At 45.4% G+C, this 64,464-nt stretch overlaps 1 protein-coding gene across 2 annotated transcripts; it reads left to right on the plus strand.

Annotated features, from left to right (window-relative positions):
- Positions 1-21,672: 21,672 nt before the first annotated feature.
- Positions 21,673-59,727, plus strand: SLC18A2 (solute carrier family 18 member A2). Of its 2 annotated transcripts, XM_004374880.2 has the most exons (15): positions 22,057-22,183; positions 23,656-24,007; positions 32,766-32,824; positions 33,099-33,182; positions 33,469-33,561; positions 34,723-34,812; positions 34,917-34,960; positions 35,030-35,090; positions 37,783-37,878; positions 46,179-46,257; positions 46,640-46,691; positions 47,331-47,394; positions 49,090-49,209; positions 49,343-49,476; positions 57,279-59,727. In XM_004374880.2, exons 1-15 carry the CDS (start codon positions 22,063-22,065, stop codon positions 57,381-57,383), a joined length of 1,554 nt encoding a protein of 517 aa, XP_004374937.1. In that variant the 5' UTR covers positions 22,057-22,062; the 3' UTR covers positions 57,384-59,727. The 2 variants fall into 2 exon arrangements, with proteins under 2 accessions (XP_023585755.1, XP_004374937.1); XM_023729987.1 differs by lacking the exons at positions 49,090-49,209; positions 49,343-49,476; positions 57,279-59,727 and adding an exon at positions 48,427-49,021 and having other exon boundaries at positions 21,673-22,183.
- The last annotated feature ends 4,737 nt before the right edge of the window (positions 59,728-64,464 follow it).

The raw sequence follows: 64,464 nt of genomic DNA on the forward strand, positions 1-64,464 counted from the left end.
GACAACCCCGCCCCCCCGACACACACACTGCTGCCCACAGAGACCCCAAAGGGTAGAGAAGTCTGTGAAGCCAGAGAAATCGAGCCTGAGACCTGGCTTTGCCGCGTGACTCTGGACAAGTGGCTAGACCCTCCCGAGCTCTCGCTTCAGTAAATGAGAGATGTGCTAAGTCATCTGTAGGGCCTCCTTACTGCCCCTCCAACCCCGCCCCCGGGACAGGTGACATTTACCAGTGTCTGTCTCTACCCCCCGGGTCTCTGGGGTTGGGCTGGGAAGACGTGACCGGGCAAGAAAGGGAAGAGATCCTGGATTGAGGCAGGGGCACTTCTGGGAAGGAGAACGGGGTGGGGCCCTGGGAAGGAGGACACACTTGCTCTGGAACCTGCCCACAGCACGCCCCGCCCCCAGGACCCCTGGCCCAAAGCTTAGCAGGCGTGCCCTGAGGATGTGCAGCACCCCTGGAGGGGAGAGCCCAGGTGTCAGACTGCTGGCTTTTATGTACTGGCTGTGGCCTTGGGCAGGTTCCTTAACTTCTCTGTGCCTCAGGCTGTAACCAGCAGAGCTGTCGCAAGCTCCAGCCTCAGGGAGTAAATTGAGGCCCGCATGCCTGCGGACCAGCTGCTGTGGGGTGTGCAAACAAGCCAAAGCCTGGGTCCACACTGTCCCAGGGCCAATGGGTGAGCACAAAGCTGAGACACAGCCCTCACCTCCCAGGACACCAGACTGGTTCCCTTGGGCTGCCCCATGGGCTGGGCCTGTACACGGGCCTGTGGAGAAGGGCAGTGGGGGCTAGAGCACACTTGTCATCCCTCTACCTCCAGAGCCTAACACAGAGCGAGTGAATGAGTGAAGGAAAGAGTGAAGAAACAGGTGCCCGAAGAACCAGTTCTCGATGCCCTGCCCGGTGCTAGGTGTTGCAGTGGTGCTGCTGGGAGGCCTTCGTAGCCCCAGAGGGGAGTGGGCCCCTCTAGTCACAAGTCCCGCTCAGCTCCTGTCAGTGCCTGAAATTGCACCACCTGTGGCACTGCCACTTGACAGGTGGCATCCTGTCAATAAGTTCCCTTCACACGGGCCCGCCAGCCACCCTGCGGAGAGCAAGGCCTTGGGCAGATGGACTGAAGCCTGCCTGGACAACAGAGTTGCCTGCCAGCTTCCAGGATGTACAAATGCCCAGCCCACCTTAAACCCCCGCATCGAAGCTCTTGGAGTGATGCACAAGAACGACTGGGTTGTGGGTGCTGTGGGTTTGCTTTTTGTTTCTCAAGCTGCCGGGTGATTCTCCCCGAGGTGGGTTGAGAACCTCTCCCTTAGGAGAGGGCTGGCGACAGGCAAGCTCAACAGGAAGGGGGTGGGAAAGGGGCCCTGCCGCATGACCTCAGACAAGTGGAGGCCTGCTTCTGGGTCTCTGTCCAGAGGGGATAGGGTTAGCATGTAGTCCTGCTGACCCTCACAGTTTGGGGGTGGCACCTTGTGACCAAAAGAGTAGCTGCTTGCTTTGATGGGTGGGAGGTGGCAGGTGAGCTAGTCCCCAGGATGCTGAAGGTGGCATGTGGGCTCTGCTTTGTGCCTTGTCCTCCTCATCTCAGTGGTGGCGGCTCCAGCCTTCCTGTGGTTCAAGCCAAATGATTCCCATTCTTCTCTCTCCCATTCTTATTTGAGAGGTGTGTGGGCTGCGTTTAAGAAACCCCAGTCCCGAGCGTACCTCCTGGAGATTCCGATGGGGCCAGGATTTGTATGTTTTAGAAGCTCTCAGGTGACTGGTTACTGGTTCATTCATTTACTCATTCACAGCGTTTGCTGAATGACTTCTGTGTGCCAGGCACTAGAGGAGTAGCCCTTAAGGGGTGCCCTGTGATGTAAAGCACATAGTGGGTATTCGTGCATGTTGGCTGGGTGAAGGTACATCAGATGAAGGTACTGACCCAGACCCCCTCAACCCCCACCTCATGGATGACAGGTGCTCAGGCTGAGCCAGGTTCTCCAACTCCCCACCCACTGTGGCCCCTATGCCCTCCACCCCACCCAGCTCTCCGGGAGGCTCACGCAACTGGCAGCAGACTGTCCAGGTTGGGAGCAGCCTGGGCAGCTCACTGTTGCCATGGGGATTGCGGATGGATGTGCCTCTATGTTCTGCAATGAACTTTGAAGTTGACTCAGATACAGGACAACAAAGGATGCCTCAGCCTTGGACGCAAATTGTGGCTCCTTTTAATTCTTCTGGGCCCTTTACTGCTCTGCTTTTGTTCTTGCCATTTAGATCAAAGAAGAAAACCCTTTTAAATGCTATAAATTCAAAACATAGGCAATTAAGGGACCTCTTCAAGGTTCAAACCCCTCACTAGTCTCTTCAAAAGGCAGTTGCATTTGTAGGAAGACAGAGATGGCTGTGGAAAGGCCGGCAGCGTCTTGGTTTGAAGTTCCCTGTATGCCATTTATGCAAGAAATATTGCTTGAGCGCTGAAGTAGGTGCTGGGGATTCAGTGTGGTACAAGACCAATGAGGTCTCCGTTCTCTCTAGACCACTGCCTCAGTTTCCCCAGGGAACAACAAGGGGGTTGCAATAGCCCAGGGGTTTTCTTTTCTTTTTTCCTGCTTTCCTTCCTTCCTTCTTTCCTCCTTCCCTCCCTCCCTCTCTCTTTCTTTGGTGAAAGGTGTAAGGTCTTTGTCTGGAGTCACTTTTTTGCATCTCTATATATATAGTTAACAGGCGCCAGGTGCACAGTGGTTAAGACTTGGCTGCTACCGAAAGATCGATGGTTTGAACTCACCAGTCGATCCACGGGAGAAAGATGTGGCAGTCTGCTTCCGTAAAAATTACAGCCTTTGAAACCTTATGGGGCAGTGCTACTCTGTCCTGTAGGGTCAGTATGAGTCAGAATCGACTTCACAGCAGTGCGTTATTGTTGTAAAAGGGGTTTTCATCTAGTGTTGTCTGAAATCCAGGTGAAGCTCTGTGTCTCCCACCCCTGTTTTGGCCTGAGTAGCTTTGCTTTTCTCTGTTGTATATTTTCCACTTCCCTTTAACATATTGTTTGATAAAAGCAGCCCATAAGTTAAAAAAAAGGGGCGAGGTGGCGGTGAAAACCATTAGCCAAGGGTTTGGTAAGGCTTTTTCCAGATGGAATGTTCTGTGGTGTTGACAGCTAAGGGGCCTGCGGGCTCTCCTGGCTGTTAGGCCACGTAGGGGCTGATACAGGGAACATGATACAGGAACATTTAGGATGGAAATCTTAAGCCTGGGACTCATGCCTGACATCCTGCCTTCATTTTAAATGAAGTCAGGGGCCTCTGAGAGTGCTGGGAAGACAGCGAATCTGCTTGTTACCCTTCTTGCCAGGTGGACCAAGGGTGGATTGGACCGTTGTGATCCATACAGTTTTCATGGACTGATTTACATAAGTGGATTGCCAGGCCTTTCTTCTTAGTCCATCTTAGGCTGTTCAGCATCACAGCAACACGGAAGCCTCCACTGACAGATGAGGGTGGCTGTGCATGAGATGCATCGGCCGGGAATTGAACCCACGTCTCCCGCATGGAAAGTGAGAATTCTACCGGTAAACCACCACTGCCCCGGAAAATTGGTTTAGTTGATTCAGACTCATGGCAACCCCATGTGGTCCAATCTGCAGCCGATCACGGGGATGGCACAGAGCCAGGCAGTGTTCCATCCCACTGTACACGGGGTCACCATGAGTCCGGTGCTGACTCAAAGCAGCTAATGACGATAGACCAATGGCTTCACTCCTAGTGCTGGCCCATCTCAGCGTCCTCAGTCCCGCCTGGACTTAAGGCCCCGCTCCTGACCCCTTCCTTCTGGAGCTTCACCTGGAGCCAGCAGCCTTTAGGGAGAACCCCTCCTCTGAGCTCACTCACACCACCTCCTGCTGCCCTGTCTACACACTCCCTGGTGATGACTTGGGGTCTGTCCTCTCCCCAGCTGCACTGCGGGTTCTCAGAGCACAGACGTCTGCTGAGGGAGTATTATTAGATGAGGTGCTGGGGGCCCTGTTGGCGCTACTCATTCTGAGTCTTCTCTTGAAATGCAGGCAAGAGAGCACAGTGGGCAGTGCACAAAGTGGCCAATCAGCCCCCTCCTTCCTCTCTCCCTACTGACCTCTGTCTCCTTCCTTGTCAACAGGTGATTGTGGATATCAGGTCCCGATTACAAAGATGGCTTTAGTCTTTCCCAAAAGCCATCTCTGTTGTCTGGGCAGAGAAGCGGGAAGCCGGTCGGGAAGGGGCATTTTATTGACTGTCTCTTGTCTTGAGGAGCTGCAGGAAAGCCTTATTAACACAGCAAATTCAGACAATCTCATTTAGGGCCAAATCTCGGGGCCTAGGTCCCCTCCAGGTTTAAGCCCCTTGTTTTTACCCTCAGGTCAAGTCTTCTCATAGTTATTTCTTTAGGATGCACATTCTCCCTCTCCCTGAAGGCCACGTGAGTGCAGAGAGGGATTCTGGACTGGAGAGCAGCTGCTGTTAGGGCTTCAGATTGATTTTTTTTTTTTCAGGTTTGACCCCCTGATGAGAATTGTTTTTTCCACCCCAGATATACTGAATCAGAATCCGCATCGGTTGAACTGAAATGAACTGGTTCAAAGCCCTGGCTTATATCAAAACACCCTGAACTTGGAGAAGTCACCCCACCATGTACCCAGGGCTGGTGAAACTTCGCTCTCTTAGGTCGTCATCACTGGGTCCATCTGGAGATTAGAGGTTAGATTAGATTTGCTCAGCATGTTCCGGGCACCCCGGAGGCCTGCGGTGAAGATGGGCCAAGAAGGCTTGGTGGCGTCTTGCCCTCTCAGACTTGGGGAACCTCCTCCTTCCTGAGATTTATAGAGTTTAGAGTCACCAGCGCCTCCCTCGTCCTCTGGGGAGGGAGGGACGGAGGGCAAGGGCTTGTTGGCGGGCACACACTTCACAGCCCACTTTACCTTCTAATCCAGCCGCCGCAGCCTGAAGACAGGCCCCAACGTGGGAGCTGCTGACACGTTTGGAAGAGATGGCATCTTTGCTGGTAGATTGCCACATCAGTGGCTGTCATCCAGTGCCACTCTGGATCAAGTGTTCTGTGAAGCTGACAGCAAAGGGGAAGTCCTCAAACAGCAAGAGAAACGTTCGTTTCTGAGGGCGACACCCCACACTGCCTTTTCAGGTATCATCTTTAGAGATTCTGTAACCCCCAATTTAAGGGGTAGATGACTCTCTAGAATAGTTATTCTGAGGAAGCCCGTGACAGCCATACACAGATTGGCTTCTGAGGGGCTAGACACCCCATTTGGGCTCTCTGCAAGGCAGAGGGTTCCTGCCCTTCTGGGGTGGGTTGGTATTGATGCCCCTGGCCTTCGAGGTGGCCCCCACCTAAGGTGGCAATCCCATTTTGCTCAGGCCCTGAGGTCCAAGAGTCCCCCTTTCCATCTCTGTGCTGAGTCCACCCCAATCCTCTTGGAGCCTGGACTTTGGGTTGAGCCCTATTTGTCCCTCTTCAACTCCCAACCACCCACCCCTACCAGAAGAATTGGGAGAAATGGGTTTTTGGAAAATGGAAAATTTCCTGCTCTTTGACCTAGCCATGCCAATCCTCGGGATTTTCCTGAAGATGATAATTGATAAGCATCAAAAGGTGTGATCGTAAGGATTGTTCACTATAGCAAGTATCTTGCTGAGTCCCTGGTTCCAAGTCTTTTGGGTAGATACCTAGGAGTAGAATTGCTGGGTCATATGGTAACTCTGTGTTTTAACTTTTTGAGGAACCACCAAACTATCTTCCACAGTGGCTGCACCATTTTATCGGCAATTATTCTTTACACTCTATGCATAAGTTTTGTGCCCTTCTGAATGCGTGTGTCATGAAAAAAATGTAAGAAAAAAGGCGTTCACACTTTGGGGTGTATAAAGCTTCACAAAAAGTATGGAAGGGCATAAAATTCTAAGTGGAAAGTAAAAATCTTCACCCTGGCCTTCCCCTACCACCGCTACTTTCACTGCCTGGAAATAATTACTGTCGACACCTGGGTGGGTACCCACCCAGAGGAGGCTTGCATTTCCCAGTAGCACGTGTATGTACAGCCTTTTTAATTAATGTGTTTGTTTGACTATATTGGATCATACCAGACATACTGTCCTGTGAGTGTCGGTTTCACTGAAGAATAATGTCTTAAAGATTTCTCCATGGTAGACACCGATCCATCTTAAATGGCTGCTTGGTATCCACTGGAAGGGCGACCATTACTTACTTTTGACAGCCCATTTGTTCAGACATTCTGGAAGTTTCCAGGTTTTTCCTACTGCAGTCCATACAAATAACTTGACATACAAATGTCTTAACTAATTTTCAAAGAATTTCTCGCCCTTTAGTATTTCCCCCCATGTGGGGGTTTGGCAAACGCCTAGGGTTTTGGAAGGCACTAAGTCCCTCCATGGTGCCATCTTAAAGAAGGAATCTGTCTTTTGCTCTCCTCAGAGGAATTAAGGTTGTAAAATCTGGAACTTGACCAGTGAGGCCCCGGAAGTCACCCCTGTCAACAGCAGCTTGGGCCACTGTGTGAAAAGAGGGGGCCAGAACCTTCTGAAAAGACTTCTAGACAAGGGAAAGCTCTGTGTGTTTGCTCTTTTCCTCTGGTGTGCAAACAATGGTTTTGTAGAGAGACAACATCTTCTACAAGACAACAGTCAATATAAATCCAATTTGAACATAATGACTGGATTCTCTCCCTCCGCCGAGATGGTGGTGGTGATTTCTCAGATGCCTTTTAGTTACAGACAAGTTTCTGAACAAAATAATTAGGTTTGGGTCTTTGCAGCCTGCCCTATTGGGCTATTGATTATGCACTGAAGGCTGCCTGGCGGATGTCTGGGTGAACAGTCGGCATAGCAAGTGGGTGAAGACAGCTCTGGGCAGGAGGTGTGGGAGGCTCCGCAGAGCTGCGTCCTGAGTTGATGGCCCCTCCCAGAGTCCTCTGCTGCTGAGGACCACCTGCTGGCACTGATCTGCCCTTGAACCACGAAGTTCTAGGAGGCAGGAGTCCAGATCTCACTGCCCTCATCTCTCACATGTGTGGCCTGGGACTAGGCACTATCCCTCTCTAGGCCTGGTTCTTCTGTGTAAAAGGCAGACCTTAGACCGAGTAACCTCAAGGCCTCTTCCAGCACTGACGTTTTATGCTAGTGCTGTCCAATAGAAATATAATGCAACCCACAAACGCAAGCCACGTAGGTAATTTAAAACTTTCCAACAGCCACGTTCAAAAAGTAAAAAGACACAGATGAAATTATTTTTAATACTATATCTAAGGAGCCCTGGTAGCACAGTGGTTAAGCTAACCAAAAGGTCAGTGGTTGGAACTTACCAGTGGCTCTATGGGAGAAAGATGTGGCAGTCTGCTTCCGTAAAGATTATAGACTTGGAAACCATATGGGGCAGTTCTGATTTGTCCTGTAGGGGTTCTGTGAGTCAGAATTGGCTTGATGGCAATGGGTTATATTTTACTTAACCCAATTTATCTAAAATATTATCATTTTAATATGCTATGCAAACAATATAAAATTATTAATGAAATATTTTACATTTTTCTCATACTAAGTCTTTGAAATTCAGTGTGTATTTTACACTTAACAGCACAACTTGATTTGGCTCAGCTGCATTTCAAGTGCTCTGTGACCACACTGGGGGAGTGGCTACCATATTGGATAGCGCATGTCTACACAGTACCACTGTCTGCACAGACGAGGAAACTGAGGCCCAGCTGGCTGGGGCAGAGTCACCTCTGACCCCAGGGCTCCTCACTCCCATCTGATGCTAGGTCCATGGACTTGCTCTGAGAGTGGCACTGTGCAAGCTGCCCTTGGGAGACAGGAGAAGGAAACAGCCTATTTGCTTTCAAGGAGTTGATAGTCCAGCTGGGGATGCTGGTGGCGGGAAGGGAGAAGAATGGGCCCAGGTGAACTGATTAGGGAAAAATGCCATAACGGGAATACCACAAGTGGATGGCTTTAACAAAGAGAAGTGTATTCTCTCACAGTCCAGTAGGCTAGAGGTCCAGATTCAGGGCGTCAGCTCCAGGGGAAGGCTTTCTCTGTTAGCTCTGGAGGAAGGTCTTTGTGATTCATCCGTCTTCCCTTGGTCTGGGAGAATCTCAGCGCAGGAACCTTAGGTCCAAAAGACGCTCTCTGCTCCTGGCACTGCTTCCTTGGTGGAATGAGGTCCCCATGTCTCTCTGCTTGCTTCTCTCTTTTACATCTCAAAAGAGATTAGCTGAAGACACTATCTAATCTTGTCGATCTTATCAATATAACTGCCACTAATCCATCTTATTACATCATAGTGATAGGATCTACAACATATAGGGAAATCAATCATACAGTACTGGGAATCATGACCCAGCAAAGTTGACAGATATTTTTTGGGGAGACAATTCAATCCATGACAGTGGGGAGCAGACTATGAGGGCATGATATGTTCTGAGAGGCAGAACCCCAAGGGAGGCTGCAGTAGTCATCCAAGGCTTGAGCTGGGCTCTGGGGCAAGCAGAAGGCTGAGGAAAACAGCATGAATGATGACTGTTTCTGGGGCAGTGAGGGGTCTGTCAAATCAGAGCAGAGGGTGGGATTTGGGGAACGATTACAGACAACTTTGACGGCCAGGCAGAAGGGTTTAGACAGGAGGTATCAAGGAGCCACCTTAGGCTCTTGAGCTGGGGAGGGGCCGCTGAGTCACTGTTGGGTTGGAGGTGGGACCTGGTCCCAGAGAGGCGAGCTTGGAGGCTGCTGGAGCAGTAGGAGGTGGAGACAGGGCCAGGAGGGAGGGAGGCGGAGAATGAGGGGTTAAAGAGAGAAGAGAAGCCCTTTGATAGAGTCGGAAAAGGCCGATGCTGTGGTTGTGGGTCTCCAGCTTTGATGGTGTAGAAGTGTCCATGTGATGACATCTGGACATTTTGCTCTGGCTAGGCTCGTCTGGCCAAGGGCAGGCAGGACATTTGAGGTGGGGGATCTGCCTAAGCAGACTTGAGTCAGGAAGGAACATAGGAACACGGATGGGGGGTGGGGGCGGAGTGCTACTGCAGACAGCTTCTAGGAAAGGAGGGGGCATAAATGATCCGTTTATTTGGGGCAGAGACAGCAATCTCTTGTTGCATCATAAATTGGATGAGATTTTGGTCAGTTGGCGGGATGATGGAAAACAGGTTTTCTAAGCCAAACCAGGTAGGAGGAGGCAAGAACTTGGATAGAGGAAGAGGGTGGGCACGCCAGGCAGATGAAATCACTTATGCAAACGCTGGAGGCCAGACTGAGAGCACCCCTGGGCCCTTGAGGAGACAGGCAGTTAGGGCAAGGTCTCATGGGAGAACTGACAACTGAGTTCCCTTCTGATGGCCTCACTGCTCAAGTGACCAGGGAACTTGAATAAACTACAGGCGTTTATTGCACACTTAAGAGCTCAGGCTGCTAACCAAAGGGTCAGCAGTTTGAATCCTCCAGCTGCTCCTTGGAAACCCCATGAGGCAGTCCTACTCTGTCCTATAGGGTTGCTATGAGTCAGAGTCGACTTGATGACAATGGGTTTGGGGAGCCCTGGTGGCACAGTGGTTAAGAGCTACAGGCTGCTAACCAAAAAGGTCAGCAGTTCGAATCCACCAGCCACTCCTTAGGAAACTCTATGGGGGTAGTTCTACTCTGTCCTATAGGGTTGCTATGAGTTGGAATTGACTCGATGGCAACGGGTTTTGTTTTTATTACTCTGTGCCAGCACAGTGTGGAGCTCTGGAGATACAGGGGTGAGCAAAGCACCCCGAAGGCCCTGCCTGCCCTGAGCTCACAGCGGGGAGGGATGGAGAAGCCAGGTATGAATCACAGTCACATTGGTACAACGTGATTATAATGAGAAGTGCCAGGAAGGAGAGGGTTAGGGGCCTGTCAGTATAGACTGGGGAGAAGAGCATAGGGACTGGGGAAGACCTCCATGAGAAAAAATCTTGAGCTGAGATATAAAGGCTAAGGGGAATTAACTAGATAAAAAGGGGGAGGGGAAAGGACATTCTAGGCAGGAAGACCTGCCGAGCGAAGGCCCTGGGGTTGGAAGGAGAACAGTGTGTATGGAGAACAGGTGGAAGACTAGGAATGAGCAAGAGATAACCAAAGAGTGAGAGGAAGAGATTCCCAGGCAGAAGGAACAGAGTGTGCAAAGCAGTGGGGCAAAGAACCCTTTCTGTAAGGAGCCCATTGTGGCTGGAAGAGGAAGGCAGGGGCGAGTGGAGGCTGCAGGGCCCAACCCAGACAGGGCCTCCCAGGCCAGGGCTCCTCAGGCTAGAATGCTAGGACCCAGGGGGTACACAACAACATCTGAACCATGCAACAGCCCAAATAATTACAAGGGAATCCGATTTGAGATCAGAGGGGAAGAGGCAACGTGGCCCATAAAGCTGGAGAGAGTGGCTGGGCCATGTGGAAGCCATTTGACATTGTCCAAGAGCAGGGCCACTGAGGGGTTTCAGGCAGGGAGTGGTGTGACCACATCTGTGTTCTGGGGCTCTCGGGCTGGTGAGGAGGGTGGACTGTAGGAGGCTGAGTGGACGTCAGGGCAGCCATAGGGGTGACTGTGGTAGTCCAGGTGAGAGAGGAGGATTGAGGCCACATAAAGCTAATCATAGCTGGCCGGCTCCTCTGCGGCCTCCAATTACAGCAAATGTCCTCAGAAAGGGTAGTGATTCTATTAAAGTGGCCAAACCTGGAGACCCGCATGGTTCAGATAATGGTATGAGGCCAGTTAATCCAATGATTGAATTATTCAGTTAGAGCGTCTATATCTTAATTTCATTGGCAGTCAGCAAGGCATCCTTCAAGTAAATTGACATTGGCTCTGCGGTTATCTCTTAAAACCAGAACAGTCCATTTGGTTAAATTTTACAGAGAAAAGACCCTTTTCCTGTGCAGACGCACAAGAACTCAGAAAAGCATGAGAGTAGAATACTTTTTCTTTCTTTTTTTAAAAAAATTGTTGCCTCATTATTTATATGCGTGTTAAACAATTGGAAGAAAGAAGCGGGTAGGAAAAAACCCTTTAACTGAATGAGGCAGGTCTGGCTAAGACTTCCCGTGAGCGTGTGAAAGGAGCGTGAGTTCTGCTTTTGCCCAGTGTGGCGCTCCGTAATGTCAACTGACCGTGAGAGCACTCTTCTGATCTTCGATGTCCAGTGATGTTTTGGTCTAGACAGTCTATCAATTGTTGAGAAAGGGCCCTCAATTCTCCAACGATGATTGTAGAATTGTCTACTTCTTTTAACTCTGACTGCTTTTGTTTCATACAGTTTGAAGCTCTGTTATCAAGTGGAGTCCCTGAGTGGCACCAATGGTTAAGCACTCGGCTACTAAGCCAAAAGCCTGGCAGTTCAAATCCACCCAGAGACGCCTTAGAAGAAAGGACTGCTAATCTACTTCTGAAAGGTCACAGCTGTGGAAAACCCCATGCGAAGTTCTGCTCAGAAACACGTGGGGTCGCCAGGAGCCGGAATCAACTCATGACAGCTGGTTTGGTTTATTGGTTGGTATTGTCAGATGCAGACACGTGATTGTTACGTCTTCCTGCTGAATCGACCCCCTTTATCATTATGAAAGCTCCTTCTTTACCTCTGTTTAAAATTTTGTTTTGAAATCTGTTTTATCTGATATCAATACAGCCACTTCAGCTTTCTTATGCTGACAGTTTAAATGATATCTTTTCCATCCATTTACTTCCACCATACCTGTATCATTATATTTAAAGAGTGTCTCTTATAGACGACATAGAGTTGGGAATTGTATTTTGTTACCCATTCTGACAATTTCTGTCTTTTAATTGAAGTGTCCATTAACATTTAATGTTATTATTGATACATCCAAAACCTAAAACCAAAGCCGTTGATGTTGAGTTGATGCTGACTCATAGCGACCCTACAGTAGGACAGAGTAGAACTGCCCCATATGGTTTCCAAGGAGCAGCTGGTGGATTCGAACAGCTGACCTTTTGTTAGCAGCCAAGCTTTTAACCACTGAGTCGCTGAGCTACTTGTCTCCTCTGTTTTTTGTTCATCTGTTTCTCCTTTTTTAATTATTTGAGCATTTTTTAAAATTCCATTTAATTTTAATTTTCCTTTTAGCTGTTTAGTTGTTCTTTTTTGCTTTATTCTTACAATGGTTGCCCTAGGTATTACAGTAGACATCCTTAACCTTCTACAGTTTGCTTACAGTTAATAATATACTACTTCATGTAAAATATAGAAATCTGGCCACTGTGTATAGGCCCATATCCTCCCTATCCTTTAAGTTACAGATGTTATAAATAATAAACTACATGTCATAAACTCAAGACAATGTTATAATTTTAATTTTAATTTTTATTTTTTTTTGGTTTTAACGAAGAGCAGTTTATCTCCTCACAGCCAAAGTAGGCTAAAAGTCCAAATTCAAGGTGTCAGCTCCAGGGGAAGGCTTTCTCTCTCTCGGCTTTCTCATCAGTGTTCCCCGAGACTAGGAGCTTCTTGGCGCAGGGACCCCGGTCTAAAGGACGTGCTCTGCTCCCAGCACTGCTTTCTTGATGGTATGAGGTCCTCCTATAATTTTAATTTTATAGAAAGATTTATAAAGAAATTAAGAGGGAAAAGTTTAAAAAAAAGTATTTTGCACTTAGCTGGCTTTTCGATGCTCTTCATTCTTTTCTGAGGATCCCAGTTTTCACCTGGTACCATTTTCTACCACCACTCATCTGTCAGTTTGTTGTACTCTGGTGGCTTGTGTGTTGCTGTGATGCTGGAAGCTTTGCCATTGGTATTTCAAATACCAGCAGGGTCACCCATGATGGACAGGTTTCAGTGGAGCTTCCAGACTAAAATAGACCAGGAAGAAGGACCTGGTGGTCTATTTCCAAAAAAGATCACACAGTAAAAACCTTATGAATGGCAACGGAACATTGTCTGGTATAGTGCTGGAAGATGAGCCCCTCAGGTTGGAAGGCACTCAAAATATGACTGGGGAAGAATTGCCTCCTCAAAGCAGAGTCAACCTTAATGGAGTCAAGCTTTTAGGAACTTCATTTGATGAAGTGGCGTGACTCAAAATTGCAGAAACAGCTGCAAACACCCATTAATAATCAGCTAGGAAAATTGGAAGTCCTAAGAAATGAAATGGAACATGTAAAGATTGATATCCCAGGCATTAGTGAGCTGAAATGGACTGGCACTGGCCATTTTAAATCAGACAATTGTATGGTCTACTATGCTGGGAATGACAAATTGAAGAGGAATGGTGTCACATTCGTTGCCAGAAAGAACATTTCAAGATCTACCCTGAAGTACAACACTGTAGGTGATAGGATAATATCCATATGCCCACAAGGAAGAACAGTTAATACAGCTATTATTCAAATTTATGCACCAATCACTAATGCCAAAGATGAAGAAATGGAAGATTTTTACCAGCTTCTGAAGTCTGAAATTAATAAAACATGCAGTCAAGATGCATTGATAATTACCAATGATCAGAATTTGAAAGTTGGAAACAAAGAAGGATCAGTAGTTGGAAAATATGACCTTGGTGATAGAAATGATGCCGGAGATTGAATGATAGAATTTTGCAACATCAATGACTTATTCATTGCAGATACCTTTTTTCAACAACATAAACGGTGACGATATATGTGGACTGCACCAGATGGAATACACAGGAATCAAATTGACTACATCTGTGGAAAGAGGTGATGGAGAAGCTCAATATCATCAGTCAGAACAAGGCCAGGGGCTGACTGTGAAACACACCACCAGTTGCTCATATGCAAGTTCAAGTTGAAGCTGAAGAAAATTAAAACTAGTCCTCGAGAGCCAAAATATGATCTTGAGTATATCCCACCTGAATTTAGAGACCATGTCAGGAATAGGTGTGACACATTGAACACTAATGACCGAACACCAGATAAGTTGTGGGATGACATCAAGGACATCATACATGAAGAAAGCAAAAGGTCATTAAAAAGACAGGAAAGAAATAAAAGACCAAAATGGATGTGGGAAGAGATTCTGACACTTGCTCTTGAATGTCAGGTAGCTAAAGCAAAAGGAAGAAATGATGAAGTAAAAGAGCTGAAGAGAAGATTTCAAAGGGTGGCTTGAGAAGACAAAATAAACTATTATAATGAAATGTGCCAAGACCTGGAGTTAGAAAACCAAAATGGCAAGAACATGCTTGGCATTTCCCAAGCTGAAAGAACTGAAGAAAAAGTTCGAACCTCAAGTTGCAATATTGAATGATTCTATGGGCAAAATATTCAACGACACCAGAAGCATCAAAGGAAGATGGAAGGAACACACAGAGTCATTGTACCAGAAAGAACTGGTTGAGGTTCAACCATTTCAGGAGGTAGGATATGATCAAGAACTGATGGTATTGAAGGATGAAGTCCAAGCTGTACTGAAGGCATTGGTGACTCCAGTTGAGATGTTTCAACAAATGGATGCAGAGCTGGCAGTGCTCACTCATCTCTGAAACGGGAAGAAATCTGGAAGACAGCTACCTGGCTAACTGGCAGGAAGAGATCCATATTTGTGCCCATTCCAAAGAAAGATGATCCAACAGAATGCAGAAATTATTGAACAATATCATTAATACCACACGCAAGTAAAATTTTGCTGAAGGTCATTCAAAAGTGGTTGCAGCAGTACATGGACGGGGAACTGCCAGAAATTCAAGCCAGATTCAGAAGAGGACCTGGAATGAGGGATATCATTGCTGATGTCAGATGGATCCTGGCTGAAAGCAGAGAATACCACAAAGATGTTTACCTGTGTTTTATTGACTATGCAAAGGCAATCGACTGTGTGAATCATAACAAATTATGGATAACACAGCATAGAATGGGAATTCCAGAACACTTAATTTTGCTCATGCAGAACCTATACATAGATCAAGAGGCAGTTGTTCGAACAGAACAAGGCAATACTGTGTTTAAAGTCGGGAAAGTTCTGCATCAGAGTTGTGTCCTTTCACCATATGTATTCGACCTGTATGCTGAGCAAATAATCAGAGAAGCTGGACTATATGAAGAAGAATGCAGCAACAGGATTGGAGGAAGATTCATTAACAACCTGCAATGTGCAGATGACACAACCTTGCTTGCTGAAAATGAAGAGGACTTGAAGCGCTTACTGACGAAGATCAAAGACTACAGCCTTCAGTATAGATTACACCTCAACATAAAGAAAACAGAAATCCTCACAACTGAACCAATAAGCAACATGATGATTAAAGGAGAAAATATTGAAGTTGTCAAGGATTTCGTTTTACTTGCATCCACAATGAATGCCCATGGAAGCAGCAGTCAGGAAATCAAATGACATATTGAATTGGGCAAATCTGCTGCAAAAGAACTCTTGAAAGTGTTAAAAAGCGAAGATGTCACCGCGAAGACTAAGGTGCGCCTGACCCAAGCAATGGTATTTTCAGTTGCCTCATATGCTGCAAAAACTGGACAATGAATAAGGAAGACCAAAGAAGAATTGATGCCTTTGAATTATGGTGTGGGTGAAGAATATTGAATATACCACGGACTTCCAGAAGAACGAATAAATCTGTCTTGGAAGAAGTACAGTTGGGATGCTCCTTAGAAGGGAGGATGGAGAGACTTTGTCTAACTTACTTTGGACATATTATCAGGAGGGACCAGTCCCTGGAGAAGGACATCATGCTTGGTAAAGTAGAGGGTCAGTGAAAAAGAGGAAGACTGTCAATGAGATGAATTGACACAGTGGCTGCAACAATGGGCTCAAACATAGCAATGATTGTGAGGATGGTGCAGGACCGGGCAGTGTTTCATTCTGTTGTACATAAGGTTGCTACAGGTTGGGACCAACTTGACAGCACCTAACAACAACAACCTTCAGACAGAGCCAGTTTCCCGGGGAGATAGTTGCACAGATGGTCTGTGGGTCAGTACAGTCAACTCTGTACTGAAAGCTTTTCCATTTCCTGGGCATCCATGTCCACAGCCCCTTTTAATGGATGTGCCCTTTTTTGGGACCTTGTGTACAGAGACTTGAGTTAACTCCATCTTGGTTCCGAGCGTACCATAGTTATTGGTCCTCGAAAAGCCCCTCTCCTGGTTTACACTGACTTGCTGCCTCACCCCAGATCCCCACTCTGAGCCCCTCCCGTGAAGGCATCCACTCCCATGCACTTGATACATATCTTTGAATAAGAATGAAGCCTTCATGATATGTAGTGGAGTTCCGTGTGCTTTTAATGCACAAATATTGGATTGTGCTATAGAACTTGCTCTTCTTCTCCTTCTCTTCTCAACATTTTGTAAAATTTGCCAACAGACATGTGTAACCCAGAGTGTTCCTTTCAAGGGTTACATGGTTCCCCAGTGGGCATCCTGCATGTTTTACTCATTTATTTCCTAGTGATGGAATCCTAAGTTGCCTCCACCCCCCACTGCAATGGACAACACTGCAATGACTATCCCCGTCCATGTCCCCGTAGGACCTGAGCAGGGATTTCCTGAGACACAGATGAGTAGAGAGTTTGCTAGACCAGAGGGTGTGGGGTTACTTAATCCCACCAAACACTTCTGATTGCTCTCCAGAAAAGCCACACCAGTCCCCACCCCACCCCAGAGGAAAGGTCCCCATTTCCTTGAATCTTCCCCCAAAATGTCATTACCCTACTTCCTAATTTTTTCTAGTCCAATGGGAGCAGAGCTGTGTCTCACTGTCATTTGAATTGGCATTTATCTGATGACTGGTGAGCTGAGTGCCTCTTCATGAGCTCGGCAGCCGTTTGGGCTTCCCCTTCTGCAAACAGCCTGTGTCTTCTCCTGTGCCTGGCTCTCTACTGGGTACTTCACCTTCCTTCTCTACACATGGGTTAACTAGTAGAGCAAGTTTTGCTAGCCTAGTGTGGTGTGATGGATCACTTCTGTGTGGCCTAGCCATGGTCTTGTAACTCCCACCCAAGTGATTGAGTGGGACTGTGCAGATATGGTAATGGTGGCCCACCAAAGGGATTGGTCGGTTTTGCCATCCTGCTGTGCTTGAGGTGAGCCATCCCAGAGGTGGGAAAGAGCGAATCCCATCACTACCAAGGAAGAGCAGCCAGGAGCCAGCATGTCATTTGGACCTGGCATCCCTGCGCTGAGAAGCTCCTGGAACCAGAAGACTGAGAAAGAGAGCAAGCTGTAACCCTGAAGAGAAGAAGTGGCAGGAGAGATTGGCAGGAGACCTAGCAGTGAGCTTCCTGGCCCACGGATCGAGAAAGCTGAGCGCCTGGAGCGCCTCTGAGGATTTATTGGCACTTTGTAACACTTGTCACTTATTGAGCTTCGTAACACTTGCCAAGAAGGGCAGAGGTCTAGGGCCAGAGACAGGTGTGCCTGCGAACACAGCTGAAAAGAGGCTGTCCTGATGGAAGAACTGTATCCTGAGTGTTCCTGAACCTGAATTGTAACCTGTTACTTCCCTGATAAACACCACAATCATGAGTATGGTCTGTGAGTTCTGTGTGGCCATTGCAATGAATTATCGAAGCCAGCAGAGAAGTAGAGTGCCGTGGAAGGGATGGTTGGTGTCAGAGTTGGTAAAGACGGCGGAGAGAGGAGGCATCTATGACCTCCACCTCAAAGGAATCGACCTTGGGCTGTTGATCTGGAGTCTCCTTCCCCCTTGTGAAGTTAGAGGAGGTCAGACTCCACCATGTTTTCACCTAGGTGCCATTGTGTTACTTCAGGGTCACTTTGTTCATCTCTGCTTTGAGCCATTATTTGTATTTCAGTTTAACACCCAGGGGATAAGTCTGTTCCAAGTTCTTGGGAGCTGAGGGGAAGGGGACACCAGATGATTTTTCCACCTACACTTTCCATGCATTCAGTGCATTCAATTTTCCAAACACAAAGAGCCCTTAAAGAGCTGAGCACCTACCGTCTGCTGGACGCTCTGCAAGGATTAGATTGCTGTGTTTTATTGTCCTAGGTGTAAAAGCATCCAGAGTGCGAAACAACGAGACAGTATTTGTGTCTGAGAAAGTGCCTTCAATCAAGGCTCCAAAAAGCTCCCCATCTATCTCCTTAGGAAATGCATTTCCAGTACGATTTCCTTTTTCATGTCTAAAAATTATTTATAACAATTCCTATTATATGTATGGTGCTTGAACAATTGTATATCATTGATAATTGTTATAATAACACAATCCTAAAAAAAAATTTTAAACTTAGAGCCTTATGGTGAGGAGAAATCTTAAAAATTTAATATGTATTAGTGTATTCAGAGGGAGCCCTGGTGGCGTAGTGGTTAAAGCGCTTGGCTGCTAATTGAAAGGTCAGTGGTTTGAAACCATTAGCGGCTCCGAGGGAGAAAGATGTGGCAGTCTGCTTCCTTAAAGATTTACAACCTTGGAAACCCTGTGGGACGGTTCTCCTCTGTCCTACAGGACCGCTATGAGTGGGAATTGACTCGATGGCAGTAAGTTTGGTTTTCTGGTTTGAGTGTGTTCAGATATTTGCTGCAGTTCATATAATAGGTAAGGTGATGAATAAAGAATTTAAATGATCAAAAACATATTGTGGTGCGGTGTTGGCTGTTGTGTACTGTCAATTTGATTCCAAGTCACAGAGACCCTATAGGGCAGAGGAGAACTGCCTCCATAGGGTTTCCTAGGCTGTAATCTTTATGGGAGCAGATCACCAGGTTTTTGTCCTGCAGAGCTGCTGGGTGGGTTCGAACCACCAACCTTTTGATTAGCAGCCAAGTGCTTAATAATTGGGCCATCTGGCTCCTTTTAAAAGCTTATGAAAAAAAACAAATAAACCAAACCCATGCTTATGAGCCGATTCCGACTCATAATGACCCTAGAGGGCAGAGTCAGAACTGCCCCGTAGGGTTTCCAAGGAGCAACTGGTGGATTTTAACTGCTGACCTTTTGGTGAGCAGCCGAGCTCTTAACCATTTCGCCACCAGAGCTCCAAAAGCATACTGGAGTAGGATAAAATTCTGTTGGCAGTGGAATGAAAATATACTTTGAAGGCGTAAAGGAAACAATACAAAATTTTAGACTGTTGAAAAGAATAACTTGTTCATATTTTTAAAGAGTGTAATGGTGTTGCATTTTCTTCACGTTTATGTTTTATCACATTTATATTATTCTGCTTAAAAGAGCAATATAATAATTATATATTCATATATACAATAATTTTATATATACAATATACCCCCAAACTATTTAAATTTATGGTAAAAAAAAATTTAGATGCTAACTTAAAAATATGTGAGGAGTACATACATATTTAAAAAAATTCTGTTAGGGCATGTGTGAACAAAAAGCTGGAAGACCCTGCTGTAGGCCCTGGTGCTCCAGAGGTGGTGGCAGAGATCGGGAGGTGGGATTTTCCCTGGCACCATCTTCCGCCAGCTGGCTGGGCTGGGCTCTGGTGTGGCTTCCTATGTCCACTGTTATGATGTTGTTACACCAGAACGTAAGCATCCTGAGGGCAGAGATTTCATCTGTTTGGGTCATTACTGTCTCCGCAACATCTATGACACGGCAGGCTCTCCACAAATATTCGCTGAAGAATGAACGGCCAACACTTCCCGAGCTCCGCCTCTGTGCCAGGCACTGTGCGAAATGGTGCCTGTGCACTCCCCTTTCATCCTCACAACAATCCTGCAGTTGGTCCAATTTGTATCCCCACTTCAGAGACGTGGAAACTGAGGCACAGAAAGGATAAGCAACCTGCCCAGGGTCACCGAGCAAGGAAGTGGCAGCATCCTGACAGGAGCCCTTCACCATTACGCCTCTCTTGGGCAGGGCTTGCGTCTCTGGGTTCTGAGACTCCAGCGGGAGGCCCTGTTGGACTGGGTCCTGAGGGGTCACTCTACGAATGTGAAACCCCTCACAGTCATCTTCAACAGCCCCCTGCCATCTGCTGTCCCCTCCTAAGTGGTTTTCCTTCTCTCTTTCCTGTTTAATATTTAAGTTGCACACATCCCGGAACATCCCGGAGTCCCCGGGTTACTGACCTACTGACTTACGCAACCATCTTTCTCACACATGAGGGGCAGCAATGGGAAGCGTGATGTGCTGCTGGAGGAAGTGAGAAGGCGTGAGGGTGGAGGCCACCACACATTGCGCCGCTACTCTGAGCGGTCATCTCCAGCTGAAAACAAGCCCACATTAATAAAACAAGATCGGACTCTGGTCTGCGGAGGGGCTGCGACAGGATAGCATTTATTCTAAGCAGCTTTCCAAGAAAATAGCTCCTGTTCCTCAGGCCTCTTAGAAGGGCCTCCAAAGCTCCAGCTGACAGAGGGTATCTATTTGTTTCTCTTCTGTTTATAAACTGAAAACAGTTTCCATGGAGTCGATTCCCACTCATGGAGATCCCATGTGTGTCAGAGAACAACTGTGCTCCTTAAGGTTTTCAGTGGCTGATTTTTCAGAAGTAGATCGCCAGGCCTTTCTTCCAAGGATAACAGCTCTGGATCAGCCACAAACAGATGGTTTACTGCCTCTCGTAACCACATCTCTTAAACCAGACTCCCCTCCACCACTAGGTCTAGCATGGTGGTGGGGGGTTGGGGGTGTGTGCAGCACACAGGGCCTGGAACAATTGTCCCCTGAGCCTGTCCCTAAGGTGCAAGGAGCTCACTTAACCTCCAGTGTCCCCCTATTGGTGCGAGGTGCTCCTGGTGGCCCTAGAGCCCCAGGCCCATTGCTTTCGCTTTCTGAGACCTGGACTCAAGGGCTTGGGGCCCTCACCTGCCCCTACTCCCACTGTGGGGTGATGCTGAGAGGCTTCTCCTTTCCCCATTTCCACATCATCAGCTTGAGGGTGTCTGAGGCCCCTAGGCCGAAAGTCCTGGAGTGCCACCCTGCATCAGGCACCAGAGGTGGGTGAGGCCTGTAGGGGAGGGGGGCTGCGGTGTGAAGGGCTGCCTCTCCAGGAAACAAAGCGCTGTCTTTGGCTCCCAGCATCCTCTCCCCTTGCCCTGTCGCACTCACCCCGTGACCTTCATGTCCTCAAGGCCAGAAGACTGGCCCAAAACTGCTCCAGCTGGGACTTGGAGCCAGAAGAGCGCACAGGTCCCTGACTTCTCACCTCGGCCACCGAACCTTGCACCAGGGACCCCTGCTTCCTCGTCTTGGGGCCTGTGACCACTCTCTCTGCGTCCCTGCCGCCTCACCCCAGGCCCAGGTTCCCAGGATGCACAGTCACTCGCGGGGACGGGAGAGGGTCTGCAGTCCGGACGGCGCGGGACGGAGCAGCCTCCGGGACCCAGCCGCATAGTGGGCAGGGAGGCGCTGGATCTGGGTGAGTGTGGAGGCACCGCTGCTACGCGGGCAGGGACAGGAGGCGGTGGCCTCCGGTGCAGCGACGGCAGGGGGCGGGCAGAGGCCAGGGCGCCCCAGCCCCCCGCCCGGCTCCGCGCCGGCCGTGACGTCAGGGCCGGACCCCGTAAACAGAGCGTTTGCGGCCGGGCGCTCGGGGCGGAGACTGAGACCCGGAGCCACCCGGACGGGAGGTGGTGCCGGCGTAGAGGACTCCAGCAGCCGCGGCGGCCGGCGACCTCAGGTAACGCCGACACTGCGCCCTGCAGGCCAGGCACAGCGCTGGAGGAAGGGCTTCGCCTGGGAGCGCGGGGCTGAGTGGGGCTGGGGGAGGGCGGGGAGGGCCTCCAAAGCTCCTCGCGCGGGTCTTCGGGGTAGCTCCAAAAAGCCGGGCGCAGGGAGCGCAGTCTGCGGGGTGCCGCAGCGCTTTGGAGAGCGCTGAAGAATCAGGCGGAGAAGCGGGACACTTAGTGGGTGGCGAGAGCCAGGCAGCGCCTCACGGGCCCCAGGTTCGGTCCCCGACGGCGCTCGTGAGGACGCGCGCGGCACAGGTGAGCCGAGGGTGGGGCGCCGGGGCCGTTCCGGGCGCCCGTGCGCGTGCTCCCGGACCGTCCCTTCTGCAGCTGGCGAAGGCTGGGTATTGGGAGTCGGGCAGAAGGGTGTCGCCAGGTCCACTGCAGCCCCTCACCGCGTGCCGCGCCCGCAGCCAGCCCCGGAGCCATGGCCCTGAGCGAGCTGGCGCTGCTCCGCTGGGTGCAGGAGAGCCGCCACTCACGGAAGCTCATCCTGTTCATCGTATTCATCGCGCTGCTGCTGGACAACATGCTGCTCACCGTTGTGGGTAGGTACTGGCTGGCTGCCCCGCGTCGCCGGGCACCCTTCCCCGGGCGCTCCCCTTCCCAGAGCGCGCTCCGGGAGCTCCGCGCCTGCTCGTAAAAGTTGAACACGAGCTGCAAAAATGCATACCCGAAGGCTGCCGCGCTGGGCTTGTAGGAGCCCCGTTTGTGGCTTCGTTTCCTGGTGGTCAGGTCAAAATGTGACATCCGACAAGACGCAGAATGTATGTTTCCTCTTGATAATTCTCTGCTTCCCCTTGCCCACTTTACTGTTATGAAAAAGATTTCTGTTAAGCAGGAGCAATTCCCAAAGTTCCAAATAATGTTATACTGATTATCATGCAACCCAAAAGGTGGGTTAATTCAGTGTAACAAAGGAACAAACCAACATCCCTCCCTGCAAAAAAGTGACATTTAAATATATTCTGTGGGTGAATGACTTAAGATGAAAACATTTTAGGACCTATTTCAAGGGCAATTTGAACAATGTGGGTTTCAACCTTTTTCATATAATGGATTTTTGAAAAACTAAATAGTTGAAATCCAAGTCTTAATGAGCTCCATGAACAGATAAGTATGTGTTTGATATTCTTTTGCTTAAAAATATCCCAATTTTTAATGAATAAAAAAATGATTTCTCATTTGGACTTTAAACGGGTTTGTACTTTAAGAATTATATCCATTCTCTCCATCTGTAGGGTGCTTAGGACCAGTTTTCGGAGCAGCAAATAGGTTTTCACTGAAAGGCGTGTCCAGAGCTGTACGGCTTATTTGCTCAGTGACAATGGCCTCACCTCTCCTTCGTCCTGAACATTCTGTTGTCACACACGTGCCCAGAGCTTCTATTACATTAAACAAATTTTACTGTTCCTTTTCGAAAGTCTTAGGAATTCTTAAATCTTCCAGGTTGTATGAAAAATGCAGATTCCCACTCAGGAAATACAAAGATGAAGGGAACTGTTGCAGGATTTCCAAATTATTACTTCCTGCAGGTTATTATTTTTCTAAGACACATAATGAAATTTCTGTTTGTATTTCCTTGATTCATTCATTTAAGTGTCTTTTGAGCTTCTCTTTCCAAGAAGTGCCGGTTGACCTCAGGTCAGAACTGACTTGGCCTCAGACCACACTTAGCCTTTCTGGAATATTCCTGTTGAGGGAACCCTAATGAGAAACTGCACAAATGAAACAAACAAACACAAAATCTCTGGGGGGCTGCAGTAGTTGGCAAAGTAGTTGCCTCTGAGACTAGACAGAACTCTCAGTGCCCCTGGGGGTTTTGTTCTGTTTGGTGAACTAAGCAATGTGAACTTGTCCCTCTGTCAGTACCGGTAGCCAACCTAGAGGTCCCATTTCTGGGGTACGTATGCCCCTCTCTGGACCTTGTTGGACATTTGATGTGACTGTATCTTCCTGGCTTTTGTCCTGGGGGGGCTTTCAGGGTGATCACCACTTTCTGTTCTGCCCTTGTCCCTAGTACCCATCATCCCCAGTTACTTGTACAGCATTGAGCATGAGAAAAATGCTACAGAAACCCAGACTGCCAAGCCAGGGCGCATGGCCTCTACCACGGGCAGCTTCCAAAGCATCTTCTCCTATTATGACAACTCCACCATGGTCACCGGGAACACCACCGGAGGCCCTGAGCTGGGGCAGCTACATAAGACCACCACTCAGCACATGGTGACCAACACGTCCACTGCCCCTTCCGACTGCCCCAAGGAAGACCAAGACCTCCTGAATGAAAACGTGCAGGTCGGCCTGCTGTTCGCCTCTAAAGCCACGGTCCAGCTCCTCACCAACCCTTTCATAGGACTGCTGACCAACAGGTAGGTTACCTTTCTGTAGTCCAAGAGCTTGGTATTTATATCATTCCAAACTCATTTCTCCCTGGGATTCTGTTTCCCATTGATTTATCAGAATCTGGAGACTCAGTGGTGGGTGAGTTGGGGGAAAACCAGCCTCCCCTCCCGGTGTCTCTGTCCTAAGTTGATCATGATTTCCTAGTTTATTCCACATTTTAATCCTGCCTCTGTTACTTGAAAAGTAAGAAAATATTAAAGAAGGCAGAACAAAGAGGGCCTCCCCAAATGGGAGAACCTGGTTTTGTCTAAATGCTGAGTTTGCTAAGTACCTTTGTCAAAATAACCTTGGGGAACAAGAACTGTACAGACGCCATGGCTGTCATTAGATTTTATGTGCCATGGAGCTTTCTCTTCTCTTCCCCTTCTGGTCGCCCTTATAGAAAGTCAGGTGGTTTCCTGGAGAGCTGGCGTGTTAAAGGCTCCATTAGATGGCCAGGTGGGGAACGTTGAAAAGATGGGTAATATTGGTGTGTAGATGAACCTCTTACCTGATGCTGAGGTCATGTGCAGGGTGATGGCTCCTCTCCTTCTGCCAGTCACTTAACTGTGTCTGATGCACAAAGGACAGAAGAACTGAGGCCATTGTCTGCATCATTCAAACTGCCCAAACCAGTTTTATATTAATCTGGATATTCTGGATTTTTAAAAATAATTATTCACTTTCCCAGTGTTGGTGACCATCCACCCAGTATTTGTCCTTCTACAGCTAAGATGGCCTAGCTCTGCCTGGTATGTAGGGGTTCAAAGCACAGGACAGGATGGAAGGTTTCGTTCCAGGAGGCTTGCAGTTGAGGGAAGGAGGCAGTCCCTGAAGATGTCAGATCAAGGAGAGGGAGCTGGTGCTTGTGAGTGGGTGGTGGTACACTGCTGTGTAAACAGTGCAGCCCCAGATATAGAAATGCAAAAAACAGAAGAGAAGGAAGTGCAAGAGTCCTGCCTGTGAGCTGGGTCCAGAAACATGAACAAAGACAAAGATGAGGGACAGAAAAGAGAACGTGGGAGGGAGGAGGGGGGAGGGGTTGGGAGACTGGGACTGGACTAGACTATAGGAGGCCCCAAGTTAGATAGAGGAGTGGGGTTCCGTTATGGGGGCAGTTGGGTGCCACTAGAGATTCCAAGCCAGGCTGAAGAATCAAGTGAGCCAAGAGCGATTTTGAGTGGGTCAGCCCAGCATCCCGGGCAGGCTGGGAGCAGGGGCGTCTTCGCAGTAACCCAGGCTTTGGCATGGCTTATGTAGCAGGACTGGCTACATAGTTTGTGGGACCCAGTGCAAAATGACAAGTGGGGCCCCTTGTTCAAGTATTATTAAGAATTTCAAGATGGCGACAGCAGAGCATTAAACCAAGTGCAGGGTCCTTCTGAGTGTGGGACCCTGTTGGACTGCACAGGTTGCATGCCCATGAAGCTGGCCCTGGGGGTCTGGGGTGGTGGCAGGGTTCAGAGAGACCCAGGGCATGATTTGTCCTTAGAAACATGGAGGTCGCTGCTTGCCCATCTATGGTCAAATAGGAGCACATTTGAAACTTCTGCAGTTTGATTTTCTGAACTGAGTAGTGCCACTGAAACCGTTTTAACAATCCCAAACTATGCCTGGCCCTCCTCTCGGTGTAGAGCAAGATCATGAGGCTGCAGCATAACATATGCTAAGCAAATTAGCCCAGCCGTGGCTGCTGTGAGCCCACCAAGAAGCAACGTTATCGCTGCGACAATAGGCAGCTCCCGTGTTCTCCAGGAGGAAACCAAACAGACCTCAGTAGTTGCAGGACTGTTTTTTTTTTCAAGACGAAGAGCCCTTCTTAAAGTGCATCTGGTATAATTACAGAAAACGGCTCAGGGTTTTGTATTCTGAGAAAGCAATCAGCTCAAATACTACTCTCGAAAATTGAGGACATTATCATAATAATGCCTTGCCAATCGCTTGCGCCTGAATGTTACTAGCTGTACAGTGTAATACTTAGAAACTTGGCTGAAATGATGGGAGTATTCCAACCTTCCAAATACAAATAGAAAATGTAAAGCTTTAAAAAAAGAAACCTCATTCTTGTTTTTAATGCTTTGCTTATGCCACAGGGAAGCAGCTTGTTTAAAACCAGTGAGACCTTCCTCCTGTTAAATACCCCAAACGCTCTGACAGGGTAGCTACCCAAGGCTTACGTTTGGGGCTCCAAAAAATTGTGTTCTAGGAGAAACCTAATTTTGCTTTGTGACCTGTGAAATTTAGTCTATCCTTAGGGAGAGTAATCCACTTTGAAAATTACCTAGAGCAAAAATTTAATCCCCAACTGGTTTCCCCAGCAAATTTCAAAATGACTTTCATCTCCGAATGCTGCTTTGCAATGTGGAAATGCAAACAAATTTTAATGTGGTGTAGGCGGAACAATTGCGCGAACTCTGTTGTCCCTACAACCTTTTCATGATTTGTAATTTTTCTAAGATTTTCCAAGCCGGGTAGAAATGAATTTGGAAATTTTCAGTTCTTCTCGGTGCCCCACAGGCTCTGCTTCCCTCCACAGTTCATATGGAAACAGTAGCAGACAAAGGACAAACACATCCCACTTGCCTTTCCAGAATCGTCCCTCGTGAGCCATTGCGAACAGTCTTTTGACATAATTTGTGCCAATTATGTCCTCAATTACCAACAAGATAAACTGTGAGGAACGTCATCATGTACGACTCACGGTTTCAGTGTTGTAAACAAGTGCATTAAAACGGCATTTTGAAGCTGGTTAATTTAATATGTGTCGTGGATTAAACGGGAGCTTTAGAGCTGGAAGAGACTTTAACAAAGGCTTTTGGGCTAGTCCTAGTATCTTACAGGCAAAGGAGTTTGCAGCTGAGGGAAGAGGAAACTTTTGCCCTGGCGGCGACTGGGCTAGTCAGATGTCCAGACTCTCCCGCTGGGTTTCACACTCCATTCTTCCTGTTCTTTCTGCCTGCTTACTGTTGTGTAGCTTGTACTCTTAGCTACTACAAAGAAATAACACAGGTCGAATCTGTCTTTCCTGCACCTGCCTGGACTCTTCCCTGCTTGTACCCAGCTGAACTAGTTAAAAGCCCAAGCAGTGAGTACTGATTGTACTTTTTAATCAGTGGACAGGAGAGGGAAAAATTCAGCCTGGTCTTTGGACGTGGATCCCCCCCTCCACCCCCCAGAAAAATAGTATCTTTTTCCACCTGGTCCAGCTTTCTGACATCTCGCAGTGCTTCGGGCAGTGTGAGGAAGGAATGCTTGTTAGATGCCCTGTAACCCCAAAGAAACCTGGGGTGGCTGGCCACCTAGAGCCAGGCTGGTTGGAGCCATGCTGACTTAAAACCTCTTGCCTTAAAGGAGCCAGACTCTGAGATGAGACACCCCACAACCGACTTGGACCCCTATAATCCCGGTCACGGTGCCGCCACGTGGCAGTAGGATACAAATATAAAATTTTAAATATTTGATAAGATCTCATGCAAAACCCTGAAAATACACAATAACAGTTCTTGGGAAGAGTTTAAGCGTTCGTTTGGCTGCTTAATACAATACAAGTCATCCCTGTTTCGGTTACTCTTCGGTTACTGTATTTTTACTGAAAAATGTGTGATCAGATGGGAAGCAGAGACTGTTCTTTTTGGTGGGCATGGTGACGCGTCCAGTGACACACTATAAACCCTGATGGCCCCTTGGCTGACTTCGAAGTTCACGTGACTTATTTTATAATTCCAGATTAACTCTTCATTTCATGATTGCAGCTGCATAGAAAAGGTGGTAAAGGGAATTATATTAGCAACAGCTGTTACCATTTGGCCTACTAAGTGAATTTTACACATATGTACGTAAAAGGAATGTTTTAGGCAGACAAGCAGTGTGAAACAAACCTTTCCATTTCTTTTCTCTCTTCCATGAGTCGGGTTAAGAATGTGGCATCATGTCCTTCACTTGCTCAGCCTAAGGTTTAAATAGTAGTTGCAGCTTTAGATCCAGAAGACATTCCACAAACCAGCTGGCTTGGGAAAGAGTTAACTGCCAACGCTGGGGCCAGCTCCCTCGGCTTCCTCTTGAGCTTGTCATTGTCTCAAGGGTCTGCTTTTTATCAAGCCAGTGTCTGTGGCTTAATTTATTTCCATAGTTACCTAGTATATTTGCAAGCCAGTTATTTTTCCCCACAAATCTTAGCTAACATCTGAACGATAAGGAGGAAGCCACAGGGCATGAAGGTGCTACAGAATCCACTGTGGTTCTTTTTTCTCTAGCGTTAGCTAGCTTTGGTCTGCAGTGGGCCTGCAGACATAAGCAGTGACCTTTGCAGTTCCTCCGTGGACAGGGAAACCAGCTCTACTGGAAGGGTTGCCGGTCCTAGACATCGTTTGGGTGGCAGGCAGAGTGGGAGTCTTCGAGTCTGAAGTCCGAGGACACTGACAGTGGAATTAGTGCATTTCTTAGGGGAGCGAAGGCTCCCCTTGAGCCGTGTGTCGGGGAATAGGGGTTACACCCGGCGCTGTAAGAACTCCGTAGCCCTGTACACTTGTAATAACTGAAAAAAAACAAGGCAGACCCGTGGATTTTGTTTTATTTACTAAACGATTGACAGTAACGTTCGTATTATGTCTTAGCAAATTTAAAATGCCATCCCGTTTCTGATATTGTTACCACACCCCCTTTTAGTAGCGTGTTGAGAAAGTTGAAAAGGCAAATATCCTCTCTCGTCTCATCTGGCAATAGTTGGTTTTCTGTTGTTGCTGTGTGCTGTCGAGTCGATTCTGACACATATCAACCCTAGAAGGCAGAGCAGAACTGCCCCACAGGATTTTCTAGACTGTAATCTTGACGGGAGCCAATTGCCAGGTCTTTTCTCCAGCGGAGCGGCTGACTGCTGACCTTTTGGTTAGCAGCCCAGCAGTTAACCGTTGCGCCACTCCTTACTCTTCGTCCTTGCTTTTATCATTTACCACGGCAGACGGAACCGTGGCCTTAGCAAGCCTGGAAATGAGCTTGCGTTAGTCTCTATGTCAAAGAGAAACTAGTAATTAGCATTAGAGAAAAAGTAGTGATTGCCAGTGACAATTTAAGGATGTGTGGGGTTTCTCCACTAACTATTGAGTATTTACAGTAACATCTGTGAAAGCCAGAATCCGTGTAAGGTGGAAACCTGTCAGAGAAGGAAAATGCAAATATTTTCCACTAATAGAGAGCGATAGAAAAGTGTTGAGACTGCACCCCATCAAAGGCAGAAAACTTTCAAGACTGGAGAATCCAGGCAGTCCCGCCCACAGGTTTCTGTCTATAATTGACCTCACTTTTATTGTTTTACACATTTTGTTAGGGATTCAGTGTATCATTTTTAGTCTTATTGAAATGGATTTAACTGTTCCCTCATGATCTATAGAGAATGGCCGTGGGCCGGGATGACTCATGAGGTGATGATAATGAGACATTTGATTATAGACTTGCCACATGAGCTCTAGCTCTGATTAGCAATAGGACTTTGAGATGGCATAGAATTGAGACAAGAGGGCCTACTCAGACGTTTATGACTAATGTCTTGAGTTTCTGTTCATTTAGGAGACATTGTGGGGTAGGAGAAAGGGCTTGGCATTCTGCCCATCACTCACTGACCCTGAGGCATTGGACAGCCTGCGTAAGGTGGGTGGGAGAGGGGTCAGGAGAGTTTAATGGTGGAGACCCAGGAGCTTCCGGGTGATCTCTGCCTTGGGGCTGAGCTCTGTGGGCTCAGCAGCTTGGCTGGTGTGGAGAATGCAGGGCGCGTGTGTGTTCCAGTAGCGAGGAGGAAGCGGTGTGAACCTGGTGGTCTCCGCAGCAATGGGCTTCTCCTTGACGCTGGGTGAGCTACTCCATCTTTGAACCTCAGCTTCTCATCTAAGATGATGGGTTGGGCTGGCCCATCTTTGAGCTTCCTTCTGGCTTTGCCATTTGGTTATTCCATACATGCTTTGCTAAAATCCCAAAGGAATTAAACAGTGCTGTGGTGCTTCTAAATAAAACACAGCCCCTTGCCTTGGGAAATAGCAACCCTTGTAAGCACACAGCCATGTGGACGTGGAACCATCTGGTATTAAATGGAAGTGACCTTCCCTTTCACTCACCCCCTGGGGAAGTCTGTGCCTGTGACTGGCTTCCTCACCAGAGTGTAGCCTGGCAGGACCTCAGAGCTCAGACACTCAAGATGTGCCCGTGTCCCCAAATTTTGGACAAGTTACTTAACTCCCCTGTGCCCAAGTGTCATCCTCTCATCATCTGAGAAATGAGAATAAAACCAGCTACTTCATGGAATTGTAAGAATCACATGTAACCACGGATGCCAGTTCACTACTTACAGCCAAGGAGAATTCCAGAGTCTCCTGGTAAGAAGGGTTCTCAGTGGCTTCTGGCCCACTTGTACTGTGCTCAGCTGAGTTCCCGACCAGTGGCCAGGCTGCAGACTGGGTATAGCATTGCTGGCAGCTTGAGGGCCACAGACAGGGATTGTCATAGCTAGCGAGTTTTGTCCTGAAACTCCCCGGGGCTTCTGCCTGCAGTCTGTGAGGGACACAGATGTTTTATTTGCTACAGAATCCAGGGATGCCCCTGGAGCCAGAAGGGCTTGTGTTCGATCCTTAATAAATAACCAAAATGAGGAGTTAGTGACAGAAGAGGTAAGCCTTTAATTCCAGCAACTTTGACACATGTTAGCGTCTCAACTACTACATTTTCCAAGTATGATGTTGAAAGGGCTGAGAGGCGCATGTTTGTGCCAGGGCAGCCTGAAGTCATACGCCTGTTCTTTTACGAGGCGTGCTGTAGTAGCTCAGAAAAAGAAAGTGCCTGAAGGTTCTTCGCTGAGTCTCCTGGAAGTTTCCAGCAATGCAGGGTGGGACCACGGGGCTTCAGATCCGGTCTTTCACTCACGTGAATAAGGAGCACAGACCAGTCAGCTTGGGGCTGGTTGAGACTGACAAGCTGCCACTTGAAAATTGCGGTTCAGAACCCGGTGTCTTTCTTAGTTTACCTAACTCGCTTTGAGTCCACCTTTGTGAACTACAAGCTCATCTCAGTCCACAGTAGAGGAATCTTTGCATGGATTTGTGGGAGGGAGACTGCCTGGGTATCTGCCATAGTTTTGAGATGCTATTTGTATATTTTGGTATTTGGTTTCTGGATGCTCATGGAGTGATTAAAAAAAAATAGGAGTATGACAAGGAGAACTTTTGAAAAGGTTCTGTTTAAAGCCACATACGGCCGTGTGCCCTTTGGCTGCCTGGGGAGGTGGTAAAGTTTGCAAGGAAAAGCCCTGGACTGGAGGGAATGGCCCCAGTGAAGTTAGCTCATTGATGTTTGACAAGTCCCTCAGTTTCCTCATCTGTAAAATGGGGAGGTGACTGTCTGCCCTTACAAAATCATTGAGCTGCTAGGTGCAAGTGGTTGGAGAGTTGAGTGTGACCTTTACATGAAAGTGCTCTTAGTATGACTTTTACTAGAGCCTGGCTTTCCAGGCTGAGTGACAGAGACCCCAGACACCTCAGCCCTTGTGCTTTCTCAGCTTATTTGGTTCCTCTCCAGGTTCTTGAGGGTCTAGGGCTGGAGGGAGAAGAGGTCTGGAGATGGTCAGGGCTGTTCTGGGTTGGAGCAAGCCTATTATAGGACAAGTGCTCAGCCAGGGTTGGCTACTCAGGGCAGGGGGCCAGGCAGTGGCACCCTTTTGCTCACCTGTATAGCAGGAATGAAGTCATCCACTTAAACCAGCAGAATCGGAGAGGAAAGAAGGGAGAGAATGAGGGAGAAAACAACATTTCTGAAGCATCTACTATGTTCTGGAGTCCCTGGGTAGTGCAAACGTTTAACATCCTTGGCTGCTAACTGAAAGGTTGGAGGTTCAGGTTCACTGGAGGTGCCTCAGAAGAAAGATCTGGGGAGCTACTTCTGAGAAGTCATCTGTTGACACCATAGGGTAACCATGAATTGGAAGTGACTCGATGACAACTGATTTTGTACTATGTTCCAGGCACCACGGTAGGGAATTTCACATCCATATCTCATTTTATACTCATTTCAATCCTGGGAGATGGGTGGTGGTCTCTCCATGAGGCTGAGAAGAGATTTGCCTCTATGAAGTGGTGGGGCCAGGTTTCCAACCAGGTGTGTGGTACAGAAGGCCAGGTCTTCCCACCACCCCTCGCAGGCCTGGTGGGAGAACCCTGCATGGACAGTGGTCTAATGGAGCAATTAGGGGTTTGCATTTTTGCACAGAAAACGAGGCCTCTCTTTCTCAGCTGGCTGGGTTGTGATCGACATGAAGGTAGATTTTAAAATATTCTTGCTTCCTAATGCCTCTTAGATGATGTACAAACGTCTCTGCTGCCAGTGGCACCACTTGATGCCTTTTAACCAGAATCATTTGATTGCAGTGGTCCCTTTAGGAAAACTCTAGCAAAGACTGTAATAATAATTTAAAAAATGACTGCAATAGGGACCGTGTATTTTGGATGTATTCTGGGTTACTTGCCAATATTGTGTTAACATTTATTCTAGAGAAATTTCTGTTCCGAGTGGCAATCCATAAATGTATTTATGTTCCAAGACAGTCAAACAAAAAAAGGTCACGTAGGAAGCACCAAGTATATGAATTTTTAGAAAAGTTGACCAAACACTTATCCGCCTAGTCCCAAAGGGTAAGCAGGAGAGAGTCAATATCAAGCCTCAAAAAATACCCAGCAGTGACCAGATTTCCCTCGTGGTTCTGTTTTGCAGAATCGGCTACCCAATTCCAATGTTTGCGGGATTCTGCATCATGTTTATCTCAACAATTAGTAAGTGTCTGATGTTTGCCTTTTGGGTGTGGGTCCATATGGGCTCCAACAACCAGGAGCCAGGGATCAAGAAGACAACCTGCGGTGTTTTTGTGTTGGTAAAAACTGCAGAAGGAAGTCTGTGGAGGCAGGTCTTAGTAGAGCAAAAGCACCCTGTGGTTAAGGTTGAAACAACACTGTCGGGTTGGGGAGGGCTCCAGAAGTTGCCCAGTTGGAAGTGGTTTGCTCGCAGCATCCTGGGATGGCCCTGACATGGCGCCCTCTTCTCCCGCAGTGTTTGCCTTCTCCCGCAGCTACGCGCTGCTGCTGATTGCCAGGTCCCTGCAAGGCATCGGGTCCTCCTGCTCCTCCGTGGCTGGTAGGTATGGAGATCCCTGAGTAAGTCAGTGATCCGGGGAGCTTCGCTCTGCCGGAGGGGGCCACCAGCCCTGCCCTAGTTGGCCTATCCCTTCCAGAATTAGCTGGAATCATTCAGGAATCAAGGTATTGCGGGTAGGGGTGGCGGCGCTGTGGGAGAAGGCACCCACGGTCCTCTTGGAATCTGCTCGGTCTTACATTTTAGTCAATTTGACAGATTTGGGAAGGAGTCTCGGATTGTTCTTATGTATCCCGGAGTTGGTCTGACGGTTTCTTCTCCTCTTTAGGGATGGGCATGCTTGCCAGCGTGTACACCGATGACCAGGAGAGAGGCAACGCCATGGGGATTGCCCTGGGAGGCCTGGCCATGGGGGTGTTAGGTGGGTAGGATGGGCGCCTAGGGGAGTGGGGAGAGGCGCCTGTCTGCGTTGGACCCAGCGACCCTGGCCACCGTGAGGCCCAGTCCACACTCATGCTGGCAGATGCCCCAGCTACCTCCTTTGTTTCCGACTTCCCTGGAGCCTCTGAGAAAGGGTGAAACGTGTCCTAAACTGGGAGAACCTGGGCTGGGTGACCTCCAGCAAACCCCAAATCTCCCTGGGCCTAGATGTAAAACAAGGGGACTCAACAGGATGGGCTGCGAGGCCATTTCATCCCTAACATTCCGTGAGCTCTGATCAGAGAGGACCTTCCGACCATCAGCGTCTCCCTGTCCCCATCTCCCCCCCGCCTCCCCTCCCCGGTCCTGGTGGGCCTCCCAGACCAGGGGACAGTATCTTCCCTGAGAGGAGATCCCCCTCCTTTCTTTCCCTTTGTCTTTTACATTCCTGGCCTTCGTTGTGGAGCCGGCAATTCCTATGTGTTCTGGTGCATAAGGAGCCCTGGTGGCACAGTAGTTAAACCCTTGGCTGCTAACTGGAAGACTGGCGGTTCAAACCCACCAGCCACTCTGAGGGAGAAAGATGTGATAGCTTGCTTCTGTAAAGATATTACAGCCTTGGAAACCCTATGGGGCAATTCTTCTCTGTCCTATAGGGTCACTATGAGTCAGAATCAACTTGATGGCAATGGGTTTTTTACCGCTGGCGCAGTGGTTAAGAGCTCAGCTGCTAACCAAAAGGTCACAGCAGTTCGAACCCACCAGCCGGTCTGTGGGAGAAAAGACTTGGCAATTTGCACACCTAAAGATTTCAGCCTAGGAAACCTTATGGGACTGTTCTCCTCTGCCATGTAGGGTTGCTGAGTCACAGTTGACTCAGCAGCACACAACAACAGCGTAAGAAATGAAGTTCTCGTTTATGCAAATGGACCTTTACTTTTGGGGTGACCCTTACAGACTGTTACCCATTTCTAAGATGTAAAAGCCACTTTGAGGAAGTTTCCAGGGCAACTGAACACAAACTGAATGTAAGGGGACTGCCCCGAATTGCCTTTGGTACGAAGTTGGGGTAGAAATGCAAGAAGCAAATGGGTGATTCTAGTACTGATGGGTGGAGGTCAATCCTGGAGGCTGGCACCGACCCCCTTTCTTTTCCATGCAGTGGGCCCCACCTTTGGGAGTGTGCTGTACGAGTTTGTGGGGAAGACGGCACCTTTCCTGGTGCTGGCCACCTTGGTGCTCTTGGATGGAGGTGAGTGAGTCCACGTGGCACCTTGGCCGTGGCCGTGGGATATGTGATTGGCGTGCTTGGGCCATGCCTCCTTTCTGAGAAGGGGATTGTCTTTTTCCTTGTAGCTATTCAGATCTTTGTGCTCCAGCCGTCTCGGGTGCAGCCAGAGGTAAGCAGCTGGGGGATGAGGCCCTGCAGTGTCCGCTGCCCTCCGTTAACCCTATTTTCTGCTTGACAGAGTCAGAAGGGGACTCCGATAACCACCCTGCTGCAGGACCCGTACATCCTCATCGCTGCAGGTGGGCCCGAGTGCTCTTCTCAGTCACGGGCACAGTGTGGCTGGCCACGTGCTGGGGGGAAGGACCAGCCTTCATTTTGCTGCTGAAAACGTTGGGCTGTAGTCACACATAAAAGACAGAGCAATTATAAGTCACAAGCAATGGTCTTCTTCCTTCATTAATTTCTGACACTCAACTAGGCTGCTCTTTTGTTTTTCATTTGGGGCAAATCAAAAGGGTATATGTTGAGCTTTGCAGAGATGTCTTGGGGTGACAGTTGAGGTCACGGGCATGCCCTACCACAGAGGTTTGTTTTGGGCCAAGTCTTCCCTGCTGTGTTTATCAAAGGCCAACCTTGAATCTCTGGAAGGAGCCGTGGCCTCCCTGTAGGCGTCTTAGGTGGGCAGTCTAATTTACTTTGGCGTGCAGACATAGAGACGAACAGCAGAGTCCCAGAGGGCCAAGGGGGCCCCTCTCTTCCCGTGGGGAGAGCAGGTCCCTACGGAACAGCATAGAGGCCTGCCCAGAAAAGCCCTTTGCTAAAGAAGTCCGTGCTTTGGGTTCTTGGCCTAGATGGGCTAAAAAGAAGCCCTGAGGTTCTGTGGCTGTTGGGAAGGATAATGGGCCACATTCATCCAAGGGGCTAGCCCCTCAAGAACATCCCAGTGGCACATCCCGTGCCAGGTTTGAGGTTGCCTCACAAGGGCCCAGCCTTGTGCTACCTGGACCCGGGTACTGCTATCAGGGGTGGCCCTTGGGGTCAGGCCAGGAGAGGGCAGCCCTGAGCCTGGCGTCACATCTGTCCTGTTTCTCCCCAGTGAGGGTCAGATTCATCTAAGCAGGTTCACAGACACTGGCGGGCTGGTGGGGCCCACGTGAACTGGACTCATGCCCTGCCTCAGGGCATTCAAATTCAGCCCCTTTCAAACCCCCAGGCTGGTTTTGTTTCACCCTTCTTTTGCTGTATTTGGTCAGGGCCAAACCAAAACCAAACCTGTTGTCATCGAGTCGATTCCGACTCATAGCGACCCTATAGGACAGAGTAGAACTGCATCATAGGGTTTCCAAGGAGAGGCTGGTAGATTCGAACTGCCTACCTTTATGGTTAGCAGCCAAGCAGGAGAGCATGTACCTAACTCCTGGTTAGACCCTGTTCCTCTTGCTGTTGGTCAAAGGCTTCTAAACCTAGGGTGCTGACCTCTTCACACAGTGGGAATTCCTTCTGTGCCTGCATCAAGATGCAGCGAGCATTCCAGAGCCCAGATGACTCTGGGGCCCCGGGGATTGGCTGTCTGGGTGGGGATGAGGAAGGTGGAGTGATAGGTGGGCTCCAAGATGTGACTGCTGGCCCCTGGGGCAGACTTCTGGGCAGGCCCACGTAGCCTGGGCGCCTCACCTTCTGGCTTTCTTGGAACCTCACTGTCTAGCCCCTAGGAATCCCCGGGTGGTATAAGCACTTAACTAGATCAGCTGCTGACCAAAAGGTTGGAGGTTCTAGTCCATGCAGAGGCACCTTAGAAGAAACACCTGGTGATCTACTTCTGAAAAATCAGCCATTGAAAACCCTGTGGAGCACAGTTCTCCTTGACACACATGGGGTCGCCATGAGTCAGGAATCAAATCAACAGCAATTGGCTTTTTGTCTAGCCTCTGCTCGTGGAAGAAAATAGAAAAATCCACCTAGCACTAAATGTCAGGCTCTGACTGGGGGAGAGAGTTAAAGGCAAGGTGGGGGTGGGGGGAGTCCAGTCATTTCAGCATCATTTCTGTGTTCCACCTTTAAATGTCATGAAGAATGAGAAACTCTTCCTTCATTATGTGAGCACCTTAGTTATGATTGCACAATGTTCTTTGAATAGGGATTCTAGCAAATTAGAAGTTCCAAGGGGGCACAGCACAGGAAGCAGCTCTCGGAACGATGAGGGGCAGTTCTGTATGTCTTTTTCCAGATGGTTCCACATTTATAAAGGGTTCTGATTCACGGAGTGATAATAAATATTAACACAGATGCCATAAATATATATATATAAAATTGATTTTTGGAAAAAAAAAAGAAATCCCTCAACATCACGACTGTACAGAAAGTACTGGATCCTTCTTGGATTCTCTGGCACCCACAGCATTATTACAGTATCTGTGTTCATTTTACATTCAGAGGTAGATGCAAGAGCCTCAGGTTGCCCAAGTCTGTATGTGGTCTGGGTGTTGCCTATGCCACTGGGCGGCCTCAAGCAAGCTACTTCATTTCTTCATTGGAGCCCTGGTGGTACAGTGTTTAAGAGCTTGACTGCTAACCAAAAGGTCGGCAGTTTGAATCCACCAGATGCTCCTTGGAAACCCTATGGGGCAGTTCTCCTCTGTCCTATAGCGTCTCTGTAAGTCGGAATTGACTCGATGGCAATGAGGTTTCTTTTGTTTGTTTGTTCGGTTTTCTTCATCAATATATTGGGAATGTTAAACCAAAAGGTCTGTAAGGCTCCCTCGAGATCCAAACTTTACAACTCTGTTTAAAATCATCATCATCAACAACGCTTCTTGACTATCCCTTTGACTTGTTATTTATATCTTTTTCTTACAAAAGTAGGAAAAGAAGTTCTGAGTATCTGAGCTGACTGTTCTGGCTGTGGGCACATGGGGTTTAACTCTGTTTGGAAACAGTAGGGGATATTCAAGACCCAAGGTGAAGTGCACTCACCTTCTTCCTTCCTTCAAGGGTCCATCTGCTTTGCAAACATGGGGATCGCCATGCTGGAGCCAGCCCTGCCCATCTGGATGATGGAGACCATGTGTTCCCGCAAGTGGCAGCTGGGTAAGGACTGGGGCAGGCTCTTTTGATTCTGGAACTTTTGCCCGCAGGGAGGGCCCCGTCAGTGTAATCCTGTCAAGCTGTGCTACCAGGATGATTGCTTCTGTTTGACAGCTGGTGGCATCAGTGCTTAGGGCAGCAGTGAGCTTCAGGGTCTATTCTGGCTCCAGTTTTTGTACCATCCCTGATGGATGCAGAATGAATCTAGAGGCATCAGACCTGGGCAGAAATGAAAGAGGACAAATACATTCAGCATCTCCCCACATTCCTAACCTGGAGTAGTTCTCCCAGATGTACTTGGACAGCAATATAGTTTACGTGAGAGAGGCTAACAACAAATTTAGCTTTTAAGAGCGTGAATTTTTAAAATGATTTTTAAGTGAGAAAAGGAATACATGTTTATTATAAAAAAAATTAAAGTACACAAATTGAGGAAGTAAAAATCTAAAACTCCCATGTCCATCCATCATTCCCCTCCCCTCCGACCCACTTGTGATATCCATTGTTAACAGTTCTAGGTATCTTTTTCCAGATGGTTCTGCATTTATCATCATAGGTATGAAATGCTTAAAAACCCAACCCAAACTGAATCTTGTCATTTGCATTACTCTGTGATCTCTTGTTTTTCCTTCATGAAATATTGTGGTCATATTTCCACATCAGAATTACGTAAGTTTTAAATTTTATCAAAGTTCCACATGTACATAATTTTAAAAGTCATGAAAAAACAGCAATCTCTGCCCCACGCCTCCCCCCACCGCAAACTCCCTCCTCAGATTTTGGCCACCTTCACCTCTTTTAGATGTTTCTTCTGCTGTTTCCGTCTATGTTGTGAAGTAATATGTGTACACTGTTATTTTTTGATTTTCAATTTCTGACATTGTCCACTGGTGACCTAATAAAGTAGATGAGAATTTAATACTGTTGTTGCTCCATCTGAAGAAAATCAAACAACCAATCCACACATTTTCTCACCTTCTGTCCCCCTGACATACTTGTATCAGAGTTTTTGGTTAGATGGGCATTCAGTACTGACTTATCATGACTATGTAAATATTGTTCAAAGCTGAGTTATGTATGCGCTATGATTAATTTCCTTTTTTTTTTTTTTACAGATTTTTGTTTTTCTTGGAGTTAGTAATTGCCTCGCCTTTTCATTTTCTTAGTTTTCTATGTAGTATTTATGAATATATAAACTCTCTGGCAGAGATGAAAGGTCCTCTAAATTTGGTCAAGTACATCAGAAAACCAAACCTTTCTCTTTTTTTGCTTGTTTATGCACATTTGTCCTAGATCATTCTGTCATCCTGCTCCAGTCTAGATTTGCTGCTCTGCAGGCCATCGTAGGAGTTTTCTCCCTACCATTCTGGCATCTTCTCTGCCTCCTTTCTGTTCCCTGTATCCTTCTCTCCTGTATTCCTCTTTCTTTGTTTACTCCCTCATTATGATGGAGCACATCCTCCAGCTGCTTCCTAAAAGAGGCTTGTGGCAGATCAGGTCTTCATCTTCACCTTGCATTTGACTGACTTAATCAATTTGGGAATATAATCCTTGGTTGGAAATCGTTTTCCTTTAGAAGTTTGAGGGCACTGCTGTACTGTCTTCTAGCATCCAAGGTTGCTGCTAAGGAGGCCAGTGTCATTCTCACTCCCCATTCTCTCTAGGAGCTCAGAGCACCTTCTCTTCCTCTCTAGTTGATGAGCCTTCACAGTGGTGATTCGAAGTTGGGCTGTTTTCCTCCACTGTGCTACGCACTTGCTTGGTCAACCTCTTCACTTGGGAAACTCCTTCTTTTTATATGTTTATAACCATATGTATTTCCTTTACTGTGCATTTATTATGAAGGTACTTTGTCCTTTTTTTCCTATGGAGTTGTTTGTCCTTTGTTTATTGATTTTGTGTTCTTTGCATATGAAAAGATTACTCCTTTACCAATGTTTTGCAGCTATTTTCCCCACTTTGTTGTATGCCTTTTGACTTTATTGATGGTATTGTTTGCCACTCAGAACATTCAAAATGTCAGTAGTCCAGTTTAGCAATCTTTCTCTTTATGACATTGTGATCTCAAGTCAAATCCAGAAAGGCATTTCCCATGCCAAGATTATTTTCTTAAAAATCACCCATGTTTTCTTCTAATAAATTTATGGCTTGCTTTTTACATTAAAATCCTAAGTCCTTACAGAATTTAGTGTTACTTTTTTCTCTATGGCCAGCCAGTTGTTCTAAGACCATTTTTCAAGTAGACCGTCTTTTTTTCCCACTGACTTGAAATGCTACCTCCATCATTCACTAAATTACCATATAGCCTTGGATCTATTTCTGGATTTCCTCTTCTATTCCTTGACCTGCTTGTCGTTCATATGTCAATACCCTCCTACTTAATTACTGTAAATTTAGAATATTGTTTAATATCTGGAAAGACCAGTCATCTGTACACACATTTATTTACTATCCTTCCTAAAGATTTTTTTTTTAGAAATTCTTTCAATGTACATACTGATATCTTCAAATGGAGACTCTCAGTGCATAATTCAGCTTCGTCTTAGTTATCTAGTGCTGCTATAACAGAAATACCGCAAGTGGATTGCTTTAATGAACAGAAATTTATTCCCTCCCAGTCTAGGAGGCTAGAAATCTGAATTCAGAGTGCCAGCTCCCAGGGAAAGCTTTCTCTCTCTGTTGGTTCTGGGGGAAAGTCCTTATCATCAATCTTTCCCTGGTCTAGGAGCTTCTCAGTGCAGCGTTCCCAGGTCCAAAGGACTCGCTCCACTCCCAGTGCTTCTTTCTTGGTGGTATGAAGTCCCTTTACCCTGCTTGATTCTCTGTTTTATATCCAAAAGAGATTGAATCAAGATATCTAATTCTGTAGATTGTGTCCTGCCTCATTAATATAACTGTCTCTAATCCTGCTTCATAAACGTCCCAGAGGTTAAGATTTACAACACATGGGATAATCACATCAGATCACAAAATGGTTGACAACCACACAATAATGGGAATCATGGCCTAGCCAAGTTGACGCACATTTTTAGGGTACACAATTCAATCCATAACAGCTGTCATTTGCAATGTGCCCAGCCTTCCCTTAGTCAACCTTATTTTCCCTCAGGCCTCCAGCCTCTGCTGTGGTGTCTGCCAGATGCTGCCTCCCTCCTGGTTTAGGCTCTTCCCTGTGCTTCCTGCCTCACTGCAGTTGGCCTGGCTTGAGCACCACTCCCTTTGGGCTCTGCGTTGAGCTGCTGTGTTCTTTGATCAAACTATCCTTCCTTAAAACAAGCCCCAAACAGCTGGGGGTAGTGTGGGGAGTAACCACTAAGGAGGTTTCTTTTGGGGGTGATGACAATGTCCTGGAATTAATAGTGGTGGTGATTGCACAACCTTGTGAATGTACTGAAAACCACAACCATACACTTGAAAAGGGTGAATTGTACGATATGTGAATTATAGCACAAAACAAAAATAAGCTCCAAACAACAAGACTCTTCCCATGGAGATGGGGAGTTCTTGGAGCTCGGCTCAGGATAGTTTCTTAGCAGAAAATTGAGCTCTGGACATCCTGGCAGTCAAGATGAAAGAGGAAATCCAGTGACTTTCAAAGCTCTCTCTCTAAAAAAAAAAAAAATACTAACAAGCAGGATGGGTAGACTTTTTTCTAAAACTGAATCAGTGAATAGGTGTTTTGCAAAGGATGAGCAAACAGTCTTCTTGTGTTGTTGCGAATATCCATTGTCAACATTTGCAGAAGCCGTTCTTCCAGATTTTCATTTACTCTGGTCCTTGGGGTCTGTTGGGTGTCTAGGTGTTTAGGGGGTGACCTGGGTCCGGATGGGTCACGCACAGCCGAGTTAAGCTTGCTCCTTTTGTTTGAATGTGCTCTTGGGCCAAGATGCTTTTTCAGTGTTTCTGACGTGTGCACTTAAGTCACTTATGGTCCAAATTGAATGTGTTCTGGCCTCTGCAGGGCACTCGAGCTGATTTGCTCTCTTCCTCTCCAGACAGAGCCTTGGGGCTTTCTATATAGAGTCTCTCGAGCCAGTCAGAAAGCCCTGGGTCATCCGGGCTAGATAGGGGACAGCGGACTGCCTAGATTCCATCAGGAGATGATCTGCTGGGGCTTATCGTCCGGGCCAGATGCTTGCCTGCGGGGGACAGCTTGCTGCCCATTTCCACCAGTGAGCTTTCCTTCCGCCTGCGTCAGAGATGGGCTTTTCTTTATCAAGAGAATCACATTTCTATACCTGTTTCCTGTGTCAGCTACAGTGTGAGGGGAAGCACCTTACCTTGCTTGGGCCTCTGCAGCTTGCTGCCCACACTGCCAGAGCCCACAGGCTGCTCTGGCCCTGGTGAGAAGGGGCATATGGGTGACACAGTGTGGAGGACCCAGCAACCAAGAGGCAGGCCCAGCCCTTCTCCCGGGGTGACCTGCCCCTGGGGCTCAGCCTGTTACTGTTCAGGAGTCTTATGTGACCTCCCTCCAGGCCGGTGTGGAAAGGGAAGCCATTCTGCCTTTATGCTTTCCTAGTCGTTTCTGTAGAGAGATCACAATATTTGAAGTCAAAGCAAAACAGTTTTTTTATTGCATGGGGGCCACATGACTATTCTTGTTGAACACTGTGTTTTTTGTTTATTTTATTATGCTTTAGGTGAAAGTTTACAGTGCAAATTAGTTTCTCATTCAAAAATTTATACACAAATTGTTTTGTGGCATTGGTTGCAATCCTGCAATGTGTCAGTATTCTCCCCTTTTCCCCTTCTCTGTGCTGGCCACTAAGTGAGGCTGTGGGGAGAGAGACAGATGCTGTGGTCCCTGCCCGCAGGAGCCTTCTGCAATTCGGGGAAGGCCAGCAGGCCAGGGACATAAGCAGGGTAGGTAGGGGTTTGCATGGAGTGACAGGGCATAGAAATCAGACTGAGAGGGCTATTTGCCAAAGGTCTTGTTTTACAATTTCCATTTGATCTTCAAAACCACCCGTGAGGTGTGTATGCTGGAAGTGATTGCTGTTTCTCGGGCTCTAAGAGGTTAAAGTGACTCACTCAAGGCCACACGGCTAGTAGGGCTCAAGCTGAAATGAATCTCTTATTTCATTCCTCTTAATCCAGTGCTTCCTACTGAGACTCATGAGATTGGTTTTGCTACCTACGAGTATTTACTATCCATGGAAAGTAAGGAGCACCCTGCTCCTGGGTCCCACATGCGTGCTCGGCACCCACTTCAGTCGGGAAAAGTCACTCGTCTTCGAGAGTCTGTCTTCCTCTGGAGCTTGTCTGCTTCCCTGCCTTGAAGCGTTGGCTTCAGAGAAACACCTGTGCTTTGCTCCTGGAGTTAGGATCTAGCAGGAAGCTTGGCGTCTGGTTGGGTTCTGTGAACCCTTCCCTCAGACCTGAGCTTTTGGCAGCCCACAAGCAGGGTTTGGTTGGCTGGTGAGTGTTAGCCTGCATGAGGTTACATTTTTACAAAGTCAAATGCCAACATGTAACAATCGGAGAATTCGCACAAGAATCCAGAGTTCCAGCTTTTCAAGAAAAATCAGATCTTCCAGTACTGGGACCATAATCCCCCAGGTCAGTAATTGCCAGCAGAGAATGGCAGCTGCCCTCTTAGATGGGGCCTGGACCCTTTGGTTCCCCGCTGCATGTTTCCTGTGTTCTCCCTGACCTGGATGCCATGTCAGTAGCTCTTTATCGTGGTACTTGCGTTGTGTTTTCTTATACTTTGATTGCTTCATTCATTTATATACCTGCCTGACCCTTGTTGACAGTCCTTGGTTTAGACACTCATCCTGTGACAAAGGCCATCCTGATTAGTTATATATCAGGGTTAAGACAGTTCTTTAGAGCTGTGGGAAATCCTGCCCCACACCTTCCAAAAAAGCCAAATTCATTGCCCTCGAGTTGATTCCGACTCATAGTGACCCTATGGGACAGAGTTGAACTGCCCCATAGGGTTTCCCAGAAGCAGCTGGTGGATTCCAACTGCCGACCTTTTGGTTAGCAGTCAAGCTCTTAACATTGTGCCACCAGGACTCCCCACACCTTCCAGACTGGGTTTAAATGCCCTCTGGTTTGGGGAGCTTTGCCGGTTGCAGACTGTGGGTTCGCAGAGCACCGTGTGTGTACCTTTGTTATGTCCCTAATGCTGGCCATGTCACAGTTCACACGTCATCTGATTACATTCTTTGAAGACGCTGGTGTCGTGGCAAGAGCTATATGTGGTCATTGTCTCCACTGTGGCTCCAGTGCTGCACCGGGCACATGGCTGTTGAGTAAAAGTTCAATCAGATTGTACTGAACAATTATTTGGCTGCCAAATCTTGCTAAATGTGATGGCAGTGGTTTCCTGGAACACGAGATTAATTTGCTTTTTATTATTATTTCCCAGAATTACAAAGTCTAGAATGATTTGGTTTTGGATATGGCTTATGGAACTAATCGTTTCAGTTACTGCGTTGGAAGACTCAGCTTTTCTCAGGGTTTGATGGCTGACATTAGTGATGACAGAGGCATGGTAAAAGGCTAGTACTTCCTTCAAGAGATGATGGTACCTGTTCATTGGTGTGCTGGGAGGCTGCCTGGACAGGATAGGCCCCGTGCCCTGTGCATTTCATGTGTAGTGGGCACTCGCTGACCGTTTGCTAGGTTTTAAAAAAATTTAATTGTGGTAAAATATATATAGCAAAAAAGTTGCTATTCTAACCATTTTTAATATACAATTCAGTGACATTAATTACATTCGCCATGTTATGCAACCATTATCATTATTCATTTCCAAAAGCTTTATGTCACCCCAAACAGAAACACAGTACCCCTTAAGCAATAACTCCCCATTTTCCTGTCCCCCCAGCCCCTGGTAACCACTAATAAACTTTAGTCTCTATGCATTTGCCTATTTTAGATATTTTATATAAGTGGGATCATAAAATATTTGCTCTTTTGTGTCTGGCTTATTTCACTCAACAATGTTTTCAAGGTTCATCCATATCGTAGGATGTATCAGAACTTCATTTCTCTTTATGGCTGACTAATATTCCATTGTATTCATATACCACATTTTGTTTATCCATTCATCTGTTGATGGACACTTGGGTTGTTTACACCTTTTGGCTCTTGTGAGTAATGCTGCAGTGGACATTGGTGTACAGGCATCCGTTCTGAGTCCTCGCTTTCGGGTCTTTTAGATTTGCTAGGAGTGGAATTGCTGGGTCATATGCTAATTCTTTGTCCATTGCTGTTTTTTATTGAAGGATGTCGTTTGTCTCATTTAGATACACTGAGAACAATCATAGGATTGAGAACAGAGCAAATTTTACCAGCTCAGAATCAAATCTGGTATATCTGATTTCAAGAAAAATAATAAAAGTATTAAGAGTTTGAAAAGCAGTCTTTAGTAAAGTGATCGTCCTATTGTCCTGGTGATGATGCGGACAAGTTAGAGTTGACGTGGGCAAATCCACTTGCAGCTAAGCCTGGTCTGACTCGAGTAGGCCTTTCTATTGGCCAAGAAACCACTCTCAAGGCAACTGCTGCTCCCACGAGCAGGAAATCAGCTTCAGGCTCATCAGAACTCGGGAGGATGCAAGCTCCCTCTCCTGGGAGTGTGGGAAACCCCCAGCAGGAGGATGTCAGCCAAATACAACTTGGTCCTAAGAAAGACCACGTAGACAGTTATTGTTTTTCAACATGCAAAGATATTCATAAAGCTAATTGAAAAAAGCAGGATGTAGAACAGTAGGCGTAGTGTAATCCCTTTTTTTTTTTTGAGAAATAAATTCTGTGCGCGCACACGTATACATACAGACTTACAGGGGAAGCGAAAACTGAGGGGATACCTGAGTAATGAGATTTGGGATCATTTTAACTTTTTCTTTTTGCTTAATGTTTTCTGATTTCCTTGATGACTGTGTATTACTTCTGTAACCCCCAATAATAGAGGGAAAGATGGTCCATGCACAGATGCTACCATTTGTCACCTCACACATGAGGCCTCAGTGGCCGAGCTCAGCCCATCAGGAGCTGTCTGTTTGGGTCCATGCGTAGAGCTTGCGAGCAGACAGAGGTGGAGGCGAGATGGAGCATTTGATAGAGAAATGCTTTCATTTCTGAAGTGTTTCGGCAGCTTTGGGCGAATGCATCAGCCGAAGGGGGTGCAGACTGCTCCGCCAGCCGCCGGATATTAGCTGCTCGGGGGCAGGCCTCTGTGCTTCATTTCGTCAGCCGTAATCATCACTGCAGTGTCTACAATTATTAGTTTTTCTAACGTTTGACTGATATCGTACTGATAAGGTGTCCTTTTCATAAATTCACAGGCATTGCTTTCTTGCCAGCCAGTATCTCTTATCTCATTGGAACCAATATTTTTGGGATACTCGCACACAAAATGGGGAGGTAAGATTAAATGAAAACCACTCACTCCGTTATAATAACTTGGTTGTTGTTGTTAGACACCGTCGCGTCGATTCTGACTCATAGCGACCCCATAGGGCCGTAGCCCCATAGGGCTTTCTAGGCTGTAATCTTTATGGGAGCAGACCGCCAGTTCTTTCTCCCCTGGAGCTGCTGGGTGGGTTTGAACTGCGACCCTTTTTAGGTTAGCAGCTGAGCGCTTAGCCATTGCGCCACCAGGGATCCTAATAATGTAGTTACTTTAATAAAAATTCTAAGTGTTTCAGCCTTAGCTTTTACAAGTAATTGCTTTGGTTTCCATTGAAAGTTTGGACTGGGGAAAAGATTGAACACTCACTTATTGATGGCGTTTTTCTTTTGATAGATGGCTTTGTGCTCTTCTGGGAATGATAATCGTTGGAGTCAGCATTTTATGTGTGAGTAAAAAATGGCAATTGAAAAGTGGAAACAATCTGTGAGTAAAACATTTACCTGGGACAGGAGTCACCAAGCAACATCTTGCTGCAGTTAGAAATTTGTCACTATTTAGTTTTATTGTATCTTTCATTTTTTTCTAATTTTTCATCTTAAATTTTGGGCAATGCCCTCCTAACTGTATGTCAGTTGGAAGTTATTTAGAATGTTTTATTACATATTTAGATTTTAACTTCTTTTTAAAAAAATCATCTTAAACATTATAATCCCCTAAACGCTTTAGGACAACTAGCCTGTAACAATAGCAAGGTGTTTTTCTAGAATAAAGCAATGACCAATGTCTACTCCAAATGAGGCCTTCTTGACCTTGTCAGAAATTGGGTGTAGACTAGGCTGATCTTTGATGTATGGGGTAAACTTGTTTGTTGTGGTAGTTATAAGACACTTTTCAACCTTTGTTGTTAAAGATTTGGGGGGGCCAGTTCTTCCCCAAGTCCATCCGTCTCCTTCCTCCCCCTATTTCCTTCAGAAGGGAAGAGACATTCTAAGCCCAGGGAAGACATCTTTTTAAGAATCTCCAAGATGATTAAAAGTTGAATATCAGGAACTTATTTTAGCATACCATTTATTTCCTCTTACAGATTCCTTTTGCAAAAAACATTTATGGACTCATAGCTCCCAACTTTGGAGTTGGTTTTGCAATTGGTAAGTCACATGAGCCTTGTGCTTAGGTTTAAAGCTCTATTTTCCCTACTACTAGGAATGATTTCCTCTTACTCTGGCAGACTGTAGTTACTCAACCTAAAATTTCTAGAAGCTCAAGAGGAGCCTGTGGGCAGCTTAGCTCAGGTACGCTCTGTAGATGGTCCACATCAGGATACCTGCTTTCATGCAGTAGTACATTTCTCTCCTGAAAACCAGCTTTCTCAAAAGCCTAATGTTTACTGAAGCAAACTGATACTGCATGCTGAGCTTGGGCAAACAAGAGAATCCTTACACAGAGTCCATTTATTTGTGCCCATCTCTGCCAACAGAGTTTCTGATGAAGCTGAGGGACAAAGACTTCACGTACATTTTTCTATTGGGTTTGGAACAAAATGCAGACTGATACATTGATGTCTGCCTGCCTGTGCTGGAGAAATTTTCACAGGCAAAGGAGAAGGCTTTGAAATGTGAGGAACAATAACCAATATATTAGGGGAAATCTTGTTGACATTTTGGATTAATAGTATGCCTTTCTCATTTACAGTATACAGACTGATAATGATAAACGTAACTGTTAAATCCATCACAGGATGAGGGTGGGAATTTAACCTTTGAGTGGTGCAGGAGAAGGAAGGAACGGAGACTTTTCTGACCGCCCCCAACTCCAGGATAGGTTCCCGTGTGTGTGTGTGTGTGTGTGTGTGTGTATGTGTGTATGTATGTGTAAATGTAAATATGTGTATACATATATATATGTATCCTTCCACCTGACCTTTGTAACACCAATCACAATGGTAATTAATTTTTCAACTCTCTGCTTAATATCTAGCTCTTGTGTTAGTTTTGTCCACACCTGTGTCCCCAGCATCTAGCACATATTAGGCGATCAGCAAATACTAGTTGAATGAAAGACATTTCACTGTCTGCCTGCTTCTGATACATGTGGGGCTGAGAGAGCAAACTTAGAGCACTCCATGAGTGTGTTCACAGGCATTATCTCATTAGCCAATCATCACCATCCCTATCTTACAGATGAGGAAACTGAAGTTCAGAGAGGTTAAGCATGATCATGGTCCTTCAGCCAAGGTTTGAACCCAGAACTCTAAAACTCTAAAACGTGCTCTTTCTTTATGCTACCTGTCCTGACTATTCAAGAGACCAAAGATTCTAATCCTGGGCTGTTGGTTTTTTTTTAATCAATGAAATGAGCAAGCCTCTTTTGGTCTTCATTTCCTGAGTAGGGCCAGATGATCTCTCATGTCCCTCAAACTAGCAAGGGACAAGTGGATCAGAAAGTAGGTGGACAGTCAGGAGTCAGGAAAGCACAAAGGGGAAGCAGGCTCGGGATCCACACAACCAGGAACCAGCAACTCCCCTGGATCTGAAGAATGGCCAAGTGAGTCACCAGAGGACTGGTGCCCTCAAACAAAGGATGGGCCAGTCAGACATTGGAGGACCAGGTGAGGCAAGGCAGAGACCAGGCAAAGGCCGGACTGACAGGAATTCAGACTGCATGCAGTACAGGGTTCCAGTCCCAGCCAAAGGCTATAGATGGTCTGGCCTCAAGACTTGCAGGTGGCAGTGACAAAAGGGGAAAAGTTGGCAGGATAGTGAGTTTAGGACACAGTTCCATGACATTCAGCCCATGTGGTTCACATCAGTTTTCTATAGACTGTGTTTCCTGACTGCCCACAGGAATGGTGGACTCGTCAATGATGCCCATCATGGGCTACCTCGTAGACCTGCGGCATGTGTCCGTCTATGGGAGTGTGTATGCCATTGCAGATGTTGCATTTTGTATGGGATATGCCATAGGTAAGGACATTGACTTTGCAAAAGAAACTTTTACCTCAGTGCATGACAGCTAATGCTTATTAAAAATTATTTGCATCTTTCTGTCTACAAAATATTTGGAGAGAGCTTTATCTAATTCTCTGTTTCCTTCAAGGTCCTTCTGCTGGTGGGGCTGTCGCCAAGGCAATTGGATTTCCATGGCTCATGACAATTATTGGAATAATTGATATTCTTTTTGCTCCTCTCTGCTTTTTTCTTCGAAGTCCACCTGCCAAGGAAGAAAAAATGGTAAGAAAAATTTAGGATGCAATGAAGCATTTCTTCTTGATCATTTTAGCATGATCTTCTGGATACCTTCCTCCTGATTTTATTCTAAAACATGTTCCAAACGTAAATGGTAAGAGTTCCTTTTAGTTTGCATCACATAGGGCAGTTACTTCTTTTATTATATTGGACATTATATTTACAAATTGGAAGTGTGAAGTTATTTTTGTACTTAATTAGCAGTCAGTATAGCTTTTTGTCAACAAAATAAAAACGTGTAGTAGTTTAATTCAGTTTTCTACGTTCTTGAAAATCTTGGACAGAAAAATGCCCAGGATTAGCCATTTGTGGTATTTTTTGCTTTCCTCCCAACACTGTCTTAGTCATCTAGTGCTGCTGTAACAGAAATATCACAAGTGGATGGCTTTTAAAAAAAGTAATTTATTTTCTCACAGTCTAGTAGGCTAAAAGTCCAAAAACAGGGCGTCAGCTCCAGGGGAAGGCTTCCTCTTTCTGTTGGCTCTGGAGGAAGGTCCTTCTCATCAATCTTCCCCGGACTAGGAGCTTGTCTGTGCAGGAACCCCAGGTCCAAAGGACGTGCTCTGCTCCTGGCACTGCTTTCTTGGTGGTATGAGGTCCTCAACTCTCTGCTTGCTTCCCTTTCCTTTTATCTCTTGAGAGATAAAAGGTGGTGCAGGCCACACCCCAGGAAAACTCCCTTTACATTGGATCAGGGATGTGACCTTAGTAAGGGTGGGGTTACAATCCCACCCTAATCCTCTTTAACATAAAATTACAATCACAAAATGGAGGACAACCACACAATACTGGGAATCATGGCCCAGCCAAATTGATTCACACATTTTTTGGGGGATATAATTCAATCCATGACAAACACAGCATTAATAGTTGGTGTCTTCGTCCTTACTGAATTTGTAAGATTCTGGAGATGGTTTTAGTATAGATAACGTTCCCTTGAGGAACCTTTTTTTATGCATCTTTGGGCACGCACGTGAGCATGTAGAACCTTTTAATTCATCACTTTGTGGCAGAATAATACTGATAGGCAAGTTATAGTGTAGGGTATAAAATGTCCCGCTTTTGAACAAGTTCACATTTCTTGATTCTAAATTTGAATTTTGAAATGCAGCATTCATTTTAACCTTTCTGAGATATTTAACTTACCCAGAAAGAGAAGCTCAGTGTTTCTGATAATAATCCATACTTAGGGATGGGACTCCTTATCTTTGAAACATCATTATCTTTGATACTCAGGGAGCTGAAAGAAGAGTGCCTTGGATTGAGAATGAGTAAGAGAGATGAACAAGGCAAGAGGAGATGGTGTTTTTGTGTTCATGAATGGATGTGAGGTTCATTTGTGATGTTCTCTTGAGAGTACATCAGAAATTCTTTCTGATGGTTGAACTGAGTGGATCTTATGCTTTGGCATTTCCTGAACTGCTTTTTTATGATTTTCGCTGATGAGTTAGTGGTTTTAAAGATAGAGACCCTAAAGTTAGGTTATGTGCAGCCTATATTTGTCTTGGGCATTTTTTGCATTCATTAATTCATTCAGCATGTTTTAAAAATGTATCCAGCTCTAGTCACTGGCCTTGTGCTCTTGATGAGTAGAATTTAACTAGATAATTTTGAAATAGTCATGACACATTTGACTCAAAGAAAAGGAGTGGAAATAAGCCATCCCTTTCTTCTTTCATTTTCCTGCTCTTCACCTCGTCACATTCAGATCACCCTCGTCATTTACAGTCTTGTGTAAATGCATCCCAGCTCTGAACAACCGTAGTGCTTTATTATACATCTCTGAGGGGACTTTCCTGTTTTCCAGCCTCCACCAGGGTTGTGTAAGTTCCTGATCCATCTTTGTTCGGCTGACTTCAGAACAGTATCTTGCCCAAATAGGGGTCAAACAGTTCTCAATGCAACAACTGAAAAACTGTCATTCTCTTACCTCCATATCAATTTGATTATGGCTGAGTGAAGGTTACTCTCAGCCCTTTTTGACTGAAAGATAATTACCTGCAAATGCTTCCAGCACCCAGGAGATGGTGTAAGATTCTTGCAGATAGTGAGGGGTTGGCATGGGCTGTGGGCTAACCACTCTACTGATCCTAGCACTTAGGGGCTGTATGATTCTCAGTTCCTCCTCCTCTGTTACCTGGGAGAAACAACAGCATCTGCCTCCCTTGTACCATTGCAGTGAGGATTAAATGAAAGAATCCCAGCAGAGTGCTTACCCCAGACTGGCACATGGTAAATGCTCATGTGTTACTATTTCCAGTATCACCCACTCTTCTTCCTTGCCCTCGTCTAACTCTCTGACTTACCATCACCCTGTGGTACCAGTTTCTTCCCTTTCTTCCCTCTGTGAGGTGAGAGCTTCCTGTTGCCATACAGGCCCCAGAACTGCTGAGCGGGTGCCCCAGCCAGGGCATGGACTTCAGTGGCCGCCATGTTGTCCATTTGTCGGCAGCCCCGTGAAGTCTTATCTGAGGTTTTGGAGGAAATGAATGAGGTCAGAGGACGAGCAGGTGGTTTACTTGCTCAGCCAGCTGCCACTCTGTGTTCCACAAAACAATTGTCAGAAGGCAGCTTCAGTGCCCCTTTTCTTCCCACATTTAAACCAATGCCTTAGGTCATTTTAAAAAAAAAATGCTGAAGAAGTATAAGAGACAATACTGAAAAGCAAAGCAGTAAGAATTACAGGTTTCCAGAAAGCCATTTTCACTGCAAAACATCAAAATCCTTAACAAGTGCTTAGCAAGATGAATCATTAAAAACTTGAGAACATGTACACTGCCCATAATTGATGCCCGTAATTGAAGGCTTTAAGTCAGATGCCATTTGACTGGCGGAATAGTAACATGTGAGTGTAGCAGGCCGGTAGCTGCCGCCTACTCAATGGGCAAGCAGAGCAGGAAGGAACAGGGTGGAGGCTGATAGCCCCTCATGATAACAGCGAGTGAGGTCAGGATGGCAGTGCCACGGAGGAGAAGGAATTGATTAGTGTGCACTTGAGAAAATCTGATACGCACAGGCACTGGTGCGGGACGAGAGAGCCGAAACAAGGCACACAGCTCTGAGCAAACAATTCTTTCATTAGGTAGCCTTCTTATAATGAGGTGTTGGACTTAGGGGGTTTTGTATTGAAAGATCGAATGCTATTTTCATGGATTACAAGTCATAAAATTATGAACTAGTATGTGAGCACTGGAGTGTTTCTTCCACTTGGTTTTATAGAGTTCTGTTTTTTTGTAATCAGTGTTATTATATATTGGTTGAGGGACTTATCCAAGTCGCTGTGCAAGTATAAGAAATAGCCACACTGCCATTTGTTCCAGTTATAAGACAATTACATATGGCAGCCCTTCATGCTCAACATACTCAGCTGGGAATAGCTGCATTCTGAGATGGATTTTTTTTTTTTTTCCAGGTTGAAGGATTATTTTTAGAGATAGAGTACGTTTCTTACATTTTGCTCTTGAAGTTTCTAATTGTTGCCCACACCGGAAAGCAGTTGGTTTAAGGACCACAGCTTTCTTTTCCCAGGTGGCTCTTTTTCCTGTGTTCTGGAGGCTGTGGTTCAGGCCAGATCAGGCAGCCAGGGACTGACCCGCTCTGCAGCCCACCACCCAGCAGGAACGAGACTGAATATGCTCCGCATGTTATAACCCACATAGAGAGATTTGCCCCCTTTGCAGGGCATTTACAGAGTGGATGCAAAACCATCATTGTTTTTTCGTTATGCTAGAGAGAGTAAAACTTTTCTACCACCCAGGCCTGATACCTTTCAAAGTCTCATAGCCTGAAACTCTTACCTGTTAATGCTTTTACTTTTTCAATTATCCCAGCTTAATACTGGCATTACTTTTAGACTTCATTTGACCCACACGTTTTGATGATCTTGGCTATCCTGACTTTGCTCTGTGGCTGACATGGAACTAGGCATTTGGCAGAGGCTGGGCAGCTAACCAAAAGGTTGGAAGTTTGAACCCACCAGCGGCTTTGTGACGGAAAGACTTGGCGCTCTGCACCTATAAAGATTACAGCTTAGAAAATCCTGTGGGACATTTCTGCTCTGTCACATGGGGTCACTGTCAGTCACAAATCAACTTGACAGCACCTAACAACAACAACAGGGCTCAACTATGAGTAATTGGGTTTGCTCTTAATTCAAAGTATAGCCTCCCCCCTTTTCTTCTCTTCATCTGAGAGCTGAGTACATCTTTCTCCCCACAGCAATCCACAGAGTGCTGGTCTAGATAAGCTGACTGCTCCGTGGCCACACCTTATACCTGTCACTCAACACTTCATGCTGTTTCTGCCTCTCTTTTCATGGCATCTTTGAAATATTTCATGCCATCTGGCTTATTTAATCATGTATAACTGTACAATATATTATTGCAAATAAATCTTTCCAAAGAGGTTCAGAAGCCAGCAAGCTAGGTTTTAAAAGATACAGTCCTGACTACTCACCTTACAACATACAAGATTCAAGGATAGAAAACTTCTTTACCAAAAATAAATAGGCCGTGTTGACCAACAATGTTTGGCTGAACTGATACATTCTGAACGTTGAGTCTGTGTGCGGCCAGCTAACCGGTCTGCCTGAGCATCTGCCCTTACAGCACTTTTTATTGTGTCAGTATTACGTGCCCAGTACTAGGATCTGGGGTCGTCGGGCATTCTACCTACACGTGCATGCAGGGCTGGTGGTGGATGAACCAAGGGATGGGAAGCAGTTATGAGTAAGTGGAGTGACAGCCTTCCTTTACAAGGCTGCCTTGCTGCCTTTGGGCCAAGTGATGGTCACACGCCCTTGCCTGGCATTCAAGTCCCTGCAGTCTGTCTCCAACCAAGCTTTCCAACTAATATCTCACTGTACCTTGTCATCACATCTCTGTGGTGGCCAGGCTGGCTTATCCCGTGGCCTGTTTTACTTAATGTTCCCTTTGGTAAATCATGCTTTGCTCATTCTCACCTCCCGTGCTATCCAAATCCTTTCCATCTTTCAAGGCCCAGCTCAACTCCCACCTCTTCCATATAGCTTTCCCCAAGCACTAACCACAGTGGGCATTGCATCTGTGAACCCCAGAATACGTCATTGACTCACGTGGTTGTTGTTAGGTGCCGTCGAGTCAGTTCCAACTCATAGCGACCCTATGCACCACAGAACGAAAACACTGCCTGGTCATGCACCATGCTCACAATCGTTACGCTTGAGCCCATTGTTGCAACCTCTGTGTCAGTCCATCTTGTTGAGGGTCTTCCTCTTTTTTGCTGACCCTGTATTTTACCAAGCATGATGTCCTTCTCCAGGGACTGATCCCTCCTGACAACATGTCCAAAGTATGTAAGATGCAGTCTCGCCATCTTTGCTTCTAAGGAGAATTCTGGTTGTACTTCTTCCGAGACAGAGTTGTTTGTTCTTTTGGCAGTCCATGGTATATTCAATATTCTTCTCCAACACCACAATTCAAAGGCGTCAATTCTCCATCGGTCTTCCTTATTCATCATCCAGCTTTTGCATGTGTATGATGCGATTGAAAATATCATGGCTTGGGTCAGGCACACCTTAGTCTTCAAGGTGACATGTTTGCCTTTCAACATTTTAAAGAGATCTTTTGCAGCAGATTTGCTCGGTGCAATGCGTCTTTTGATTTCCTGACTGCTGCTTCCATGGATGTTGATTGTGGGTCCAAGTAAAATGAAATCCTTGACAGCTTCAATCTCATGTGGTATCTGTACTAAAAGGTAGGTTGCTGGTATAGGATCTTCGCTAACTAGGAAGCTCTTTAAGGGCACTGATGTGCAAAGCTTAGAGGTGCCCAGTAAACTGGCCAGCTGTTTAACTGTGCTGTGGTGTTAGATAATGACATGCAACACGTTGACACCACTGTCACGTGAGGGTGGTGTGCCGAAGAACCAAACCAAACCTATTGCTGTTGATTCTGACTCATAACGACCCTATAGGACAGAGCAGAACTGCCCCATAGGGTTTCCAAGGAGCACCTGGTGGATTTGAACTGCCGACCTTTTGGTTAGCAGCCATAGCTCTTAACCAGTACGCCACCAGGGTTTCTGAGGGTAGAGTAGGGACAGGACTTTCCTATTTCACCTGCTTGGTCTCTCTGCTCCCCACAGTGATTCCTGGCATATTTCTTTGAGAATCACTAATCCAACGAAATGGAGCATTTGGCTATTGGGTGGCAGGGGGCGGGGTATGGGGGAACAGGATTAAACACATCCACACAGGGAGATTGGTCATAGTGTACAATGTCTAGTGCCCCAATTATTTTTAGAAACTGTGCTCTTTATTAAATACAAGTGTCAATTCACTTGGCAAGAAGCATACTAAAAAACAGAACTGAGTTTGCAGCTGGCGAGTTGGGTTGGCAGCCTAACTTAGAGGGCAAAGGAGACCTTATCAGTCACACAGGCAGATCCTTTTAGAATTTCTTGGGAAACGGTAAATGGGTTAAACACTGAGTGGAGTCATAGAAGCTTATCAAATCTGTGGGATAAGAACTGGGAGTAACAGCTAACAAACACCAAAAGATAGGTTGCAATAGGACAAAATAAGGTAAATTTTAATACAGGTAAACATTCCCATTTAGTTTTTTTAAATGCACAGGAAGATATTGGAGAAAACTGGCTTAGTTCACATGAAAGAGGAAAACTCCATGAGACATGCCTAATGGAAAAAGAGAATGTTTTAGTCACACACAATGCCCACTGCCTGTCCTCTGCCTTCTTCTGACTATGCCGTGGAGTGTTACAAGAGTAGACTTTGCCTTCAGGCTGCCTGGACTGACATCTGGCACATTCTAGCTGTGTAGCCCTTGGTCAAGTTCTTCCTTTCTGTGCCTTTCTTCACCCTACTACACAGTGTTATTGTGAGGTTGAGGTATTGCATCTAAAATGCTCAGCATGTCTTGACACACTAAATGTCAGCTGTATTATCAGACTCTGCTCCGTTCAGTACACCTGCAGGAGGATAACGATTACAAGTGCTTATCAACTGAGGATGCAGTTTGAAAGCAATGCATTGCTTTGTCTTCAGTCACACTGTTGTTTAATATTCAATAACAATAAAGGAGGGATGAGATTTTTATGTTCATCTGAAGGGGGATGGATTTAAAAAATCATACATTTGAGCTAGAGGACAGCCAGGATTTGGAGAGAAGCGGTCTGGAAATCACTTTATGAAAAGATATGGGCCCTGGGATGTTTGGCCTAGAGAAATCTGATGGGCCGTGGTGATCGTCTTAACAAATTGTAAGGGCAGACTGTGGAGACAGCTGGTACCAGAACTGGATCTGTTAATCTGGAGACAGGTTTTAGTTCAGCCTCAGGTACATTTCTGACACCTGAGAGCTCTCCCCATTAAGGAGTGAGCGCATCCTCACTCAGTGTATTGCTACCATGAAGTCTATAAATAGAAGTCAGACTGGGTGATCTTCAGGCTCCTCCCATCCCAGTTCCAAGATCCTACCTCTTCCTAAACCTAGCCTGCATACCCCTTGCTTCGTGGTGTATAGGTTCCCCAGAATTGACTTGTGGCCCTTGACAGGTATGATGAAAAGACCCCATAGAGACCACTTCTGCTAGCTCCTGTTGCCTGGGATTTTCAGTGTAGAACTGCAAATCTAGGCCAGGCACCTGGCAATCGCTCCCAATGACTGGTTAACGGCAGGTGGTACTATACACAGCTTCCAAACTAGTAATCCTCGAAAACAAGTAGGCTAAAACCATCTTAATCTTTATGAAACAAGAAGTTAATACACCTCTACTTTGCTCTCTTTTAGGCTATTCTCATGGATCACAACTGCCCCATTAAAACAAAAATGTATACCCAGAATAACATCCAGTCATATCCAATAGGTGATGATGAAGAATCTGAAAGTGACTGAGAGCCTCCAAAGTCATCCAAGTATTAAATTGTATAAAACAGTGTTTCCAGTGCAATGACTTATCCAGCCTGTCTTAGTCATACCATCTGTCCCTTGTTAAAGAGTAAAGCAACCAAAGGTTCTTTTCCATGGTTATGATCGTTTGCCAACAGCCTTATAAAGAAAAAGAAGCTTTTCTAGGGTTTGTATAAATAGTGTTGAAAACTTTATTTTATGTATTTGGTTTTATTAAATATCATACAATATATTTTGGCAAAATAGGTATAGTGTAAATCTATAAATATTTGAATCCAAATCAAATATAATTTTTTAGCTTACATTCACGAACACTTGGCAAAAAGAAAAATCCTCTATTTTTTCTGAATATTGGTAATGAGTGTTTACAACTAAAGCACACATTATCTCTGAGACTCTTCCAACAATGAGAAGCTAGGAGGAAGTCTGAAAAAGAGAATCAAGTAAGACAGCATACATTATACAGTGACTTGGAATGTGTGCTGAGTTATTTAACTTGTAATTATTATCAATGTGTTTACGAATTAAATGCTAACTATCTCAAGTGGACAGGACATGAACTTGAGTCAGTCATCTTTTGGACTTACCCATAAACCTTAGCTGGCATAGTTTTCGGTGTAATCACCTACCTGTAAACAGATGGTTATAAATTATGTTTACGTGTCCTGTGGTTGGCAGCAAACATTAATGCTGATAAGGAAAAAATAGTAAATGCTCTGAAAGCACAGAAAAGTACAGAAACATATAGCTGTGAACAACTAGAAGGTTTTCCTTTAAGATGTATGGTAGATTGTTTTGTTGGAGGAAAGAAAATTGAGGGTATAGGTATGCTCTTACACTGTTGAGGTTGTTTAAGCATGATAAGATAAATCAACATCTAATTCAAGTTTTAGAAATCTGCAAGGGTAGTGAAGCTGCTATGACATGAAAAATCAGACTCTACTATTTTTGACCTCTTTGGAGGTCATGTGTTTTCTAGAGATCTATTAATTTTGGGTTTTCTGAAAACTGTTCCATTTTTCAGGCTTCTGAAAGTTGTTCACATCAATGTGAAAACATTTTAAATGAAGCAATGAAATTGTTGAATTGCATGTTATGAAAATAGGTAAAAGTAATAGTGGTTAGGACACACCTCCTTTCACAGGTAGAAAAGGAAAGCCAAACATCTAAAAATGTCTGTGTTAACATATCATTTGTGCTGTGTAATGTAGTTTTTCTAAGCATGACAACATCGATGCGCCTTTTCAATGTAACAGCAAATACTGTGTTAGTGAAAATTGCCTGTTTACATCAAGTTTTGTATGAGTGTTTGGAGTGTGAAGACAGTGTGGAATGTCAAAATAATACTTGTTAATTCTGCAGTTCTGTAATCATGAACAAAAATTACCTCTTGTCAGTTCGTTAAGCTAAAATTGTTACTGTTTACTTGGGACATCAAGGAGAAAACACTTTAGAATGAAGATTCTTCAGTCTTATGACTATTTCTTATTCGCTAGGAATGCAGCTACTACTTGTTTGCTTTATGAAGCTCTTACCAATGACTCAGAGTCTGGTTTTTAAGTGCGGTGTGTTTAAAGCAAGCAGGATTCCTATTTAATTATTTGCATTGGGCAACTTACACAGATCTGCTGTTTTGGAAAGTGGCTCTGGAGGCACTCTTATATGCCTAAAATGAAGCAGGATTATTTTCAATAGGAGAGCTTGAAAAAAGAACATCTTATAAATCCATTCTCTTTGAGGGTGTGTGGTTTCCCCGCTACCCACAAGCACAATTTATTCCTATTTTATTTTTGCCTTTAAGGCTTCAGTGTCTTCAACAATGACTGGTAAAGCCCAGGCCTGCTGTTCATCCCAAGGGATGACGTAAAAGATAATGTGTTTTCCAAGACTGTTTTGGGAGCAAGAGATCAGTAATATCTGAGGGGGTTAAAAAAAAAGAGAGAGAAATGGTAGGTCTTTGTGACTATTATTTTGGGTTAGCAAGACTGAAAAGAGAAGTGTTTTTTATTGTTTATGTATCAGAACAAAGAATATGCAGTGCTCTGAACATTTATTCTTGAACAGAGGTGGTTTCTATTTCTACCTGGTAATACAAATACAGGTAGTCCCCAACTTACGACGGGGTTCTGTCCTGATGACTCCGTCTTAAGTTGGTTCTAAGTACCATTTTTTTGTTTTCATTATTATTGCCTTTTATTGTCTATATAGATCTGATCTTTGAACATCTGTGAGCGAACATCTGAGAACATCAGAAAATTACGTGTGCAATATTGTATGTAGTACATATTACGATAAGATGTACAAAAAAAAAAAAAAAAATCCCCCAAAACAGCTGGTCGTTAAGTGCAGTTCCTTGTAACTCAAATACATCATAAGTCAGGGACTACCTGTAACAAAAACCCTAATGAGGTACAGTGAATAATCAGTTCTTTCTTTTGACTGCTAAGTCTGTCTGTCCAAGTCATGTTTTAGCTAGTTTACTTAATAAATATTCTGAACATTGTACTGTGCCTGTTTGTATTCCTTTATAAAGCAGACATGGTTATAATAAAATACGTAACACGGTATTATTTTGACTGTGGATATTTAAAAATTATTCTGTTCTGCTTGCAGGCATCAGGTGGAAATCTACTCCGGGTTATTCTGAACCATACTTTTTGGCACAATTTATTTTAAACTATAATATAGCTACATTGTGCCAATGTGGAAAAACCGGCTTATCATTGTAACTCTAAAGTTGCAATATTGTTGTCTTAATTTGTGAGTAACCATCTGATGAAAGTAACAATACGCTGCCATTGGACACAGTGCTGCTTAACCGGGCCCCATGGAGTTTCCATAACTCTTGAAACTGGGGACATTTTGAACGGTGTGCATGTGTTTATCTTTCAGGGGTGAGAGTCCATAGCTTTAATCAGATCTCAAAGAAGACTGATGATGATGCAATAAGGGGTTACAGGAGTCCCCTTCCTTTTTTAAAGAAAAAAAATTTGTCACTTTAGAAATGAATATATTTTAAAATGATTTTAAATTTATTAATTTTAGGGGATTTATGGTCTTTATATCTTTACTATTTTACTATTAAAAAACTCACTGCCGTCAAGTAGATTCTGACTCATAGTGACCCTAAAGGACAGAGCGGACTGTCCCATAGGGTTTCCAAGGAGAGCCAGGTGGATTCGAACTGCTGACCTTTTGGTTAGAAGCCGAGCTCTTAACCAATGTGCCACCAGGGCTTCATTTTATTATTCAAAAAAACTAAACCCGTTGCCATCAAGTTGATTCCGACTCACAGTGAGCCTACAGGACAGAGTAGAACTGCCCCACTGGGTTTCCAAGGAGCAGCTGGTTGATTCGAACTGCCAAGCCTTTGGTTAGCAGCTGAGCTCTTAACCACCTCACCACCTAAGAGGCAAATACAGCTAAACCTGTGAGAGCTGGAACTTGACAAGTCTGCCTTGTTTTTCTGGGTCTCGCGAGTTCTCTGCCTGACAGGGTGCAGTACTACCACTTTCCTGTTGCTCTCTACTAGTGGAAAATATTTGTTTTCCTTCTCTGACAGTTTTCCACCTTACATAGGTTCTGGCTTTCACAGGTTTTACAGTATTTTCAAATTATAAACAGTTTAGATAGTCTCTTTAAATTTGGAAATTGGCAGCACCTGAAAAATTTTAGCTTGTGGTTTCTCCTTTCAGAATCACAAAGACAGCTAGATAGTATTTCAGCAAGTTCTGATATTCAAGAATATAAAGCATGATATAAGGAAATGTAGCATATTAAGTGATTGCAAAACCATGCAATAATGTTGCTCAGAGTGATTGCCTAACCCAATTATTCGTGTAAATACCAATGTAGAAAATGCATTTGAAATAGTCTATAAAGAATGCAAAAGATTAAATAGAAAAAAAAGACCAAAATGGATGTAAGAAGAGACTCTTAAACTTGCTCTTGAACTTAAGAGTAACTAAACAAAGGGTGGCTTGAGAAGACAAAGTAAAATATTATAATGAAATGTGCAAAGACACCTGGAGTTAGAAAACCAAAAGGGAAGAACATGCTTGGCATTTCTCATGCTGAAAGAACTAAAGAAAGAATTCAAGCCTCAAGTTGCAATACTGAAGGATTCTAAGGGCACCAAAAGATGACGAAGGGAATACGGTCACTGTACCAAAAAGAACTGGTTGACACTCATCCATTTTAGGAGGTAGCATATGATCAAGAATCTATGGTACTGAAGGAAGAAGTCCAAGCTGCACTGAAGGCATTGGTGAAAAACAAGGCTCCAGGAATTGACAGAATACCAACTGAGATGTTTCAACAAATGGAAGCAACTCTGGAAGCACTCACTCGTCTGTGCCAAGAAGTTTGGAAGACAGCTATCTGGCCAACCAACTGCAAGAGATCCATATTTGTGCCCATTCCAAAGAAAGGTGAACCAACAGAATGCAGAAATTATTGAACAATATCATTAATATCACACACAAGTAAAATTTTGCTGAAGATAATTCAAAATGGTTGCAGCACTATATCAACAGGGAACTGCCAGACATTCTAGTTGGATTCAGAAGAGGATGTGGAATGAGGGATATCGCTGCTGATGTCAGATGGACCTTGGCTGAAAGCAGATGATACCAGAAAGATGTTTACTTGTGTTTTATTGACTATGCAAAAGCATTTCACTGTGTGGATCATAACAAATTATGGATAACATTACAAAGAATGGGAATTTCAGAACACCTAAATGTGCTCATGCAGAACCTGTACATAGACCAAAAGGCAGTTGTTCGAACAATACAAGGGGATACTGTATGGTTTAAAATCGGGAAGGTGTCAGGGTTTTATCCTTTCACCATATTTATTCAATCTGTATGCTAAGCAAATAATCTGAGAAGCTGGACGATACGAAGAATGCAGCATCAGGATTGGAGGAAGATGCATTAACAACCTGTGATAGAGCAGATGTCACAACCTTCTTTGCTGAAAATGAAGAAGACTTGAAGCATTTACTGATGTAGATTAAAGACTACAGCCTTCAGTATGGATAACACCTCAACATAAAGAAAACAAAAGTCCTCACAACTAAACCAATAAGCAATATCTTGATAAATGGAGAAAATGTTGAAGTTGTCAAGGATTTCATTTTACTTGGATCCACAATGAACGCCCATGAAAGTAGCAGTCAGGAAATCAAACGACACATTGCATTGGGCAAATCTGCTGCAAAAGACCTCTTTAAAGTGTTAAAAGGCAAAGATATCCCATCTTGAGGACTAAGGTGCACCGGACCCAAGTCATGGTATTTTCAATCACCTTATATGCATGTGAAAGCTAGATAATGAATAAGGAAGACCGAAGAAGAATTGGTGCATGTGAATTACGGTGTTGGCGAAGAATACTGAATATACCATTGACTGTCAGAAGAACGAACAAACCTGTATTGAGAAGTACAGCCAGAATGCTCCTTAGAAGCAAGGATGCTAAGATTTCATCTCACAAACTTTGGACATATTATTAGGAGGGACTAGCCCCTGGAGAAAGACATCATGCTTGGTAGAGGGTCAGCGAAAATGAGGAAGACCCCAATAAGATGTACTCACACAGTGGCTGCAACAATGGGCTCAAACACAGCAATGATTGTGAGGATGGCACAGGACCAGGCACTGTTTTGTTTTATACAGAGTTGCTATGAACTGGAAACGACTCCACGTTACTTAATGACAATCACTATACATAACAGAGGTAAATCCATAAATCCAATATTACACAGGTTAAGGAAATAACAGTGAAAAAAAATTTAATGCTTTTAGACAGTTTGCAAAACAGCAATTTTGTTTAGCAAAGGTGTACTCTGTTTAGCTTATTTGCATGGCTAAATTATACCAGGCGATATTTCCATAAATATGCAGCGGCCATCACCTTTTTCTAGATGTCATCAAAATGAAGATATTCTTGTTTTCTGTGGTAGTCTTTATTTTTTTTTAAGCTATTGATAACATAGCATGGCAGCAAGATTACATCAGGAATGTAATACATTACAATTTTTTCACTGAAGCTTTATATCTTACTATACCTTAGGCTATTTGAGTCTTCTCCCCTGGCACTAAAGCACAACTGTGATGCCTCTAATCACCTCTTCAGAATATATAAAAATATTGCACTACATTAAATGTGTATTTTACAAATATCATTAGCAGCATTACTGAGCTTTCCGTAATTGTGGTTCTACAGAGTTAAATACTTCTAAAACATGAAGAGATTCTTATGAAACCAAAGATTTGCATTATTTCTACAGCTCTTTCAAATGCATCAGTTTCAGCACTATTTTTGGATGTCACTAAAACTTCCATTGTGTGATCCATAAACATCAACCACTCACAGACACTCTGCCTTCCAGGTTATCAATGGTAAGTTATTTTTTATGATAACTTGAAGCTTGGTTATTGCATTGGGCAGATTGCTTTAAGCATATATTACGGAACAATGGTATTTCAGCTTTCAGAGAACTTGGTGTAAAGTCTTCTACAGCAGTGTTCCTTTAAAATGCAGAGCATGCTTAAATAAACAAAAAAAGGTACATGTATTTTTGCTATAAACTTGACCAAGACAGGTACTTAGTGTCCTTATATTTCACTTAGTAATAAGTGAAATAACCTTTCTACCCTCGAAAAATTTTTATGACCCATATAAATAATACTTTGTATAGCTTTTTACTTTTCAAAGCACTTTTGCAATCATGCTGTCATTTTCCTCACAACGATCCTGTTAGTGAGATTAAGTATTACTATTTCCATTTCAGAGATGGGGAAACTGCGGCATGAAGCCCCTTCCTGATTTGCCTATAGTTACATAGTTCATTAACGGAAGAGCTTGAACTTAAACCCTTGTATGGTGACCTGGGCCAGAATCTTTAATATTAGACTATGCCTTTTCTTGCCAGAAATAAAAGCCATTCCATCTAGTTTTAAATCCATGCCAGTTTCACTACATATCAATTATCATAGTAATTACTTACAAAAGGGAAAAATATATGCGCATATATATATGTATATATATATATATACATATA

The sequence above is a fragment of the Trichechus manatus genome, unplaced genomic scaffold (assembly GCF_000243295.1).
Source record: "Trichechus manatus latirostris isolate Lorelei unplaced genomic scaffold, TriManLat1.0 scaffold00031, whole genome shotgun sequence".
Taxonomy (NCBI): Eukaryota; Metazoa; Chordata; class Mammalia; order Sirenia; family Trichechidae; genus Trichechus; species Trichechus manatus.

What these genes read in the sequence shown, in the direction of transcription:
- SLC18A2 (XM_004374880.2), top strand. Translation starts at nt 22,063, where the DNA reads ATGGCCCTGAGCGAGCTGGCGCTGCTCCGCTGGGTGCAGGAGAGCCGC. An exon ending in ATAGGACTGCTGACCAACAG is followed by an intron (nt 24,008 to 32,765) that starts GTAGGTTACCTT and finishes TCTGTTTTGCAG; the next exon opens with AATCGGCTACCCAATTCCAA. An exon ending in TTGTATGGGATATGCCATAG is followed by an intron (nt 49,210 to 49,342) that starts GTAAGGACATTG and finishes GTTTCCTTCAAG; the next exon opens with GTCCTTCTGCTGGTGGGGCT.